This window comes from Ciconia boyciana, chromosome 2 (genome assembly GCF_034638445.1).
Source record: "Ciconia boyciana chromosome 2, ASM3463844v1, whole genome shotgun sequence".
Taxonomy (NCBI): Eukaryota; Metazoa; Chordata; class Aves; order Ciconiiformes; family Ciconiidae; genus Ciconia; species Ciconia boyciana.
The window spans coordinates 25054096-25109394 of record NC_132935.1 but is presented as its reverse complement, the minus strand read 5'-3'; the positions used below and the strand labels follow the sequence as shown (position 1 = coordinate 25109394).

General features: G+C 40.6%; 3 protein-coding genes across 5 annotated transcripts; 2 read left to right on the top strand and 1 right to left on the bottom strand.

Moving 5' to 3' along the window:
* Nucleotides 1-309: 309 nt before the first annotated feature.
* On the top strand, nt 310-13434 carry ERICH5 (glutamate rich 5). Of its 3 annotated transcripts, XM_072851186.1 has the most exons (4): nt 310-418; nt 4236-4655; nt 6645-6761; nt 10411-13434. In XM_072851186.1, exons 1-4 carry the CDS (start codon nt 337-339, stop codon nt 10431-10433), a joined length of 642 nt encoding a protein of 213 aa, XP_072707287.1. In that variant the 5' UTR covers nt 310-336; the 3' UTR covers nt 10434-13434. The 3 variants fall into 3 exon arrangements, with proteins under 3 accessions (XP_072707287.1, XP_072707286.1, XP_072707285.1); XM_072851185.1 differs by lacking the exon at nt 10411-13434 and having other exon boundaries at nt 6645-6847; XM_072851184.1 differs by lacking the exons at nt 6645-6761; nt 10411-13434 and having other exon boundaries at nt 4236-4969.
* A 3139-nt stretch (nt 13435-16573) lies between these two features.
* On the bottom strand, nt 16574-25119 carry RIDA (reactive intermediate imine deaminase A). Its single transcript, XM_072851182.1, has 6 exons — nt 25004-25119; nt 21065-21170; nt 20440-20494; nt 19498-19566; nt 17794-17849; nt 16574-17370 (listed from the first exon to the last, which is right to left on the bottom strand). Exons 1-6 carry the CDS (start codon nt 25066-25068, stop codon nt 17308-17310), a joined length of 414 nt encoding a protein of 137 aa, XP_072707283.1. The 5' UTR covers nt 25069-25119; the 3' UTR covers nt 16574-17307.
* Nucleotides 25120-25266: 147 nt separating this feature from the next.
* Nucleotides 25267-49111, top strand: POP1 (POP1 homolog, ribonuclease P/MRP subunit). Its single transcript, XM_072852133.1, has 15 exons — nt 25267-25616; nt 28182-28364; nt 29219-29394; nt 31574-31822; nt 32384-32471; nt 32776-32951; nt 33584-33834; nt 33973-34066; nt 34865-34976; nt 35948-36067; nt 42626-42741; nt 44109-44300; nt 45189-45343; nt 46176-46520; nt 47349-49111. The coding sequence occupies exons 1-15, from the start codon at nt 25496-25498 to the stop codon at nt 48010-48012; spliced, it is 3042 nt and encodes a 1013-aa protein (XP_072708234.1). The 5' UTR covers nt 25267-25495; the 3' UTR covers nt 48013-49111.
* The last annotated feature ends 6188 nt before the right edge of the window (nt 49112-55299 follow it).

The window sequence follows — 55299 nt, the reverse complement described above, 5'->3', positions numbered from 1 at the left end:
GCGAGTTTTACCTACACGTACACACACCCAGGATTGAACTCATGGGTTTCCAGCTGCTGTCACACAGACCTGCAGTCCCTTTCTCGGCTGCTGCCACTTGGACCTTGAGGCACCCGCACGTAGCCCAGAAAAACGCCTCAAGGGCAGGAACGAACACGCCAGGTGGCCCGGGGCGAGCAGGGCGGGAGTGTTTTAAGGCACCATCGCCAGGGCCACCCCTGCGGCCCCCCCGGCTCCGGCGCTCGGTGCTGCCCGGCGGCACCTCCAGCCCCTCCTCACCCCGCCCCGGCCCGGGCAGTCGGGAAGAGGCTGCAGCGCCGGCCGCCGCGCCCCGCCATGGGCTGCTCCAGCAGCGCCCGCAGCCGCCCGCAGGAGCCGCCGCCCGCCGCCGCCGCCGCCGCCGGGCCGCCGCCGCGGGGTGAGCCGGGCCGGGCCGCGCCGGGCCGGGCCGGGGGGCGGCGGGCGGGGGGCTCTCCCGGAGCTTGCTGAGGGCGGGAAGCGCCTTGCCGTGAGCCGCCGCCGCGGGCCCGCGGGGTGGTCCCGTCCCTGGGCGGGCGCCGCGGGTGGGCGTCGCGGAAAGCCCGCGGGGGGCCGGGAGCCCGTCGCGTTTCTGCCGGCGTTTAGTTCTGCCCACGCTGTCGATGGCGCCGCGCCCCGTGAACGATGTCTTCCTAGACTGCTGCTTCTTGTAAATGAAGGAGTTCCCGGCTTCCCTTCCTCTCCGCAAACTTTTTTTTTTTTTTTTAATTCACAGACAGGTCCTGCGGTTGGTCCTTTCGTATAACACCTGTAAATCCAGTGCTTTCCCCCCCCTTTAAAATAACAGTGAACTAGCAATACCTGACCCCGCGATCCTTCCTTTTTCTTGCAAAATCTGTACATCCACCCCAAAGGTTTGCAGGACCGGCAATACTCTTGTGACACTGATTTGGCTCAGGTCACAGAGGATTCATTTTGGGTGCAAGGCGTATTTGTAGGATGCTTCGTAAGAATATCCTTGCTATTCGGTGGAAGTTAAATAAAACTTTGTTTCCATATTCATCATATTTAGCTCTTTGCTCCAAGGGAGGTTTGGAAACACTTTTATAAGAACCTGAATGCTGCAGTGACAGATACTGGCCTCTCTAGAAAGATATGTCCTGAAGATAGATACATAAAAGTTGTTAGCATTTCATTTTACTGCATTTCTTTCCTGTATTCTTGAGTTACAAATATCATCTGGTGCTGTTATTCTGGCTGCAGCATCCGTGTTTTCTGTATGGGCTTATTTTCCATGTGTTGTCTTGTGGTGGTGTGGTTTGTGACTGCAGAGACGATCGCAGGCTGTATGGGGTGAGCGTTGTCCGTGCCACTATAAAGCCAGCACACATCTGCAAACCGAGGAGCCCCGCTGAAAATATCAGCAGAGATCTCTTTATACTGTACCTGCTGTCTTGTTCACTTGGTCAATGTACCAAATTCCTCTGCCTTTCCATCCTCTACTGAAAGGTATTTGCACCAGAACACTGAAGGGCTCAGGGAAACAACCGAAGTAACTTATTCTGAGTATTTTAGGAATTCTGTCTAAAGGCCTGCTCGTGTTAGGATAGGTTATGAAATGTACTAAATACATAAACTAATGTCATGGTAATGATAAAGTGCAGTTTGTGATTACAGCTGAAAGATTTCCATTAATTTGACCATTGCCAGCCAGATATGTTAGTTATTTTCTAATTTAATTTTATAAGAGAGGATAATTTGAAAGAAACTTCTCTAAATGTGTTAATGGAAAAAAATGTATTTAATTTCCTTCCATTGATGTGTAACTCAAAAATGTGAGGCTTTTCCAAAAGGAAAGAAAGAAGGCAAAGGGAAAAATACTGTAGCCATGGCCCACTTAAATTCACTGTGCTTTTCATTGTTTCTCCAGCTGAAATTGTCAGCAGCAGGGAAAATAAAAGTTATAAATTTAAAAATAAAACAAAACTAGAAGGCATCCTAGGAATGTTGACTGCCACATGATGTTCATTCTTCTTGGGGATAAAGGTATTGAACAGCTTACTGGGAGGATTTATTTTTTCCATATTAGAGAATTCTTAGCATTTCAGATGAGAGCGGAGGAATGCTTCCAGGGTTTCCAGCAGTGCAGATCTCACGTTGCATGGCAGTATTTTATAATCTAATTTATATAAAGCACCTTGATGAAGAGAGCTGGAAGTTACAGGGCTGATGTTTACAGGAGCTGCAGGAGGTTCCTAGTAATAATGGGTTTGAATTGTTTCTTTTACTGGTAGCACCAACTGAAAACTCTTTATAACATGCTAGTTTTCATGACTCATTTATTTCTGTGCGTAGGTTTTAAATACTCCCTGTCCACCTGGTATCAAGCAAGGTGAAGGCATGAGAAGTGTCTAAAGGGATAAAAAATAAAACGTGGAAAGGTCAAGTCTTCGGTCTGTAAGCATACATTCCTTTTTTTAAGTCACTGCTTAGAGTAGTTTAAGTTTAAGACTTATTTGCTGTTATTTTGTTGGGTATCTGTTTCACATTGAGCTTCATGTTAGGAAAAGGAGTGCCTGGACGATGAGGTGCGATAGAGATCTAGAGAAGGTAAATAGGGAAATATATTTGTTGTTTCTTGTAAGACAAGAACTGTCACTTGATGATATGACTAGCAGCAGGCTTAAAACCAGCAACAGTGTGTGTTACGGGGGGTGTAAGTGGGCTGTAGACCTCATTGCCACTGGTCATGGTGGAGGCCAAGAGTGTAAATAGATTGAAAAGCGCAGGTTCACAGAGGAATGTCCACTGGCGACTGAAACCCTGCCCCGTGGGCTGGGTCCCGCTGCCCTTTCCACTGCCCCTCGGCAGCTGTCGGAGGCAGGGTGCTGCCCTGGTGGGTCTGTGCTCTGACGCACGTAGCTGAGCTTACCTCCTTTTTTTGAGTTGCGTTATAAATAGCTATACCTCTGTGAATTTGGAGGGGTTGGTAGGACCTTGGATGGTTTTGTGGTTCCTGGGACAAATTAGATTTTATGTGTCCCATAGACAAAGTTGCTTTCTGTCTGTCTTGACAGTCCAGGTTCCCTGTTCTTGCTCTTCTCCTGGCTTAGCCGTCCTTCCCCGTGTCTGTAGGCACACGCTAACTAGGTGATGCTTGCTGGGGACATGTTCTGCTTGAATGCCTCAAAAGAACTGTGAAGTTACCTTAAGAGCAGCAGTATTCAAGCAGCTGTTTTAAGAGCAGGATGTATTACATTTTTTCGCTGTTCATCTGTGTGTGTATGAAATATCATACAGTTCTGCTCACTGGCTTTGACACTGCAGTCATCATTTTCTCAGAAAATACAATTTGTCAAGTTTCGTAATTATTATATAAACAGATTTTGTGCATGAATTCCCCGGGTTTTCATCCTGACATTCCTTTGGAGAAGGTTAAGTACAAGCTCTTGTCAAACTGAATTTAATCAGAAAGTTACCAAGTCAGTCTGATAGGTTGGTGTAGCTCATTTTGAGTCCTCAACTTTTATCTTTAAATACCTGTCAGAGTAATTTTGCCATTTCTTTATTCATAAATTTTGTCTGCCAAAATGGCCCATTGCTTTACTTAGCCAATAAGTTGATGAAAGAAGCAGAAGTTTTAATTTGTTTAGGCTTCCTGTTGTTGAATGTTTTATTAGACAAAGCGTACTATGAATGGTAGTTTAGTATTTAAAAAGGCAGACAAAGTGGTTTTTGTTTTAAGAAACGGGCACTGCTCACCCTCTGGGCTGAGCAGGTTCTTCTCAGTGTTTTTTGTTCAGCCGCCCAGAGGCACCACCAGAAGTTTCCCATGTGCAGCCCAGGGCAGCAGCTCCCTCCTGCTTGGCACATTGATTCTGTGCCTGGTTTGGGGCAGGAAAAGGTGCTTCCTTGCGTAGCGTCCCGTCACCAGCAAACCTTCTGCACACTTCAGATCCGTAAGGCAAAATGTAGTAGGGCGTTGGCCTGTAAACAGGTCAGCTCTCCATGCAAAAATATATGATGTGCATCAAGCCAAAACTTTTTTTTTTTAATGTGAGAGCAGAACCGTCTTCTACTGGCTATGTGTAAGAGCAGCAGACCTGGTGAAGGAGTGTTGTCCGTAGCCGGGTGGGAGCTCCTTGACAGGTAGCGCTTGTGCTGTCCCCTGTGGGTCTAGTTCTCATCTAGCTTACATGCCCATCATCCATTATCTGTCATTCTTTTTTCTTTCCTTGCTCTGCCATAACTAAAAGCATCATCAGGTGAAAACACCCCGACCGCAGACAACCATGAAACCATAGCTGACCAAACACAGTTGGACCCAGCAGAGGATGTGAGTCTTGCCTCTGAGGAGACAAACCCCAGCAAGCATCCACCAGGAGAGGAGGCTGTGGCCGTCATTCTGGCTGTCGAGGGAAAGATCGATTTGGTCAGTAAAAGGGAGGAGCCGGAGGGCACCGAGCCCCTGCCTGCAGGAGCGGAGGAGAGCTCTGAGCTGCCATCTGCATGGCGAGAGGAGAGCGCTGGGCCTTCACCTCCAGCACCGGGAGAAGATGCTGGGTCAACATCGCCAGGACCAGCAAAGGACAGCGGGCTGGTAGAGGGCAGTGACAGCTCTGTAGTGGAAATCATCAAGGAAGTACATGTCACTGAAGAGGACCACCTCATTGAGGGTAATATTTGTGCTTTCATAAATTCAGACCAAATTCTGCCTCCAGAGACTTGTGGGTGGGTCCTTTTAGCTTTACTGAGAGCCTCACACGAGCTTCTGGAGTCAGAATTTGGTCCGGGGAGTCTGTACAATGTAGAGTGTAGAAGAACGTGGCTGGGGAAGCCTCAGACTCACAAGTCTAAGCTGTAATAAATTTAATCAGCATTTCCAGTCATTACCTCTGCTATTTCATTTCATGCCCTTTTTGTTCTTAGCAGGTACAATGCCCCACCATACCCCTCATTTAAAATGTTGTGTTTCTGTGCAGCTCAGACATGTTCCTTAATATTTACAGACACCAAAGGCTCTATTACTTAGTTACATGTATTAATTATAAAGCAACTGTCCCTGTGCACATGAAGTTGGAGGGTGCATGTCTGGATGTAGAAGAAAAAGCATCTCTTCAATGCACACTTGGCATATCCAGCCTGTCCTAGAAGCTTGGCTATTACACAAGTAGAACAGAAGTAGCAGTGGAGGGACATACAGATGGGCTTTCCAAAAATGTTGACTAGCTGGGGAGGAAGGCTGCATGAGGAAGCAGTGGTCTCTGAGATGGCAGGTATTTCCATGTGCTGTGAGAGGGACCTTTACTGGGAGGTGTGCTCGTTCCCAGAGATTGCAGGCTGTGCTCATCTTTGGGTTAGCGCTCAGAGGACGTGTCTCTCCCATGGACTGCACACGCAGAAGGTGAGCACTTCACAGGAGGAATTGTATTTCTCCTAAATGGTACAAAGCAGCTCAGCGAGGAATCGGATACTTCCTGGGGGAGCATTTCTTCAGGGAATAGGCAGGTGAAGCACATGAGAAGTATTTGTCTGCAGGGAAACATGGTATCAGCAGCCTTCCTCACTCCACGTTTGCCTTAAAGAAGTGCAAGATGCAGGAGAAGGACTGATCTGTGTGAAGCCCAGAGCCAACTACATGCACTACCACTAACCCTGTGGCTTTGCTGTGCACGTCTCTGAACTGGCTATATAAATCTGACTCCATGCATCCCAGCAGCTGAGCATGGGGGTTGGCTTGTCCTCTCCTGTATCTCTTCACAAAAGAATTTTGAGGTTTCTTCTACATAAAATGGGCATCTATCCTTTGGAATGAAGTCTTGGTTTATGTAAGCAGTAAATGACTGGATGCTTACCTGTAAAACATGTAGTCTTACCCAGCTGGAGACTCCAATTTCATTAATGACCATTTCTAAGCTTTGGGACATAGTGCTGGGGGCAGAGCAGTACGCCTTGAACGTTGTGGTATGACCTCATGTCCATGGAAACACGTTTACAACTGACTGTTTGCCTGAAGATCAGTTATGGGGCTTTGACCACCAAGTAATTCATCCTGCTTGTCGGGCACGTGAACAAGGCTTTTGGGAAAAAGAGTTTTGCTCCTTCCAAGCTAGAAGTAATACCTTAATTTGTGTGCATTATCTTTCCATGAGGCATACGATGAAGAAGGGACCTTCCATTTTTATGCTGTGGTGTGTATGATATTTAGCACTTGTTTTGCTTTCCTTTATTCTTCAGTAGCTGTGCAACTAAATTAATTAGGTGGCAGCTTCCCAGGGAAAGCACAGTTTCAGCCAGACTGGCATGTTACCATGTTTTCTATTTCTGTTTTGTTCCAATTGCAAATAAAACTGCACATATATAAAACAAAATCCAGGAAAAATAATTTTAGTAGAAATAGTACTCATGAATTGTATTGAATAGAGTGTCAAGGGGATTTTGTGAAAGCATCAGGAGAACTTTACAGGCATGAGGCACGCATGTAGCTGGATGATGGAAAGGGATTGGGAGCATCCTGTTTGTTCCCTATGGATTCATTCAGGGGGTAGCTTGGTAAAGGGCATTGGTGAGTTAACAGAGTAAAGTCAGGTTTACAGAAAGGAGCTGGGGCACTTGGTGCTTTTCTGAGTGGATCCTAATTTGATCTCCATGGTTACTGTTCCCAGGTGAGACGGGAGAGCAGGTGGAAACTGAGCTGCTCAGTGAGATAGTAAGTGGAGGGCCTGAAACAAAGGAAGAAGAAACAGGAGAAGCTGTGGATGGTGCAGCAGCGACAGAGATAGGTATGTTGACAGAGGAGGGAAGGACCACATGGGTTATTGTTTAGGAGACAGAAAAGACTGTGCTGTCCGTAATGAGCACATCTTGTCACCCCCCTGCTGGCCTGCAGCTGCTTTCTGCATTTTAACGCAAGAGAGAGAGTCATAAATATTTTTGTTTACATTAAGAGATACTTTTGGATGCAATCAGTTGGAAGTCATGCTTTTTACACGGGTCATCTTTGAGTCTTACATGAGTCTTACCGGTGATAAATTATCCCTGTTTGGGGAGAATGCTAGACTGTAATATGCAGTCTTGGAAAATAAAAACCTATGTTAAAATCATGACTCTGCTCGTTATTATTTGGAGGCTTGTTTTTATGAGCTAATACTTTAATGCTGCTTTGTGATTTCCATTCTATGCCAGACAGTCATTTTAGACCCCCTCGTTCTCCTTATCAGCTGAAATCAGCAGTGTAGCGCTGGGATGAAAGCACATTGCACAGCAAATGCAGTCACATGGTAGGAAGGAAAAATCACAGGCCAAATAAAGTGCCTTTGGAAAATCATAACACCAGTGAAGAGAAGAATTTGAGGGGATAGGACTGTCCCTCTAGCAGACTTGGAAATTGTGTTCACAATTCTTGTTGTCCCAGTCTTTCTGCAAAAGTTATTTCTTCTTCCTCCACATTCACTAAGAATCCCACACTCATTTATTTTGAGTCCATCATGTAAGGTATTTGCATGCCCCAGAAGGCAGAGGTTACTCTGTGGTATTGCCGGAATGTGGAAAAGGATGAGCAGGCGATGCAGACACCTCCTCCCTTCCCCCGGGGAACATTACTGCAATGATTGAACCCGCTTTTCCCCTCTCCCCTGCCTCCTAACCACTGGCCTACATAGCTGTGCTGAAAACCTCTATGGGCTAGTGAGTATGTCTGTAATTCAGAAGAGGACAGCTTCAGCAGGAAGGGTGGGAGATATCTTACACCCGTACCTTTCATGACTTCCAAGTGAACCTCTTGCACCTGGGATGAGAGGTCTTTGGTTCCTTCCCAGTGCTAGTATATGCTCCAGCCTTTGAGCTGTTGAGTACAAAGGGTGAGGGCTCCCTTAAACAGACCAGCAAGGCATGTTACCTCTGTCATCCTTCCTGATATGCTGTGAGGATGCAGAGTTTCCTTTGGAGGGAGATAAATGGGAAGCACCAAACTCGTGTGTTCCAGCAGGGCAGAAGCGTTGCTGGGCAGGTCCAGAAATGTGCATTTGAAAGGATTGGCAAGACTTTTGCTAGCCAGCTTCTGTAACTGGTGGAGAAAGACAGGTTCTTCTCAAAGTGGGGAGACATTGAATATCTGCAATGGTTGCCTTGCAGGGAGCAGCCATATAAGAAATTCTTAAACAAGAGGGACTACGGGACAAAATATGGAGAGCCACTGCTCTACAAAGCAGTTCAGAGTCTTACTCATGACTGCTGGCACTGCTGAGTCTTTAACACACTGAACTGTGCCCAAGATCATTTTACTTGTCTTAGCCATCCACAAAAACTTGTAGTCAAGAGGGTTGTTCAGTGACTTGCCATACACATTAGGCATAACTGTGCTATTTTGTCTTAGTTACACTGACAGCGGCAAGCCAGCGTGTTCCACCTGTGCCACAGGATTAAGGAAAATGGTTTGCAGCGTGAGCGCTCTAGCCTGGCAGACCACGAGGGTGGTGGTCAAGCTGTTTGGTCAAGGTATATGTGGCTTTATGACCTTGTGATTACTCAAGTGGAATTAGATAAGCAGGGACCAAAAAAAGGCACTCACCTCCCTTTAATTCTCATCTGTTTAACTGTTGGTGACCTTTATATTGTTACTTTTTAAGCTAGCCTGTGAAGACATGCTATTGTTGGCTGTTGGCAACTGTGCTCTTGCAGCATCTTCAAATTTCTGCCATACAGCTTTGCCTATGAAGTCCAAAAAAGTTTATTCACTCAACTTGTTTTTAATGTCTTGCCCCTATGCTTTTGCAAAGGATTATGTCTGTGCCGTGAGTTCAGCAAAGCACTTAATTTGCTTCTGGGAAACCTCAAAGAGCATCCTCCTCCTCCTCCTGAAGAATAAGAGATTTCATCATGTAATGATTACAGCTTTATTGAAATACTTACTTTCTGCATTTACCTGCCTTGACAGTATTCTCCCCAACAGTTTTGTAAGGAAGCAGAAAGGGCAGCCCTGCTTCTGTGTCCGTAATACATTTCAGATGATAGGAGTGTACCGATGCAGACAGCTCAGAGAACAGCTGTGGCTGAGAAAAGCAAACAATGTTAAGAATGGAACAGTGGCCATTTAAATCTGGGATGCTGTTGTGTAAGGGAGAAATTCTTCCATCTTGAAAGGATATTGAAGAACTAAAACAAGATTCTGGGCAGGGAAGCAAGATCGCTAAAGGGAATGGAAAAATTCTTATTTTGAGAGAGATCAAAAACATTCAGAGTCTTGCCTCTGAGAGGGTACGACTAAGAGGATATGAGCTGATCCTAGAGCAAAATAAACAGTGCTCTAGAGGTAGCTGAGGTCCATCTCTGAGCAAGGGAATGCTCAGTGACACACTAAGCATGCTGAATTCAAAACCACTAAAGGGGATTTTTTTTTCACCTTATATTAGCAATGTTCACAGATTAACTGTCAGACTCTTTGTTGCAGAGAGTCACTGCAGTTGGACATCTCTCTCCTGTCACCTGCATTCCCCTGCAAAATTCCCACCTTCCCTGTGTTCCCTACCCAGCCTTGTGGTAATGCCACCGTTCACTACAAGGAAGTCCCATGTTGCCATGTTCCCAGCCTATCCCTGCAGGGTCTTCTGGCTTGCAGGGTCTTCTGGCTGGGAAAGAAGTACCTTGAGCTGGAGTGGTCCAACACTATGATTTCTGCCAATCATCCCCTTGGGCACCATCTTTTAGCTGTCAAGCAAGCCACTGAGACTCATAGCTTCTCTGCTGCTGATGGCCAACACATATAGTTTCAGGGGCTGGGTGCAGTTCCTCAACCGTACGTTATCATGGAATAGTTGAGGTAGGAAGGTACCTCTGGAGATCATCTAGTCCAGCCCCCCTACTCAAAGCAGGGTCAGCTGGAGCAGGTTGTCCAGTTGGGTTTTGAATATCCCCAAGGATGGTGACTCCACAAACTGTGGGCAGCCTGTTCCAATCAGTCAATTGCCCTTACAGTATAAAAAGGGTTTTCTTACATTTAAATGTAATTTCCTGTACTTGAATTTATGCCCTTTGCCTCTGTCCTTATTTAAGACTACTGGAAGATTTAACGTCCATGAGATCTTTGCCTCTGTATCAAATATGACTGAAATTATGCAGTAATTTCAAAAGTTAAGAGAAAATGCAGCAGGGTGGGGAGGAGCATAAGACTGTTGCAGCCTAACTGGATTTCACATAGGTGATGTTAATGTCTGTAAGAGGAAGACCGTGTATGAATGGGATGGGGGAAAAGGAAGCAGAGCCAGTGCATGCAGGCCCACACAGAATATCCTTACAGATCTGGGAGAAAAGCAGATACCCCTCTCATGCTGTGATGCTTCCAGGGGACTTTCACATGTAATTCCTGTAAGATTTATTGAATATCAAGTTGTACCCTCAATTAATTGTTAAATTAATTTTTTCCATGTGTTTCAGAGACAGCTAATAACAAGGAATAGAAGTTATGTCTCTATGAACATCCTCTTCTTGGGCCTGCTCTTCTGTCCACATGAACATATTCTAATTTTATTGGGTTGGGAAAATAGAAAAGCTTTTATGGATTGAGCCACGAACATGAATAAGAGGCATCAGAAAAGGTTTTATATAATGTATATTTTTTGAAGTCAAGCTGCCAAGACTTCAAGTGTTTGAAAGACCTGAACTTTCACCTCCCTGCCACCGAGTGCCTTCTGTACACGTCTAGCACAGTGGGATCATTTTCTGACGTCAGTATAACTATGCAGTTTTCAATTAGGATTTTTTCTGGGTTCAGATAACTAACTTCAAACCTATGAAACCTTCAGCCAGCATTATGTAGGATAAAGAATATAGTGTAGCTTTTTTTTTTTTCCTTAATGGTAGTATGCAGGCAATTTCCCCAAGTGCCTGGACTACCAGTGTATGGAGCTACTGAAATGTATAGCACATAGAGGACTGGAAGTGCCCACTGACCAGACTGTAACTAAATGCAGAGGTTAGTTTTGCAGAAAATGGAAGATATACAGGCTGCAGTGTCCAGGACCCAAGTGGGTGTCTGCTGCTCACTCTCCATTTTTAAACACAAATTTATTGCAAGGTTAGTAGTACAATATATGTGATGACTTCTGCAAAAACAGGGAGAAGAGGGCATTTTTAACTCTGAGTAGGATGTTTTAGTCTTGTAAATCCTAGCACACTTAAAATATAAAGATAACTTCACAGCTGTTAACGTTCATGGTGATTAATAACCTGTCTTTAGCTGTGGAACTCCTCATATGCATTTGTGGCTTCTAAAATAGATTTCTAACCAGAGACGTATATAAGCCTGTTCCCAAAGGAGAGGTCATCTATTTTATTTCCCTGTAGTGCTGTCCTCCAGAAGAAGTATGTTATTAGGGACTGTCTTGGTTATTTTCCAAAATGCTAAATAATCATTTTGGAGCTGAAGCTGAATGGCAAAGCTTTTAAACAAATTTCCTGTGAAAACGGGCCCTGAATATAATTGATGTTACAGATCTGATAGAGAGTAGAAGTTTATTCTGATGGTGAATGTTGCAAAGGGACTATATGTTATCATTGAGGACTGTGTTTACAGGATTCTCTGGCATAAGGAAGTAGAATACAGAGAAAAAGTCAGTTATCTAAAAAGGGCAAGCATATGTTGCTATTTTATTAGCTTTATTGTACAAAAAGACTTCACAAAAATTTTGCTGTCACTAGCAAACTATACAGATCCCCTCTAAGAGCTAAATTTTGTGCTGCATGTGCAGATCTGACTCCAGCTGACTTTGGTTTGTATTAAATAATCTAATTGATATTCCTGGCCTTTTGTGTAAGCTGATATTCCTTGGCTATATCACTAAATCTAAGGTTTTCTGCTTATCAGCACTCTTACGAATTCACCAGCTTCATTTAATGTCAACTTTCTGTGGGCAATACCATAAACTTTTAGAACCAAAATGCATGCTTTCATTTTTTTTAGGAATTTTTTGGTAGGTGGATGCTGCAGTTTTATTTTTTATTTTTACTAGCCTTCTATAACAGAGAAGTTAAAACAAGCAGCTAGTTCTATTAAAAATCTATTGACATTAAAGTGGGAATTAAAAGTTCAAATAGAACTTTTTGTCCACATACCCAAATTACTCCATGACAAAAAGCCATGAGAAACAGACCATGCACTTGGGAGAGCTGAGGAGTGGGGGAACAGGTACCGAGCGGGACGAGGACTCCCCAGGGTGATACAGGACTGGGCTGGGCATACAGCCAGGGTCCAGGACACCCCAGGAACATCCACTGTCAGCTCCTTCTGGTGGCTGGTTTCCTCCTGCAAGCTGGGAGTTCAGTTCAGCCACCAGCACCTGTGCCAGCATCGTCCTGCTTCCAAACACAGGTGATGAAATTGGCAGGGGAGCCATGCTGACTACTTGCAAGTTGCGTGTTAGATCATGAGTTGCAGGTTGACCACCTGCATTGAGCAATTTAAGCATAAACCAAGAAGAATTCTGTGACAGAGATCAGTAGTATTAATAGCAACAGAGGAAACTGCACTCGGAAATAAAATATGAAGATACAAGGGAGTCAAGATAACCTGCTCACCTCAGAGTCACTCTTTCTACACTGTTGTTACAAGGAAGACAAGTGACAATATACGTCCTTTCCTCACTGTTCAACTTTTTCAGGTCATTGAGCAATGCTAATTGGAAACAAGAGGAGTATAAGCCAGTCAATGACTCGACAGTATCAGCCCTTCTCAGTCATCTTCAGTCCTTACATATTCTGTGATTACAACAAATGAGAGCTATTTTTCCTTTTCCTTTCTAAAAGATGAAATATGCTTGACACCATGCTAAACATGAAATGTTACACACTTAAATTACCACAAGATCAGAATTTGGCTGCTAGATCTGCGCTGAACATCCCTACCTTGAGAAATACATTGGAGTGTAGCATTCCTGGTCTGTAAGCCTCCAACGCATGTACTATGCATGAAGGGCCAAAATATGTGCGCTTATTTGCCTCTGCAAACCCAGGACATGACAGAGATTGGAAAGAGCAGAAGTTGGTCTGTGGATCAAAGAGCTTTCTCATGTTCAAGGCTGAGAAGAGGATATGCTCTAATGTCTGTGTTCACAAGATATACCTCCAGAGGTAGGGCAATATACTTTAGCTTTTTTTTTTTTTTAACATAATCAAAACACAAAACAATCTTGATAAATGTTTATCAAAAGCTAGACAATTTTCAGCCCTTAACTTCATCCAAGGTGGAAGTAATCATTCCATGCCGCACGGAGTGCTGGGCAGGACACTGGAAGGAATAAATTCAGTTTCCAAGCTATCAAGAAAGTTCTGGTAGGAATTTTGGTTCAACTACCAATAAACACAGCCCTAGAAGAGGTTAAATTTGCACCCTGTCACCTCTATGCAGACACATACGCACATTGTGTTAGGATCCCAGAAGATACTTGGCATTCTGGCTGGCTAGCGTTGGCTCCTTCACTCAATGTGGAACTGCTTTCAGGTAAAAACTGCAGCAGGAGCAAGGTGCTTGTAGCAGAAGATTAGAGCAGTTTAAGTTTGGCTATATGTTTTAACAGAGAACAAAGTTTTATTAAAATTATGTACTGAGCTTTATTTTTGCATTGTTTAATCTGTAGAGAATATAATCTTTTGGAGAAAAAACTAATTAAAAGAAACAGCTGGTAGAACATGCAAATTTAAGTATTGCTTTACTTTCACAGAAATAGAGGACCTGTTTTGTTGTTTTTTTAAAAGCTACATGTGATTGAAACAGATTTTAAATGGTGAAATTAGTTTGCCACAAGCTGAATTGCAGCTTCATATTTTGCACGCTAGAGGCTCAGTCTAGCAAACAAAAAAAGCTAAGTTTAACTTAGCTCTAGTTAAAACAGGACTTCTTAAATGTTTGTGTGCTTTGCTGAACTAAGATCTAAGAGATATGCACAATACTTGCTTTTCATATCGGAGAATTATGGGGCTTAGCCTTTTTGTCTTAAAGAATAGAATAAAATAATATAACTCTGCTTAAAAAATAAAAGTTTTAAACATCTCTATGGAAGGCTGATTGTTTACGTTGAGAACTACTATGTTATAGCTGTAAATAAGAGAGTTTATTTCAGTTATTCTAGAATTCCAGTACCTGAAGAATACATATTTAGATCTGGGGCATTCAAGAAACTGTGCAACTGGTCTCCAGCTAAAAGCTAAAAAATCATAGAGCTACAAGTGGATTTTCATTCCTGACTTTTTGCAGAATGGCACCTACTTACCGATACAAACATTTTTAATGGAAGTAATGTGTTGGGCTTGTTGGCTGCATCCAGCATGCATTTTTTTTCAGGTGTTTCACTTACTTACATTTTAGTCTCAGACTGTACCTTAATGCGGAAAGGGGTGTATGTTCACTCCCCTTTGTACTAGTGAAGACACCCAAAGGAGTTCTATAAAGGACTTATATCAGCAAATGGACAAGTCATCACACGCCAAAAAAAATCAAACCTGCCATCTAGTGTTAGGTTCAAGGTTGTCAAAGAGGCAGCATAGCACAAGTAAGGCAGGGGAGAATAACGCGAGAGGTAAGAAGGGATAACCGTAGCAATTCTACAAGGCTGAACTTAGCTCGTGTTCAACAAATCTGCTGAAGGTGAACTTTAACTACATCTGCTACAAATAAGTGAAATATATTCCGACAAAGTAATTATATCTGAGCAAAGCTGTAACAGAGAAACACAACTATAAATTAGGAATCTGTTCAAATGTAACTCCATTCAATTACATTATTCTTAATTATTCTTAACTGACAAAGCGAAGCGACATTTGCTGTATGTTTCCTAGAAAGTCATATTCATATTAGTACTAGCTCCTTCCTAACAAGTCTGGTCATGTTTTTTCTTAGGTGGGATTGCTTCTTGAGTCAGAGCTGTAGAGCATAAAAGACATTACTAGTATAGCCAAGGAGAGAGAACAAGAGCAGAAGCCAAGACTAATAAAGTTTATGTATAGGAAGTTTATATGCAGAAAAGTCAGGTACTTTTCAAAGGTTGTTGCTTGGAAGTTCACTGTTTGAAATACCAAAAGCATTATCTTGCTTCTAATACAAGTAAGTATCTCCCATTTTGTCAGGGGAAAGCAAGATAATGCTGTAAAAAATGCATACATCTGTACATACGTGCTATGACAACCTCACTATTAATCTTTTTTCTATCAAGATACAATTGACAAGCTGAGCAAAAAGCAAGAGAAATGGCCACTTCACACATCTAGAAGGGGTAAATAGGGTTGATTGTTCTCACAACTTTCCAACTGCCCTTCTGGTGTACGCTTAAAGTGATACCAGGAATGCATGGAAAATACAAAATATAGTTACTGCAATAGTGCAACTGAAGTAATGAGAGCTGGAAAGCATGGCTGACAGGGAGGAAGGTAAGAAACCACAAGCGGGACACTTACAGTTTATCCAAGGATGGAAGATGATTCACACAATGTGGCTGTGGTACTGAATGCAGGGGGATTTTCAGACAAGGCAGCATCTGCACGTGCCATGCAAATGTAGACAGCAACACAGTGCTGCCAGATAGGATTTTTCTTGCATTCTTACCATAGGAAAATCATTAACCGATTAAAAGTATGTGAGATGACCATCAGTAGGCATTATACACAGAAGACAAATGATACACATGCAGGAGAACTGAAGTTTGGATTTCAGTTGTTGGACAGCTGAACCCACAGTATTGTGACTTGACCTGTGGCAAACCAGCATTATGCCCTCTCCTTCCTATACTGCTGGTTTGTGACCAAACTCACTCAATTTGGTAAGCCACACGAGATGGGAGTAGAAACAGATTCTGAAGTGCTCAGTCTCAGCGCTCTGGCATAAAAACAGCAGCCTCTGGAAGGAGTAGGATTCCCTCTCACAGTACATTCGATAAAGCAGGTACATGTTTCTGCCACTGAAATGGTAGATTCTCCAAGCTGCTGCATATAGCTATTTTTACTGTCTACACAAAGAACGTGAAGATACAGTGACAGTAGCATCCCATATGTAATTGGATGGCCATCTTCATAGAAGGGAGCAAAACAAAGACGTTGAGGTGGAAAGAATTTCTGCTCATTTCCCCCTGAATAAACCAATACTGTGCTTAGTCATATGCCTGTGGGGAAGACAGGGAATCAACTCTACCATGAGGTTGCTGATTTTCACACTAGTTCCTTAAAAACACAGTATCCATTTCTACTTGGTTAGAAAATAACTGCAGAGGGATGGGGTAACTTACTAGCATCACCAGCCTGACTTCTCAATATTGCTTAATCACCCCATCAAGCAGATGCTTCCATCCTCAATGGCAGAGAGAAAAATGCCAAGAACTGTAATGCCATGGTAGCTGAAAGCTTCCTGTCTTGGAGGATTATTTTCGTCCTTAGCTATTAGGAGATAGATAATAAAACTATTCTTTTGGTTTGAATTATTTCTTACTGAATAAGAAAGATAGGGACTTTTTTGTAATGCAGTATCAAAGCATAACCCACAAAAGAAAAGTTTGTTCCCAGAATACACAAGCACAGTTTTACAGATGCAATTATTATTTATTCTCATTAAACAGGATTTTTTTGGTGTGTTTTGTTTTTTTTTTTTTTTTTAAATCAAAAGATAGTAAAAGTTGAATTGCTATGAAAAAGGTTACAGGTAGAGATTCATTTACGGCTGATTTATAAAGTTAGCACTTTATTTCAGAAAAACATAATTTTCTTCTTTCTGAAATTAATATTAACTTTCTTAAGCAATTGCTTCCATATGAAAAAAATGTGAGTCCCAACAGTAATCTATTCTGTAAAGAGTTTAAGACAGTTGAGAAACAAATACAGCAGAATTCCCCAAAACACAAAAGGAAAAACATACACTAAGCAATTCAAGTGTTCTACTGTTTTCCCATGTCATTTTTTCTTATTTAAAATTGTTACTAAAAACCTACTATTACAAATCATTACAGTTTTCCGTGTCCAGATCACCCATAGTATAACTGTCATACGTTCATCCAAATGTGTAGTTAACATCTGAGTATCCAGTCACCATCACAAAGTAAGGGCCCGGTCCTACAATCAAGCTTGGTTGATTTTAGCAGGACTCCTGGAGGTTTCAGGGTTTGCCTGCATAGAACGCACTGTAAGCTTGTATTTTAGAGAATTCAAGGCCACGACCCAGAAGAAAGCACCTTTCCTCAGCAAGTTTAGTGATTTCAGCTGTATGTAACTGCTGATCGTCAATTGTAGGAATACGATGTAAGGGAGAAGTATTAAATCTAAAACTGCTGTCGTAGGATATTCAATCTCTATTTATAGTCAGGCTGAAGCATCTTGGAGGGGTCCCTGAATGGCAATAGCTTCAATCTCAACTCGGGCACCCTGGGAGAAAACAATGAAGAAACATATTAGGAATTTGATATATCTATTTTATGAAGCAAGTGGATGTATAACACGACCTTGTAAGAACAGAGTGACATTTGAGGGAATTATACTTCTGACAGTTGGATTACTAATTTAGCACTGTTAAGTAATACTGAAAATTCACTTTACTCTTACTTAAGTATCATAACACCTTATTTCTAGTATTGTAGCCATCTTCCACCATAAAGAAATGTCTCTCATATTCAGATCTCTTATCATGTGTGGGAATAAGACTGGTATACTTAAACCCTAAATACTTAAGAGTCTTCATTAAAATAATTGCAACTGAAGCTATTCCAGAATAAGAAAAGCTGTCAGAATGCTTCAGAAGTAAGGAATTTCGGAAAATTCATTTTTTGTAGGCAGAAAAGTGACACTTACTTTTGGCAAAGCAACAACCTGATAGGCTGCTCTGGCTGGGAAGTTTGTCTTGAAGACTGTAATTTAAACAGAAACATTCACCAATCACTTAACCTTGCTTGATAAAACACAGTTCAAAGTAATCTGTATAAAATGCAGTCATTGAAACAGTTTCAGGTTCAAGGCTACAAGACAAATAGTTTTCTGTACCAGCTATCATTTCCCCCATGTTGGCTTTTTTTGGTCACGGACTGGTCTAACATCTCAGCAAGCTACCATTCATAATCCAGAAGGCAGCTACAGTTGTGACCTAGCAGCCAGTGATAACTTGCACTCTTGCTGACACTGCATGGCCTTAACACCAACTTGGCTGAAAAAGAAAGATTAAATCAGAATGGTGATCATTCAATTGCAAAGACCAGAGAGTGGGAGAGGGCTCTTTCACAGACAGAGCAAGAGAGAGAAACAGGCCCCTGCCAAAAGAGTCATGAGCAAAGATCCCAGATTTGCCTAAAGTCAACAGGGGCCAACCTTACTCATATCAAAGGAAGGCAGAATTAAAATAGGCCCTTGACCTATTCCTCTATTCACAATTAGGCCTGGCACTCAAGGATATTAAAAGAACAGAGCGGGGAAGAAAAAAAAAGGTATTGGTCAAGATACAAGAGCTGAATGTATAGAATCATAGAATAGTTTGGGTTGGAAGGGACCTTTAAAGATCATCTAGTCTAACCCACCCCCCTGCCATGGGCAAGGACATCTTTCACTAGATCAGGCTGCTCAAAGCCCCTTCCAACCTGACTTTGAACACTTCCAAGGAATTTGCATAATTAAATGAAAGTTTTACTAGTGAGAGTTAACACTAAGCTCAGAAATGTCAATTTCAGGGTCCTGCACTGACAAGAAAGGATCATAACTCACAATCAAAGAACAGCAACAACTGCTTTCTTGAACTACAGGTAAGAGACAACAAGTAACTAAGTATCCAGCTCATCTTTTTTTTACCCTGCTTATATGCACGCACAATTCCATTTTGACATACAGAAGACTATGTTGATAGCTCATAAATAAAAGACTTCATTCAAGACCATATGTTGCTATCTAATTAAAACCCAAAGCTATATAAATAAGGAACTTATGTGCATACCCTCCCAAATTCTTCTGCACAATATGGCTCATTGGAATCACCTATTTCAGTCTACATTCAGTTTTGTTAACCAAGCATTATTATTTTTTTTTTTTCTTAAGTGGAGCAGTGTGGCTCATCCTTGTATAAAAAATGAGCTCTGTCCCATAATAATAACCTACAAATCATTCAAAGATACAAACAGGCTTTAAAGAAGTGGAGATACAAAATCTGAAATTAAACATTTGAAGGTATATATATACTTAAGTATACCAGTATACCACAGTAGCATTATATTAGGGACAACACAGCATCTGTCAAGGTAAAGAGGCATGGAAGATCAACCTGTAGAGATAGCAGGAGTTGATCTTCACGTGACAGTGCGTTAGTGGGATGGTAGGACACAAATCCACAAGAAATTGGGCTGTGCTTGATCTGCTGTTTGCAAATTAATTCTCTTTTTTTTAAGGTTATCTTTCTACTGGAATGTCAAAGCATCTTGAACTATATCATCTGAGTCATTAAAACACTTTGCTTACTGTGAATATAATTTGTTCCACAAGCCATACTGGTAAAACAGAAACAAAAGAGCTACTTACATTGTTTGTAAATATCATTAATATCATTGAAGTCCTTCATGTCTGCCATCAAAACTGTAGTCTTCACAACTAGAAATTACATAACTGCAGTTATTTTGGACCTCTGATTTTTATACAAAAGTTGAAAATCTTTAGTGCATTTCTTGCTTTTATTTCATAAATTTCTCTCAAATACTCTAAACATTTTGAAAAGTTTTGCAAACAGATATTGACCATTAGAGCTACCACCTAGAGAACCATCTAAAAAATCTGAATACCTAATACATAATAAAACTTTAAGGAATTAGACATTCCTGGACAGCTCTGAAAATATCTGTTTTAAATTTTGTTCTAAGCCCAATTCTTCCAAGACGCATAGAACTGGTAAGCAGGTCGAATAAAAAAAGCTGTTGTAAGCCAACTGTTGGCAAAAGTTACATCATATGTAATATCTGCTGCCAAAAAAAAAGTCCATAAAAGGCCTGAAGATATAGTCTATGCTAGAATTTTTTACCCATGATTGCCCAAGCCAACGTTAATCCTGGTTTGGCTCCACTATTAGAGTCCTCAAAAAAAGGCACTGAAAGTGCCTACAATATTAACACCATAGATACAGGGCTGCTTTTAGCTGGAGGAAAGTCTAGGATGCTTAAAATGCCTGTAGTCAGTTGCAGCTCTGTCTATACCTGAGTTTCATCACTTAGAATTAAAATATTAGTACTGTGGACAGGAACTTATGGTGAAAAGTAGTGTCCCATTAATACCCATCACAAACACTTGCACATTGATTTATTTATTTTCTTTTTAAACCCAGACTCATGATTCCTTTTGTCTCCTTCAGCTATTGATAACAACTGCATGTTTAGCAAATAGCTTTTTTTTTTTCTTTAAAAGGTCACTTTTTTTTTTAAGCCAGGTAGGTAAAAACAACCACTTGTTTGCCACCATCACCAAAACACTTACCATTGCCATAGTCACAGCCTGCAGCTTTCAGGATTTCTCCCATGTTTTTTAGAGCCTAATGAAAAATGAGACAAAATTCTTTAAGTATCAGCTGGGTTGTATTTAGGTAAGTATGTAAATATGAGTTGTAATCTGGCTACATCCATGTTATACTATAAGTTCACCCAGCAAATCTTCAACTGTCATCAGCAAGTAAGCAAAATCAGAAATAGATTAAAAAGTAAATTAATAAAAGGGAGCTTCTAATAAACCACAAATATTAAACTATCCATTCATTAGATGTAAATGCATGATGCAGCACCATCTCATCCTACCTATTACCTCACACAATCTCTTTGCTGCTGGGGAAACAAATCTTTCCCCACCTCAAAGCCAAGGTTTTACTAGGGTCTGAACCTTTGTTACACATTGATTCTTTCCTACATGAAATACAGATTCCTCCCCTGACCTCCACGTTGTTTGGGTGGAAAATGACAGGGATAGGATGGAATGACTTCCTCCTGCTTTTCCCTCATCTTGGAGGATGTGAAATGCGCTCTCTAGGGCTCTTCAATTCCTCACAAATCCATGTTTAACTAAGCACATGCCAACTCCATTACAAGTTTATTGCTGGAAGACGTCTTACCTGCTTTGCTTCTTCCTTTGCCCCTCCAGAGACAAGCTGCCCCGTGGAAGGTTCTATACCTATCTGTCCTGCAATGTACATCGTCCGGTCTACCAGCACGGCTTGGCTGAAAGCATAAGTGACATTTTAAGTTTAATGTTTCCCCATCAAAACATTTAATTATCTGAAAGCACACTTCACATTTTCTTCAGTAGTTTACAGTATCTCAAAAAGATAGAGGACTTAGGTTATACACGCACAAGTCTGTACACACAGTACAATCTGCTTATGCTTTGGAAGACCTGGGATTAGATCACCTATGGAAATACATAGCTACATTAGCATAGCTCTGTTTTTGAGGTAATAAACCCTGTTTCTTGGAAAGGCAAAAGGCATGAGTGCAGCAACACAACACTAAACACAGTAACACACCTTCTACACTGCAGATAGCACAGAGGGGAGGCAGAGTAAATAAACATTTTTTTGCACCTGCTGAGATAAATATTCCATCCCAGTTTGATAGGTAGACAATATCTTTTATGTACGTCTCGGCTGCAGAGCAATGAAGTTTAAAAAAAAAGTAAAAAAAATCAAAAAAGAGCTGATTACTAAATTTACCATTTTCTTCTCAAATGGGCACCATGATAAATGAGTTACAGCTGTGAGGTAAAGCCCTGCACACTAGTTCTCTGGCATTACTCCTCCAGAGTCATGAATTTGGCCCATCAGCACACCACCTTGATCACTCTATTCCCAGAACAATCACTCTCCTCTCACAAAATAACCTGGATGACCTGTTGGCTGGGTTAGTTCAGAAGAATGCAGAATTCAAGCTATTTGCAAAACACTTTTATATAAATGTCAGGTATGTTTTTGCTGAAGTAGAGTTGGCAATTATTATTGTCTCTAATTACCACAAAGAGATTAAAAGATTAAAACAAAGATTTAAACTACGTAGCAAACATTATGCAACAGACATAATTTACTTCTCTTCAGCTGGTAATTAAAAATATTTTGCAAAGAAATTAGAGAAATATTCTTTTGAAAGTGTTTGTGGTGTGTCAACACTGTTTTTGTTATCTCTTCCCATTCCACAAGAAAATGCATTATTTTGACAGTTCAACAAGCCTCTCAAGTTACACAAACTACAGTCAGGCACCTCCCTGAGGTATCTAAATTAGGTTAGCTTCCCTTTAATGTCAATGGAGAAAGAAAGGGACTCTTTCAGAGAACATTTTTATTACATCTCTTACCTTAACTGAGATTGACTCAATTGGATTGGCTCAATCCATTGACTTCACAGGGAACCACCCTAATTTAGGGACTCAGTAAAATGATTACGGTTAGGCAATCCAAACAGTACCATCACTCCCATCTTTCCTTTTACCCCTGTCCTACATTCTCCTGTAATTTCGTAAGGGGAAAAAATAGCCAGTAACTTATCTGATATAGTAAAATATCTTACATGGTGATTATTTTCTCTATCATCAAGTAACAAAACTGGAGTAAATCACAAAACTACACCATTTAAAGAAGAGAAACTAGTGAATGAAGTACTTTTCTAGCTAATACAGTCTTGTTGATAGAAAATGGGTGTATGAACCAAACACACATGCTGCTTTAATTTTATTTTCTTTCCTACCATGTCCTACTTCATTTGAGGCCCAGGCCCTCAGACCACAAACTCCTGTTTCTGTTTGAAGCACAGAGAACCATGCAACAAGAAGGTAGGAGCTCTCTAAAAAAAAGAGACTGTCTTGTACTGCTTATTATAAAGCAAGTAACACAATGAAACATTTATCCCAACAAAGGCCTTTGGACAGTCCTAAATCACAAATAATTGGGGAAAAAACAAGCGGAAGCCTTCTGATACCACTGCCAGATCAACATCTACAGCAGTCTTATTGGGTCCCCTTCTCTGCTCCTCTTGGTATGCTTACCAGTGGAATTCTCCATTCACTGAGACTATTAACAATTTACCAACTAAAGGGTATACTTCTAGTGCAGTCAAATGCATGAGCGAAGCTCAGAGAAACTTCAACTACACAAACTCCAATCACACTTTAACTGCAGATGTATCCTATAACTAGGGTCAATCGTAGCTACTCTTTAATCCCGGATTCAGCAGAGATCTGAGTGTGTGCCTAAAGTCATTCAGGTTTCAGTATACGTAAATGCGTAACTGGACGGACATTATGACCTTAGAAGAACGTCATGCATCAGAGAGATGGTGTTAAGAAGCATGCTCTTTAAAGACAAGGAGTGCAAACTTAATCAGATCTTCTTTACACAAATGATTGCTCATTAATACAAGAACAGTATCTCTGCTGTGTCTTTTAAAAAGTTTAATATCATTAATGAGATGTATATATGTACACACATACACACTCACATGTATGAGTCTTTTATATATCTATCTACCTACCTATCTCAAGGTACTGGAAATTGGATGCAGTAAAGGAAATACAAAAATACATTAAAAATAGGTCACCAAAAAGCATACTGAAGGCTGTAGCAGAACCAAGAATGCAGCCCACACATCCCAATTCTTCATTCCATATTAAGCCCTTGTTCCTCTGTTACCATACTCAGACTCCACAGCAGAGATGTAGCAGTTATTTCTTGTGCAACTTCTGCTCGGTGGACTTTGACAAGTTTACTGAAACCTGATAAACCAAGTTAGTGATAAACTTATTGATGTTAGACCCGTCATACAATTAACAGGCTGCACAACAAGCAGTATTTCATCAAGAACTACCAATAAGCACAAAATGTTGGAGTGCAGTTAATCCACAACAGAAGTGGAGGGCTACGTTGAAGGCTAGGCCAGCTGGGGGGTGCGTGTGTGTGAAGCTCAAGAACTGTTGCCTTCCTATGTCTTAGATGTTCTAACCGCAAGTGATGCCAGGCCCCTGGCTGCAATCCAGTTTATTGTTTACAGAAGTTAACCTTCATGTCATGTCTGTCTGCTTCTACACTTTGTATTTCTCCATCTTTATAATTGCTACAAAGAACAGACAGTTTGAAGCTCAGGAAGCTCAGTTTCAAAGTAATGGAGACAAAAATGCACCTGGAAGGCACTAAGATGCTACAAGTGGAAAAGTTTAAACCAAAGGAGTCTGTGTTTATATTGGGAAAACAAAGCCTGAAAGCAGAATTAAAAATTATTAGAAAATGCCCTGGTAAAAATCCCTCAGTACCTTAGATATAAGAGTCTACTATAGTTATTGAACATTTTTTCACATCCAAATAGCAAAGAGAAACCTTTCTCCAATTAAAATTAGGATTTTTTAATTATTATTATTACATTCAGAACTGTTGCAACTAACAACTTACTTGTGAAAACATTGAACGACATCTTACATGTTTTTACAGCAGTTAGCTTTTAGACTGAAAAGCATTTAAACTTCCTGGCAGTCCCATTCAAAATCAGAAGATCTGCAGTTCCCAGGCAGTGAACTCTCCAACTGCCAAAGCCCATCCTGGATCGGGCTCAGCCTTCACTGTCCATCGCCTCCAGAGTCAGCATTCACTGCTAACTTGACTATGCAACATGCTTTTTTCTAGGCAAGCGTTTTTTTCCTTGAGAGAAATAATTCTTGCTCTTGCATTGTTTTTTCATTCACTGCTTATCGCTACTTTCAGAATTATTTCCCCATAATAATTCCACTGCTTTCACATAATTTCAGAATGACTTTTTGAGTCAGGACACCCCCTCTCCCAGTCAGGCTGAAGTTTGCCGCTAGCACTGCAGACCCACTCGTGTCCAGGTGTCCCTGGCGGCGGGGGGTTACCGGGGAGGAGACCGGTCCCTGCTCGGGCGGGGAGGCACCCTCACGACAGCCCCCAGGGCTGCCTGACAGACAACCCCCCCCCCAGGGACCTGCTCGAAATCCTGTCAAAATCTGCTCCCGCTCACTCCTGCTTCTTCCAAGAAACCTCCCTCTCGCTAAGACATACCTGTAGGGACCCAGTGCAGCAGGGGCCTTAGCACTACTGATTATTTTCTTCACGAGCGAGGCCATAGCTGCCGGCAGATCCCTTCTGCCCTCTCCTCACCGCCCCGCCAACTGCTGCCTCCCCCCGCCCCCTCCCTCCCTAACGTCGCGGCGCGCACGCTGCCGTTACACCCGCGGGGGATTCTGGGAAATGTAGTCCTTCGGGAAAGGGGTGTGGGTGGTGTTCCACGCGCATGCGCGGTGCTCCTGTTCGGGCGGCCGCGTGTAGCAAGCGGAGGTCGCGCCGCGGGTGCGTACCGGGCCCGTGGCCGCTCCACCCGTCACCGCACCGCACCGCACCGCTCGCTGCTGCACCGCCTGCCGACCCCTTCTGGCCTTTGCCCTTCCCTCCGCTACGGAAAGGCCGAGCAGCCTCTGCCGGGTGCCTAAGGCCTGCCTGAGGGGCGGGTTGGTGTGACCCTCCTCTCCGCACGCTCCCCGGGCCCTGCCGGAGATGTCCGGGGCGAGGGAGAAGAAGCGGGCCAAGAAGATGAGGAACCAGCCGGCCAGCGTCACCCTTCCCGCCGAGCCGGGGCCCTTCCCTGGCGGCGGGAGCAGAGCCTGCCTGCCCCCAGGTACGGTGGGGGGACCCCCTACCCAGGGCCGGGGTGGGTGAACGCTGAGAGGGTGTCCCCCCCTCAGGGCTGGGTGTCCCCGTCTTCTCAGCCCCGGCGGCCGCCGAGGCGTTGCTGGTGTGGGAGCACCCCGGGGCCTCGGCCCCTGCCGGTGACTTCTTTAACCCTGGTTTTGCCGTAAATCTCGTTGATATGCCCTTCCCTCTATCATCCCTTCGATTACACGACAAATCCCTATCTACTTGCTGCGGTTTCTAGTCTTAAAATGAATTTGGATGTTATACCCCGTCCAGTGACCACCCTTCTCTTTCTGTCAGGCCTAGGAGCCGCAGGAGGAGCTGGTTTAGCCTGCTGCCCCTATGATAAATGCACTGTTTCTCCATCAGATCAGCATGCCCAACCAATTTGCCTTTTGGCGTTTGTGGGTCCTGTATCTATGGAAGAGTATTGGCAGGAGGCAGCAAGGCGTTCCCCTAAAATGGCAGCTTTGCTAGGTCATTGCTGGAGGATTTATGTACACAGGTAACCTTTGCAGCTGAAGATTGAAGGATGCTGTCAACCTGTATGTTGGATGTGTGTTTTGACCTGCATCCTGAATGCTTCAATTGGACTTCGATTTCCACACCCCCATTTCATGTTTTTATTTTGTTACCTGTATTATTTCTGAAAAAAAGCACATGTAAGAGTAGGGCCTGTTACTGTGAGGCCTTCAGAAGCTGACAGATTGCATCTTGTGGTTGAACAAAAAAATGCTGAGGTGTCACTGTGTATTTGGGTGACTGAAAAGTTCCTAAGCAGACAGAAAGACATAGCAAATTATGGTCAGCCCTGTCTGAAGATTTTGGAATATCATTAAAGGAGTACTGTCACATTAAACACAGTTTTCTAACTTTTTTTGTAGCAGGGAACTTCAAAGATTACGTGGCTGTGGTTTTCTGTCCTGTTGAATAGCACAGATTTTCATCCATAGAACATTATTCTGTAGTGTTAGTGAGTATCTTGGTTTTATAGGGCTATTTTGTAGAAACAGGAAAGAAAAAAATCTAAATATGTGTTATAAAACTATGGATCTACATAGTACCTGAAATAATTTAGTTTTTCTTTAGTCACTGTCTTTTGAAACACTCTTCCATCTTCTGATTAAAATAGTTAGTTCCTCCATTCTTAGGCTAACTTGACAGTGAAAGGGTATTTTTGTGATACAAGTTAATTGCTGTCCAGTTACCCTCCCACGACTGACTTGGGCTGTAGGTCTACACGGATTTTGCTGACTGAGGAGCATCCATCTCTCCCATCTATTTCCTTCTCACCTTCATCTCACTGGACAGTGCTGCTCTCAGCTATGTGGAGAACCCAGATCAGGGAGTTATTCCACATAAAAACTAACTTCTGTTTCCACCCCAGATTATTTTTTTATCTGAATTACTGCAGTTCTGCCTGATATGTCGTTGCATCAGGACTGCAACAGTATTGCTGCTGAACATAAAACTTCAGCTTCATGCTTATTTGAAATGGAAAAAGGAGGTTCCTTGATGTTTTAAGTTCACGTAAATTGAGGCTACTGGAGGTGAACCTGCTTCTGGCTGTTCCTCATGCCAATGATAGCATTTTTGGGACAATGTGATAGGCTTGTTTAAGAAGCTGATCAACCTAAAACCTCTTGTTTTTTAATCCCTTACCCCATTTCTCCTGACACAGAGATTGATTTTCGCTAGAGGAGCTCCCTGAACTGTATGGCTCCATATTCCTTCAAGCACTCCTCTTGGTGCAGTGGGTGGTGTGGTGGAAATGGCTGTCTTGGCCCTTTTTAGTCCAGTTGTCCAGCATGAGCTGCCTGAGAAACATATCTCAAGTTGTACTAGAAATCCTAACCAAGACTTAACTGAATAGGTTGAATATAAACTAATCTTTAGATAGGACTTCATGGTCCTCTTAAACTTGAAGTACTGTTAGGTGCTTATCACTATTGAAAGGTATTTCTGTACCTTAGGAAGCTTATGGTAGGATTTAGTTATTTAATTGCAATATTGGTTTAAATGCCTGTACCAGGAAAGTAACTTACTGCACCAACAAACATGTATCATGCTTACCTTATTTATGCTGTAACAAAAATACATGTCAGTGAGACAAGAACACATTTGCTTATGGGGAAAGAAAATCAAGGGGCAAGAGGGAAAAATATTAACTTTACTGGTTTGGTACTAAAACCCTGACTAGACAATAGTAAAAATCACTGCTGATGTTGCATAGACCTATTTTAGTCAGGTCTTTCCTATTGGATCTGATAGAGTATTGGAGGCAAAATCTGGATTGGGTACCATTTTCAGAATGTGCAAAAGTTACTTAATCTACTGCAGGCTTGCTGCAGGACAGTGCAAAATTTTTATTTCTTCCTATAAGAAATAACTTAATTCTTCTGATTTCTGATGGCTTTTTCAGGTACATGTATTAAATATAATAGGAGGAATGTGCAATGCAATCTTATGAGGAAAGACTGTGTATAGTTATCAGTTACTCAGACTGCTTTGCATTTCTGTTACCTCTTTTCATCTCTAAACCCTCCAGGAGATGTTCGTTCTGAGCAGCAGTATCAGCAGCAGAAATTTTCAAATCAGTCATCTGGGCCTTCTTACAGGAAAGGCCAGTATTTTCCAAAAGGGCAAAATAGAGGAGAGAGAGGCAGAGGAAGAGGAGGATGGCAAGGAGGATGCCAGAGTGTTTCTGAGGAAATGCCAAAATACATAACAGGTTTGTATATAAGGAAAAGGTTATAATTTATATGCTCAGGGCAACTTGCTGGTAATTAAGTTTGCTGTCTGCCTTTGTTTTTGTGCAAGAACAAAAATTAGAAATGATACTATGTTCTTCTGTTTTTCCTGATTTTCTCCAAAACACAGAAGTAGTTGTGTACGGGAATGAATGATCAGCTGTTGTTCAATGAGTCCTTTCAGACTTCTGAGTTGAAAAGTTGCACTTAATTGTAATGAGGGATATGCATTTTGGTTTCTGTTTGCCAGCAAAATGAGTACTGACAGTCATCTGCTTTTAATGTAGCCAGTGAAACTGTTTTTGCCCATGATGTGAGTTAAAGACAACTTTTCATCTGACAGAACATTTATTTAGGAGAGCAGATTAGCTTTTCAAAATGTGGCGGTGCTCTGATGGTAGACACACTTCCATAAGCATAAAATGAGACCAACCTCTGGATTTTTTATTTGATAATTTTAAAACAGTCTGTAATATGATTGCTGCCTCCTTTTTTTTCCATGCTGAAGTTTTTTTTATCTCTTTGAATACTATCTGAAAAGATTGCTACTCTAATTTAATAAAGAAGTACTTAGTGCAAATAGGACTTGTTGGTTATACCACAGCTTTCAGATTCATTCATGTATAAGTATTTGCTTAACCATATTTGTAAGCTTCAGAATATCTAAAGAGTTGAAATTTCTTCAGTAACAGTATACAGTATGTGCATTTATCTCAAGAATTCATTAGACTGATGTACTAGGAACACTCTGCTGGAATCCAGTAATTTATGTACAGTGTCCTCTTCTTTGATTTTTGCCATTTGTCATGCTCTGATGCAGTTCTCTTCATTCCAGTGTCTACCTTTGCTCAAGCTCGTGCTGCTGAGATCAATGCCATGTTGAAAGCAGTTGCGCAGAAGTCTTCAAACTCTCTAGTTTTCCAGACTCTACCTAGGCACATGCGAAGGCGAGCTATGAGTCACAATATTAAGCGCCTACCCAGGCGGCTCCAAGAGATTGCCAGGAAAGAGGTATGAGTGTGTTTTATAGTATTTGATAGACTATATAGTGGGCATAGCTAATGCACAGTGTTCAGCTGTATGTTTATTAATGTTCAGACCTGAGCTTATCTGCAAAACTTCCTTGTGTGCGCAGGTTCTCAAACTTTGACTGACATTTGGATTCAAAATGCCTCAGTTTTAGATGGTAGCTCAAGTAGATGTCACTAACCACTTGGCTTTGTGGTTATTGGACATCTTGAAAAGTTGTTAGAGTAGTGATGATAAAAGGGTCCACTGCAGGAGGGGTTGTTCAGGCAGCGCATTGGTCCCAGGTGATCTAGGAGTCCTTGATAACACCTGTCTACCTTGCACCCCACCGCAGCTGTCGGGTGTGATCCTGCCGGACTCAAGCCAGCATAGCCCGTTCATGACCAGCATGATGGTTCATGTGTTATGTGGCTCAAACATGGGAGGTACGCTGGAGTTGTTGGCAGGCTGCATGAAGCTTAAGACTTACTAATTGACCATTCCTGGTTGCTCATGAAACTCTCTCATTTTGTGGCAGTATCTCAACGTTTAGTCAGAATTCTCCTGTGGAGTTACTTGCTCCTTACCCACTGTGGCCTTCCTGTGTGTTTTTAAAAAAAAATAGAAAATAATCATTCAGCAGGGTTTTATTGTGAAATGATGTCTGGTGTTTGGCATTGATCACTTTATTGTCTCTAGACACTTTTTTAAGTGATCAAGTGAGTTTGCTTGGTAAGTTTTCTATGTATTAAGGTTGACTGATTAATATATTTCTTGCATTGTCTTTTTTAAGTTCTTTGAGATCTTACCTCCTCCACCCTGAGTTCCTGAAGATAATTGTTCATGATTCAGAAATTGCTTCGGGTACTTCCACACATGTTCCTCAGGGTGTGTTTTATTGGATCTTCATAACCTGTATTTCTTCTTTTACTGCTCTGGCTGGCATTCTTTTTGCTTCGTTAGTCATGACAAGAGATACAATTTGGCCTGTTTTCTGTGAACTGAAGGAAGAAGGCATGGGCTATTTTGCGTAGTTAGTTATGTGCTCTATCCTTGTTAAATAATCTAGATTTCTTTAATGTTTATGCTTGGTTCTTTTGTGTCCTTTTAACTCCTTTCGCATGATAGCCTTTCTAACTTCTCTGTACGTGCTCACACTTCTCCCATCCTTGTTTACACTCTTTGTATAATTCTTGGATTTTTGAGATTATTTAATTGGCCCTGGTCCAGCTGTATTTCTTCTGCTATGTTTTCTCTCCTCAGGTCTTTTGGTGTAGTTTGTGTGTTTGCACAGGCTGTGTTGTTTTGTGTTTTCTTGCAGCTTGTCATATCTCCTGAGCTATTTCCTTTTGTAAAGGTTGTGCCTATTACTTTTCAGTGTTTGAAGTCTGCTTCTTCAAAGTTAACTGTTCTGATTCTGCTGCATTTTCTTCCTTTTTCTTAGATGTCGTGGGTTGCTTCAGTGTTTTCTGTGCTCTTGGCAGTGATCTTCGAGCATTCTCATTCCTTTGCTATTCTTATAACCAGTGGTCTCTTGTCAGCTATTCCTTGGTGAACTTACAAAGGACATCCTAAGAATTTTTTTGTGAGTCTTGTAGTCCCTATTTCTTGCTACCACTTCCCTTCACAAAAAGACAAACCAAACATTGAGTCAAGCCTTCCTCTCCAGCCATGCGTTCACCCATAATAATTCAGACCTTGACTGGGTATTTATCAAGAATTTGGTCAAGACATCACTACAGTCCTTTCTTGTTCACTTCTATACGTTGTAGAATCCTTAGGGTCCTCCCTGGCAGTTGGAGAGTCTGTACTCCTCCTTTATGAGCTCAAATCTCCAGGTGTTCCTAATATCATGTTCATTTGTTCATGTGGATATATTGATGTTGGGCAAAAACTTCACACAGGAAGTAGCAGACCTTACTGTTCACTGGTAAGTTTCTGAATGTGTTGGGGTTTTGGTTTATCTATGGGTTCCAGTCAAACCTTGATGCACTTGTGTGGATGGGGCTTGTGTATAAAGTTTCAAAGTGTTAGTTAGCCTCAAGAATTATGGAGAACTAACATCAGAATAAAGTATAACTTAATGCTAGTGCTTCCTGTATCGTTATATATGTCAGCCTTTGTCTTCTACAGAACTTTGTCCTTCTGAGATTTACTTCAATATTCTCCCTTTTAAAAACAGGCAGAGAAAGCTGTTCATCAGAAAAAAGAACAGTCAAAGACTAAATGCCGCAAAGCTAGAAGACGCCACATAAATTTGGTAGCAGAGTTTAATCGCAGGCAAAGAAAGAATATTTGGCTGGAAACGCATATTTGGCATGCAAAGAGATTTCATATGGTAAAGAAATGGGGATACTGTTTAGGAGATAGCCCTACAGAGAAGAGCTACAGGGCTTGTTACCGAGCCATGACAAAGCACTGCCTTCTTCAGGTACCACATTTACATCTTTTTTATTTGTTTTCTTTGGTTTTTTGCCAAGGTGAAGTAATCAACTGTTCAGTTATAATGAGTATTTCTGTCTCTTTGAAGTACTGTTGTGTCAGCTTTTAATAACTGCTAAGTGTGAAATGAGTGATTTCATAATTGTAATGAAGGGTGGCGAGTATCAGAGAGAACAAGATTAACCTTTAGAAGAGTCTTATGGTGACTATGACTAAAATACTGCATCTTCAGTCTTCTCAAGAGCTAAGAGTTTCAGTGAATCCCTGCATCATCTTCCTGAGCAGGATGCTATTGAAGACAGGCGCTTTGTTCCATGTCCTTTTTGGTCTGTTGATTTGAGAGGCAGGTTGGCCCTCAAATGAGAAATGCCTGACAGCTCTCCTGTAACTAACAATTTTAAGTTAAAAAAGAAAACTCGTTTCTCTTTGACACAAATTTTAGTGAATGAAAAATTACTACTTCAGTGTAAATTGTGAAGCTGTCTCGTCCTTCCTTGCCAGGCTCACTTTCAAGAGTTATTCTCACTTTACCACTATCCTGTTGTTTCAGGACTTATCATATTATTGTTGTCTGGAGTTGACTGGTAAAGAGAATGAACTTCTGAAGCAACTTGCTCGAATATGTAGCATTGACACAGGTAAATTTTATGTAGTTCAAAATAAAGTTAAGATTCTGAGTAGACTAAAGGATGACCCATCCTTTTCTTTCCTACCAGTCTCAGTGGTGGTAACAGAGTTGACACTGTGTTGTGATTTTGGTTGAAAAACATAATTAAAGTGTCTCATACTAGCACTAGACATTCTTACTTTCAGTTGCTTGTTAATAAACCAATTGTGGTACATGTTCTTTCTTTGATACTGAGCCAGCAGCCAGCTGAATTTCAATTTTTTTCTTTTTTAAACGAGATTATTTTGGTTTTCAATTAGTATCTTCTTCTTTAGGTTTAACATTTGAAGAGGCTTGTTGTCTGTCTGGAAGATTCGAGGGTTCCCTGAATCTTTACCGAGCAGATCGCTATCCTGAGGATATGCTTGGTCCCGTTACATTTATTTGGAAACCCAGGGATGGGTCTGAAAACAGACAGTTGTGGATCTGGATGCATCCAGCTCTCAAACAGGTATTTTTTTCTTTATAGTTGAACTCTGATTTCTTTATGCATTGTATGTTTTTAATGCTGAAGATACCTTCTGAAAGATGTAGAAGAGCTGGATATAATACATGGCTTTAGGAATTAAAAGTTGGAAGACTGTTTCAGCTCTAACAATATTTATGTTCTGCAACTTGTTTTTATAGAGCTGGTGCAGAAGGTGCATGCCTCTGAGGTTTTTTTTTTAGTGTTTGAGCTTGTTAAAAGTTTTCTAGTGTCACTTGCTTCAGGATACATTTGCAATATCATGTTGCTTGATTCACATCCTTCCCAGTGGCACTCCCAACAGGCTAAGTTTGGTGTCATCACAGATGATCATAATCTGATATTTAGCAATGAACTTTAAAAAAATAAAAATTAAAAAAAAGTAAAATTTTGTGCGAGGCAATTTTTCTTATGTTAATTTGAGTGAGAATAAATTCTTCGTAACATTAAACATTACTTTCAGCTCTTGATAGTAAGCCCTGGACTTAGCAGAATGAAGTTTATTCCCTTAAATCCATATAGGAAAAGAAAATAGTAGAGTGTAATTCTTAAAACTGTACTTAAGGTTTACAATGCACTGCTTGTCATCCTAATCCAAACTTTTCATTTTTCTTAAGGACATGCTGAGAGAGTTAAAAGCAGTTTTTCAGTGTTCAGAGCCTGAAGAAATCCATATTTCTGAGCCTATTACAACATCAGTTCAAGACGAAAAACAAACAGATGTTGTTCCGAGCCTTGGCAAGAAAAGAAAGAAGGAGGATAAAGAAGGAGAAAAAGCTGTGCCAGTGAAAAAAATAATTGGCGACGGCACTAGAGATCCATTCCAGTCCTACTCTTGGAGCTCGCAGACTACTGGCATTGTGATCAGGTTTGTTCATAGTAGAGTTAGAAACTGTGACCCTTAACCGGTTAATATAGCTGAATTCTGGCTTTAACAGTACTGGGGGAAAAAAAAAAATCTGTGTTGTACGATTGTACGTTCACCTGAAATTTTCCTCTGTTTCAGTGATAGAACTATGGAGATTCTCAGATACCGGCTGATTGGCCCATTATCACACTCCGTCCTTACAGAGACCTTGAAAGCTGCTTCCCTCCAAACAGTAAGGAAATTAAAAGTTTGGATATTACTGTAATTTTGATAAGGTTTCCAGAATGTGCAAGCTTATTTTTGCTAGAAAGAATAGTAAGCTATCTAGCCTTACTTATTATAAAGGCTAACCTATGTATTTCTACTCTGTTAGCTTCTCTGTATTAAGCCACTTGACTAATGCTGATCTCAGGAAGAACTCCTATCTGGATTTGAAGTGGGGGTAGGAAGAAAATAGAAGCAGTGGTGCTGTTGCGCAGGTTATGTAGTTTCTCCTGTAGTGATGTATTGTGCTGAGAGGGTCCAGCATAATTCATATTCTCTTTGACAAACCATAGATTGTATTTCTCAAGCAATGAGCTAGAGCACCTAGAGCTAAAGGGCAAGACATGTAAGATATAGAAAACTTTTGTGTTTTCAATCAAATACGCAGTTTCTCCCCAATTTAGTATTTTGTCCACCTCTTGGCACATAGCATCACTGTGGTTTTAATGGGGTTTTTTGTCTCTTGCAGCAAACATGATGAGGCTGTGAAATATCTGGCTTTCTGTAAGAAATAATTAACAACAGAATTAGGAAGCATTGTGGATTGCTTTGGTTATTTTTGGAACACAGGTTAAACTGAACAGCTTAGTGGGGATTACTGTAAGGTGGAGTATAGGAATAGACTGCATCAGGAAGAAATTATTTTGGTTTGAAACTTGAAGAGGAAGAAAGGAACTATAGTGATTAAGGCAAACTGAAAGAGAATTCATACTGATAGAAATACTGAATTGACCACTTGAGTTTAATTTGATGTGTTGTTTTCCAGGAGATGGCGGATTCAGAGACAGAACTGAATAACTGGTGGGTAGAAAACTGCAAGGACTCTGAAAAAGTATCTCTTCATCAACGTCAAAGTGCTATCTTCGAGCTATTAGAAGGTATTTGGGCATGTGGGTGCTATGGGAGGTGGGGGAACTCTTAAACTCTAGTGGTCAAAACTGGCATGCTAATACATTGACTTCAATTTGGAAATGCTTTTTTTTTTGCTTGATCAAGAGAGTGATGCCATTGAGCATGTGTTTAGGTAATTACCGTGGCATGTCAAAGATTTGAGAAATGTTACATTAACTTTTTTTAAGGGAATTTTAATCCTCTGTGTAGTCCAAACTCTTAATAGGTAAACTGAATGTTGTTTCTTGTCTTCATGAACTGAGATTTGAGATTGCTGATGGGATATAGTCTGACATATACTCTCGCTCTCTCCCCCAATACACACCAAATTAAGGCAATAAGTTGTACAGTGCTTCCACAGATAAAATAGTAGGCTCCTATCCAAAGTGAAAGTATTATACCTTGCTTTATATATTTTTGTTTCTAATGAACAGTTGTATATTTGGCTGAGTTTTAACGTATCATAAAGTTAACAACATCTCCTCACTTTCTAGCACTGAAGCAGGTAAGGAACTGGCTTTGGTAGATCTTGCCCTATACTTGAGCTGTCCAATGTGAGGCAGTTAAGCAGAGATGAGGTAAAACTTTTAAAAAACATTTTTAAATTTCCTTTCTCTGGAAGACAAGTATAAAACAAAGGTTGTTTGTTCTTTAAGAAGTGTGCCAAATGCAAAGGATGAATTGAGTCTGTAAGTTGTGAGAGTGACCTCACTGCTATGCTAAGCATAAATGTAATTACAAACTAAGTCTTATGCTGCTATTGTTGTCTTTTGTTATTGGAAGTTTAACAAGCATTGGTGAGTTTTCAAAACATGTTAAATTGAGCACTCTGGATTGCTTCTCTGGCTTACAGTGGTGTCACATACCTGCAGGCAAAACCGGACAAAATAGGAGTGCAGAAAAAGATCACAACTTAATTGATGGTTTCATGGCAATGTTCATCTGTGTATTTTTAAAGGGATAAGTTCACCATCAGAAATGCCACCAGGTACAATACTGGGCCTCACTGTTGGAGATCCTCGAGTCAATTTGCCAAAAAAGAAGACAAAAGCCATGCCAGACTTTGAAAAATACCAAGGTAAAATGTCTTGCTTATATTATGCTGCTTGTGGAACTGCCAAAAGCAAGAGATTCAGTTTCTCTCTACACTTTTGTTTTCATTTACTGTCATCTTCTACTGATTGTCTCATGCTGTTTTTCTCTGGCATTCAATTTCAGAATGTTTCGTTCCCCTTTCCACAGCCCCTGGCAGAACAGAAACAGCTTGAAAGTTGCATAGGTTTTAGAACAGCAGTTGTGAGGGAGGGACATGCACCAAAGCTGGTCTTGTGCTCAGTGGAAGCCTCTGTCTGACCATACAGATGATCCAGGTTCGAATCCTGGCAAGGCCAACCAGGTGCTAAAAGCTACTTAGTAAGTTTCTGTTTGGTGTTTAGTCTTCCTGATGCTGTTTATCTCTCCAAGAAGATATCTGCTGTTTCTGGTTTATAGTCCTACAATGATGAAAGTTGCAATTGCAATGAAAAAAAAAAAAATTACCATTGCAAGATTAGCATTTCAGATGGCCAAGATTATGTTAAATCTGGTGATGTTAAAAAATGAAAGATGCAAGCGTGACTTCTGAAACTTCCATTTCAGTGCTGACTTACACAACATTTCAGCGCAAAATTCAAATTCAGTTGGATTTGAATGTCCTTCAAAAATGTGCAAGAGCATATATAATATACAGTGTAATTTGTGTACAGTGCTGTGTAGGTGTTTCCAGCCAGCTAGCAAACAGTAGCAAATAGGACAAGTTGAAGGTTCCAGAGACTTGAAAATACTTCATTTCCTTGGTGGTGTGTTTGCAAGACACTAGAATAATCTAGCCTTACCTTTCACTTAAATCAGGTTGAACACCTGTTTCAGTCTTTTAGCTCTCTGCACAACTCTCTGTTACTTGGATTTTCTTACATCCTCCTATTCTACCCTCTGTATCTAGAACAGCCTTTCTCCTGTTAATTAGTTCTGCTCAGCTAACTTTCTCGTCACTAATGTTCCTGTTGGAAATGCTGCAGCATACATGACCTCTACTTTGGTTCCTTCCTGCTGAGAAGTAAGGTGAGCTATATAGCACTTGTTTACAGATACTGGTTTGAGCTGGTAGAGGAGTTAGCAACTACAAGAAGTAATTCGGCTCCCTTCATTCTGCTTGTCATGTCTGTGAAGATGTGTTCAAGAACGCAAGATCAGCAGAAGGCATCTAGGCATTGGAAATGTCTCATAGTAGTTTCTCTCTCACTGCCAGAGCTGGTTGTCCCTCAGGAAGGAGGGCCATGGTAAAGAGGTAATGGTGTAAGTTAGGGAGTCAAGAGGGGGAAAATACCTATGCCTTTTTTCCTTTGGCTGGCTAGAAATGGCCGTCTTCGAGATCTTTCTACTTGGGGTTGTCCTTCACTTGCAAAATCTTTTAAACCACAAACGTTTAGAAAATCTGGTGTTGCTTTTTCATTCCTTTCTGAATGTTTTTTTTGTTTCATCATGAACTTAAAACTGCATCTGCCCTCTGACTTTTATTCAGGAGAGGGAGAAGGTTCTTGACCAGCTAGCAAGAAAAGGTAGACTGCATGATACCTTCTAATTTAGGTTCTGCTAAAGGACTTGATGTTACACAAGCATGTCACTACTAAATAAGTTGAGTAGGCAGAAGTATGAAAGAAGACAGACAATACAGCTGTCTTCTAGTAGAATATGAAAAGGACATCATGGTAAGGGAGTAGAAGAGGAGAGGCCAGCCCTCCTACAAGAAGCAGTTAAGGAGAGAATATGGGAGACTAACGGTTCAGCAGGGAAAGTGGCTGCTTTTCCACATTTCCCACCTGAGTGACTTCCTAACACTGTGTGGGAAGAGTTACGGGATCATTCACAGTCTCCTGCATGCCTATTACATGTGCAGTGGGGGAATCCTATGGCATGGTAGTTCATCTTTCCTACCTGAGAAACTCAAGACTGAGGTCTAACTGCCACTTTCCTGTCTCCCTCATTGAGTATTCCTAGGTGTGAGTTGGAAAGAGAGGCTATTGTTACTCTCCAAAGACTGTTGTTCCTAACCTAATTTTGTAGTTGGCTACGTGCCAGCTACTACCTGTGCTATATCTCTGCCTTAATGGGCCTCCTTGTTGAAGTAGTTAAAAGCAGAGAAGTTACATTTTTTAAAAATACTTCTAGAAAATTAATCCATGTTAGATTATTAAGCTCAGATACTTTTATAATTTTCTAGTCAGGGGAAAGCATTCAATTGCATTTAATTCTTGGTGTTTTGAAAGAAAAAGTAAAATTGCATATGTATTAATAAAAGGAAGCCTGGACGTAATCAGTTATTGTACAGAATGCATTTCATGTCTAATCTCTCTATGCAAGCATTATGCTTTCTTGCCACTATTTACTGTTTCAGGACCCATTATAAGTCTTCCTGAATTCTATCAGCTTAGTTTGTAATCTCCTTGGAGCGTGGGGTCTTGTTGCCTATTTCAATGCCTATTTCAATACACCAAGTAGATTTATTCCTTTTTCCTATAAGCCTCTTTGATTGCCTGGCAGGTTTGCAGGAGTTAAAAAAAATCAATTAAATATATGAAGGAGAACCTATTGAAGGCCACTCAGTGCAAAAGGATCACCTCTAACTGAAGAAGTCTGTGAACCACAAGTGGCTAGGAACTGGCAGAGTGAGGAAACACAACACTACATACTGATTCTAGTGTTGTACTCTTCCCCAGGACCCTGTTATTTGCCATACTTGAAGTCAGATTACTGAAATATCCAGCAAGAATTCCATCAAAAGCAACATATTCCCAAAGATTTTTCTAGCTTGATTTAGCACTTTTGCCAGCATTTTTCCAACCAGTTCTGTCTCCTCTTTCTACTGGTTCTCTTGCCAAGAGTGACCCAGGAATGGAGACTGTCCTGCTTTTCAGTTTTTTGAAGGGCAATTTGTTTAACCAAAAAAGGAAGGAATTTAATCATGGCACATAGTATACATCACTACAGCAATAGTATTACTAACATTTCCACAGTAACACCCACCCCAAAAAAAGTTAGACTTCTCTAAGATCTGTAAGTCCATTTGGTGGTATTAATTTGCCCCTTCTTATAGAAGTAATCTTTTTATGACCCTTAGAACTCCATAAACTTTCTGAGCCTTGGTTTTGATGTAACCTTACTCAGATGTGCTAATATAGCAAGCTGATCTTTATTTAAGAAATGTTAGTGGTCATTCATTTGCCTTAATGACACGTCATGTTGTTTGAGCAATAAAAAGGAACCCTTGCTGTATTCCATGCTTTTTTCCCCTTTTTGCTTCCTGGACATTCAAATACTATTAGGATTAGTATTAGTAAGATTGAAATGGCACTGCGTAGGTTAGCAGATTCTGTATGTGCTTTAGCCTCTCTTGTTCTTTAATGTTGTGTAAAAGCTAACTGATTTTCTTAGGAAATCTTTACTAATCTAAAGATGCATTGTTTGTCAAATGAGTGAATAGTTTAGGTAGGTTACAACCATCATGTTTGCTTGTGGATTGTCATACATGCAATCTGTGAAATGATACACATCTGTCCATATCAGTTTTTTTTTTCAAAATGCTCTTCTAAGATATGCCTGTGTAGTTTTTCCCCTGTGAGTGACATGCTAACAGATCAAAGGTAATTTCAGTATTTCCCAGTTACTCTCACTCCTGAATGCGTATGCACATGTGCAAGCTGTTTGTCATAGACACATGCTGATGGGATTTAATCAAAAGAACTATCCTCATTTCTTCAAGCTGGGGGATAGAAAGTTTGTGAATAAACCACTTTTCACTGTCTTCTCAGGAGGTTTATGCCTTCTGGAAGTCAAGACTCCCAGTAAGCAGTCAGTGCTTACATGACTGCAAATTAGTGCTTTCTTTTCTCCATTTTAAAGTATGCTTCCGACATTTTGATATGCTTTTACTGTCTTCTGTGGGAGAATACACATTCCACTGCCTTAAAAACTCCTCAGTGTAGAGTATGGTGGAGCTTTTAAGCAATCGCTGTATGAGATGCATAGAAGGAGAGTGCATCATGAAAGATGAGTGAGCTAAAGTTCCTTCTTTAGGAAGGAACAGAGCCTGAGACAGAGCAGACACAGAGCCTGAGTCCTTGCCTGTAAACGCACCTCTTGCAGAGGTTTAGGTATGTGGCATCGGTTGTCCTGGTACCATGCACCCCTACGTACATATGGCTCTGAAACTGCTCCCTAGCAGTGCTTATATTTTTGCTTTTTCTGCTCTTTCCTCACAGAGGGAAGGAAAAATTTCAAATAGAAGCACTCTTACTATTAGGCCTGTCTTCTAAGACTGTTAAGATAATCAGCTACACAAATCAGAACAACAGCTTGAAATGGAACAAACCCTACCTCTGTCTGCCTATATTGTCTAAGCACCAACCATTGACACCAGCAGAAGTAGATAATGTGCTGATTGTCGCTGAGCTTTGTGTGCTTAGTAATACAACTCCCTATATCCTGTACTAGCTCTAACATCTTACTTCCACTACCATCAGCAACTTATTCCTCAGTAGGGTTATTTCCCCAGCAATCTTAAAATGTGGACTGAAGAAAACAGGAGAGAGGTAAGAAGTAAAGAGAACTGGTGTGAGAATTTGGTATTATGATTTGAATTATAGTATGCTTAGTAGAGAGATTGAATTCTCCAAGTTCAGTGGGGATCAAGGAGGAAGAATGTACCAAGGTAGAGAAGAATATTTTAGGGTAGTGAAGGGGATATTGGATGGACTGTGGTGATTGAAAGAGACCGACTTAAAAGGGCTTTCTAAAGTGGAAAAAAAATATACTAATGCCATTATAGAATATAGGAATTGTAAACAACTCCAAGAATATGACATGGATAGACTGCTTAAACTGTGGTAATAGAAAGAAGTGTTAAAAAAAGTCAGAGAAAGTTACAGTGACTAATTTACAGTTGAAGGAACTAGAACATGTTTAACATAAAGAGATTCTGGTGTTCACAAATGCTTTCTGTACAGAAGATGGAAAAGTCACTTTCCTTACCTTATGTTTGCTTGTAATTATATGCCCTTCCCCCTTGGTTATCTGTAAGAGTCAGAAAGGAATTCCCCACCACCACTACACACAGTTTTGTTGCTGTCTTTTTCTCCTTCCTTTGAGGCATTGATATTTGCTGTATCTCCAGACAGAATGTGCTTTGCCTCTAGGAGTATTGAGCTCTTTTAGGTTCCTGCTCAGTTCCTGTCCTTAATTTTTGGTCTGAGAAGGAATTCTTCTGGCTTAATTGTCAGGGAATTGGCAAGGATTTTCTTTTTAGTTGTATCGTTCTTAATTGGAAGTAACGTCATCCTAATCCGATAACTTCTCGAGTATTTCTTCCTCTCATGTAAGTGTAACTCATTGGCAAGAATGCATAGCAAGCATCAGCTTAATAACACCATCAAACTGTCAGGAGTGCTGCCGTATTTAATATTTCTTTCAAAAGATTTTGCAACTCTTAATAATGGGAACATCTTAAAGATTATAGATTTTAAATAAATAATTACTGCATTTATGTTTGGCAGTACCTATTGTATTGTTAGTACCACTGAATAATCCATACATTCTGGGTGCAAAATCTTTGTCAACATTAAGTGGAAAAATTATATGAATGTTCTTTTGAAAGACTAAGTGATTTAAAAAACAAAACAAAACCCAACACATTATGTTCCTTTAATATGTAAGACCTTGTAGATGACAAAATGAGCACAGTCCCTGTAAGTTTTAATCACAGAACTATTAATAGGTTTGTTGTATTGTTTATTGGTAAGAATTATTTTACTTAAAATATGGATCAGCATGCATTACATACTGTACACTGAAGGCTGTTAATCCATAGATCACTAAAGGTAGGTATACATTTTCTCTGCTTTGATTAGGTTGTGGAGCTGAAGAAAAGATAGGTTATTTAATACCTCAGTGATCAGTTTTAAAGCTGGAAGTGTTATTTATCTTCAGTAACACAGGCAACTGTTGGTCTTTGCAGACGTAAGCAAAGAATAGTCCTTTCCTTGATGTGCAGAGCCTTAAAAAAGATCCATAGTGGGAAGCTAGTGCTAAATAAGTAGTTGCATGCTAATCATATCCATAAAAATATTTGCTTTTTGTATGTACGTTTCTTAAAGGTGATCCTCGCTTCTCTTACAAGTTTACTTAGGCGGACCTATTTCAGGCTTTGTAATGTTGCTTTTTCTGATTTTCACCAAACCTGTTGAGCTTCACGCTCTGCCTGAAAGGCCAGATTCCAGAATATTAAAGGTGGCATGCTACAGGTGTAACTTACATTGCCAAAGGTGATGTCATTTGTAATAAGAAATGCCTATTTGCAAGAGAATGCCAGGTTAATCCTTCTAAAACTAACAGTTTATTTTGTATTTTGTATTTGGAAAAACATGTGATAGTAAGATATTGCAGAAGCAGTGACGCTTCTTTGGGGGATGCAGTTAAGCTTTTAATAGTCTGTTTACTTAGTTGTCTGCTCATTGTACTTACAATAGTGGAGTGGTTTTGGTAATTTGATACTTAAGCCACAAAAATTGTTTGAATTTTGTTTGAAGGTTCTCTTCTTTTGTAGATAATGATAAAGTTAGGCAGCTGTACCTGGAGGGTGTACCTGTAGACTGTGCTCACAGCTTTATCTGGGACCAGGACATCTGTAAGAACGTCACTGAAAATAAAATCTCAGAGCAGGTAACTAAGAAGGTGGATTGCTGTGGAGAAAACGGTTAATGGTACATAGAGTCCACAGAGCGAGACTCTTGAAACTTGCATAAATCCAAGAATAGTAGTTTCCTAATGTTGTAGTATCCAGGTGCTCAGTTGCAGTGTTTATTTTGTAGCCTTTGTGTACTGTTCTTGCACAACCATTGTTCATTATTCAATTAAAAGAAAGCTTTATTGGATTTTCTGCAGGACTAATAGTTGTAGATTTATGTATCAGAAGGGTTTGGAATTGGATTTTCATACATCACCTTGACTCAAGTGCAGCAGATAAAAGGGATGAAGTGGCACAGAGAGGCTCTGGCCATTCACTCCTCAGTCATAGCCGGGACAATTCTCCTCACAAAAGAATCACAGAAGTTGGAAGGAAATAAATCCCTCTGTTTCTGAACTGCAGCACGCTGTGTTGTGGGCATTCTGGGCAATACCTGTGATTTGTCGCCAGCTTTAAATGTGCTGTTACAGATTTGAAATCTCCTATCTTGACATTTCTGTTGGCAATGTAGGAGCAACCCATAAAATGCATGGGTAAAATGGTGATTTAGTCACAAGAGGTGATAAACTTTTGGCACTGTTGTAATCAAAAAGAGAAAATATTTGTATGGCAGAAATATGTCTCTCAATACTCTCTTTACGAAAATTCATTTTGTGCTCTTTCAAATTGGCTGCCATAGTGTAAAAAAAGCAGAGTACTTACAAAATACTACACTAGCACGTAACAGTTATCAGCACAATCTTTTTGTATATGACAGTGTTCTTCATGCTGGCATGAAATGTAATGTTTACCTTATAAAAAAGCTGATGCAGAAGGGACATGTAAAGAGGCAGTCTGACGGTCTGGTTTTTTATAAATGTACCCTTAATGTGGTACAATGAAATATAACAACTGGTGATTGACAAAGCCTTGGTGCCAGCATGCTTTATGTGAAACTGTTTTGTGACCAAATGTTCTTTCCATCTCCCTGGATGTAGTTCAGATTTGCTCTTTGTATTGACAGACTGAAAGCACCTGTTTGGTCTAGTCTTGTGCACAAATCTATAAATATCAAGTTGCAACACTTATTTTTCCTCCTTCATCTGTGCTGTGCATTTTTGCTCTGAGTTTCAGTACCTGCCCTCCATCAAGGTCTGTGGAAGTAAGAAGGGGAGAAAAAGGGTGCTTAATACTTTTTTCTAAAAACATTTTTCATGCCTCGATGAAGGTCAGTTCAAATGTGTAGCATATTACTAGTATATTTTTCCTAGTTATAAGCTCACCTCCTCTCTGTATCTTGGAAGGGTATCTAGAAGAGGGAAAAATGGTTACTAACTTATGGGAAATGTCTCCTCCTTCTTAGGATTTAAACCATATGAGAGCTCAGTTACTGGTACCTGGATCACACCTTGATTTGGGTCCTTGTGAATCTAAGATTCCCATACTGTTGGTGCAGCAGCCAGGGAAAATGGCTGGAGAAGATCGACCAGGATGGGGGAGTGGCTGGGATATCTATCTCCCAAAGGGCTGGGGCATGGCTTTCTGGATTCCTTTTGTAAGTGACATTGCAAATTGCAAGTAGTATGACAAATCTTATAATTTTGTTCAAAATAATTGATTTTAGAGAGTATACTTCATATTGTGTAACCAATTCACAATTACAGGATCAAAATCCCACTTTAAAAGAGGGTGTATGCACTGGTTGATGACAGAGGCTTGGTCTTAAAATTTTAAACTATAGCTTTCCATATCTTCTGTTGGGTATAACTGTGCCCACATGGCAGTCTAAAGCAGGAAATCAGAGTGGGGAGTAAGGAGAGAAAGCTGATGCTATAGCTTTTTGGTTTTGTGTTTCTAAGGGCATATGTCTCTAAAGAGAAATCATTTGGTGCCTGCTTCTAATCCATTTCTAGCTTGGCTATCTCCACCACTCTGTCAACAAATTGGTTGCCTCTGATTTGGGAGAGCTTGAAACACAAAGTTTGAGTTAAGCTTGAATGCTTCTCTGGTGCTGTTTGGAGCATCCTGCTTTGAATGTTTAGCTGGCAGTTTTAATGTCTTTCTGCAGTTAAATTTATGCTTTTGAATGTGCGGGGGGATTAATTGCAGTGATACCTATTGTACAGTTAAAATAAATTGAGCAGTGACTTTGTCAAAGTAATATGACATTCCTGGCAACGTACAAGAACAGAACCCATGAAGTTCTCTTCAGTTTTGTTGGTAGTTTTTCAGAATTAAATTTAAAGAGCATGACTAACATTTTTGTTGAAATGAACATCTAGAACTGTGAAAACCATACTTAAGTTTACTTTTTTTGAAAGCTAAAGTGATAGACTTTCCCTTTTCTAAGGCAGTAGCTTCTGGAGCATTAATAGGTTTTTTTCAGTTAGGAACCTGGAATCAGTACAAACATTGCTTTTTTGGGTTTTGGTTTTTGTAACAGATATATCGAGGTGTACGAGTTGGTGGCTTGCAAGAGGCTTTAAAGCATTCTGAATATCAAAGAACACCTCACACTCCAAATGATTTCCCAGACTGCCAGGCAGGAATGCAGTTTGCCAAAGAACTGGAAGCCAGTCTTCTTGAAAAATTCAAACGGTAATATTAACTTCAAAATTGATTGCAAGAATGAAAAAAAATGAATACTGCTTAAAATATTCCCGTAATTATCTGTTGTGTTCATTTAGACTTGGACTTTATTAAGATCTTTCACTAGTGTTTTAAATCCTAATATTATAAAAAAGAAAAGAATCCTAGATGTATTTAACAGAAAAGCTCTGCTAAACAGTGCACGTAAATTAACTAAAACCTTCTATTCCCAGAGATATGCTCAGTTATAAGGCTGTAACAAGGCTGCATAACAATAAAATAAACAAAGCTATTTCAAGCTCCCTTAGCAGTAAATGAGGGAGGAGGTAGGAGAAGGCAAAGGCAGACTATCAATGTACTAAGTGTTAAAGAATGAAGTGAATGAAGAGGTATATTTCAGTGTCCGCTTTTTAAATACCAGGTATTTTGAAGTTTGCCTTCATTTTTGCTGCAGTAAACACAGAACTCTTAACTATGAGTATGGGGTAGCTGGAAGTGTCCTCTGCACCAACTGGTGTTGGCTCCCTTTCCAGCTAGGAGGGGGAAGTAGGAGAAGTTTAGAGGAAAAGGTGATGTCAGTCACAGTAGATAGAAATATCCAGCATGGCTGAAAGGATATCGTGGTCAGAAATACAGAAGTGTTGTCTAGAAGTATAACTTTAAAATTCTTGCTCAGTGAAATTACAAAGGGAATGCACAGTTAACTTTCTGTTCTAAATATTTGGTTTTGAAAACAGAAAACATTATTAGACCAGCAGGACAAAGTTAGCCTTTTGAAGTGTTAGGGACCCAATAAGGGCCGAGGAAACAAATATTCTTACCTACTTGATTTATTGTTTAGACGTCCACCTGCAAAAAGGGCAAATTATGTCAAGCTGGGCACTCTGTCCCCTTTCGTCTGTCCTTGGGGGCAGCTGACGAAGAACTGGGAAGGAAGAATGAAAGCTTCAGGAGAATTTGTACATCCTTCTTCCCCACACCCTGAGCGCTGCGCAACTGAAGGGCATAGCTTTTGTGACCCCAAAGCAGAAGTGGTCAAAGAAGTTTCCCCTGAGGCTGGTGAGATAGAGGAGACCATGGAAATAACAAGCTCTGAAGGTGTCCTAAAGTCAGAGGATGTTACAGGCACCCAAGGCTTTGGTGAGAGAGATGAAACTATGACAACAAGTGACTTTATTGTTCTCAGGTATGTCAAAATGATACACACATGTGAGGTGTTAGTTCTTTATTGGGAATTACTGAATTGAGGAAGGGAAGAGCTCAGTCTTGATTATTAAGATGAGAGAATTATTTGATCCAAATACAGTGAGGAGATTAAATAGTTTTGTCGTGGATCAGAATTTGCTGTTGAGTGGAAGTCTTTCTTCTGCTTTTCCCCAGCAAACTTGGTGACTAGATGAAGTAAATTTCTTAAATTATATTAAATTTAATACTCTTGAGTTTAGCGTGTTCTTGAAGTTGGCATATCCTGTGTGCTTCCAGGTGGATGAAGCTTTTGGAGGCTCATATTTGTGATTTTAAAACTGTTGCTGTGTAAATCAGCTTGCATTCTCTTTTCTAATACATCATCACAGGTGGTTCTTGCACTACTTAATAAGGTCTATAAAGACAATAGGGAATCCCCGGCATTCCAGTGCAACACATGAGGGCAGCAACACTGTTTGGGAAGTGCCTGAATGCAGGTCTTTCATTTTTGTGTAGTTATCAGGGGAAGAAAACGTTGGCAGTTCTGGACTGCATTAATGTCACTGAAGGTTTTAGAGCATTTGTGATTTAACAAGTTTTGGGGGTTTTAACAAGTAATGTCTCCTTCTGAAGAAATAGCCTCGCACATGAATTCCACTCACCCATGTTCTTTTTGTGCTCAGAGTGACACAAATACCAGCGTGGAAGGTTGCAGAAAGCCCCAGGGCTTTTTTTAATCATGCTCTTGCAAATATGCGGGGCGCTGGATTTCTGTTGTACTACTTGTTAATATCTATTGTTGATGTTTCTTTTTAAAAATTTTTAATAGGAGCGAAAAACTACTAATGCAATTATCAGCCTGGTGTTATCCCACTGCTGGAAAAGATCGGCGAGTCCGCCTTATTTCTCGGCTGGGACAGAAGGAAATGACTGAAGATGTCTTTTTGCCAATCTTGATGAGCTATCCAAGGGCTCTTGTCTGGGTCAACTTGTCTCTCTTGAGAAAGGGGAACCCTGAATTACATGCCATGATTTGCATCCCAACAGAAGATGATTTGCTGCATCTAAGCAAAGACAAACTGTTCTGTGGTCCTCAAGAACCCAAACATCGTGACATATTCAAGCACAAGGTACAGAAACTAAAAGAGGAGAAGAAGAAGAAGAAGAAAAAGGATAACACGAAGGCTCTAGAAAATGACCCCCTGAGCGTTCCAGATAAAGAAACAACTGAGGAGCATGAAGACCTCATTCTTGGTCTTTGGTCAGACGTTCTCCCAGATGTTACTTCCCACTGCTCCAGAACTCTGTTGGGATATGTCACTCGAGGGGATTTTTCATTGGCTGTGGGCTGTGGAGAAGCACTGGGTTTTGTTAGCTTGACAGGGTTACTTTATATGTTACACAGCCAGCCAGCAGATAAAAAAGGGCTCGTTTTGTTAAGAACTCCAGCATCTTTACAGTACAGATTTGCAAGACTTAATATTGAGGTTTAAGTATCATTGCAATGCAGTAGAATGCCAAAAATACCAAAGAATGTCTGTTTTGTCTTCTGTGGCCTTTCTGATATGTCTCAAATTTGAGGTCATTCTGAGCCCCAACAACATCTTGAGGATTATGAAATAATTAAAAAGTTTTGTGGCATTATTCATGAAAATAACTAATGCATCAACAGACCTAATATTACTTTTGATGTCTGCATTGCTAAGGATTTCTAACAGTAACACATCCATTATCATAATCTTCTTTATCTCTAAAGAAGCGTATTGTTAATTTTTTCACCTCAGAGCAGTGGATGCTATAACAATACACAGAAAATCATTATTTTCCTTTTAGAAATCTTTTGCACAGATGGATTGTAACTTTCCAGTGCATTATTCACATGTAAGTGCATGCAGTCTGAACCGATATATATAGCAAGTGGCTTTTCCTGATTCTTCGTATTTGAATGCATGTGGCTGCAGTGGAACAGATCTAAGTAGACAAATCTATTAAGAAAGCAGAAGGGTACTTACTTTGGTGGAAAAGCTCTGTGCTTAAATGAAATGCAAATAAAATATAGCCCAGCTATATAATCTTGAATTATAGCAACTGGAGCTCTTAAATTGGAAAGTCTATCAGTCTGTCTTTCTAGTCTGAGAGAGAAAACTATTTTTGAAAGGTAGTAAACCTTTCAGATGCAAATTGCTGTTGGTGGGTCAGCATACTTTTTCTCTTAATAATAGGGGATATTTTGGTTCCTTAAAACACAAGGTTATTTTTGTATGGAATGTGCTAGGATTGAAGGTTTCTTCATTTTACTGTATGATTTATGAATGTTGTTCAAATTCATAAAAATCGTAAAGTATGCTGGAGGGGTGAGGGGAGAAAGGTGTTTGATTTGACTGGGGTGGTGTGGGTTGGTTGGTTTTGGTGTTTTGATGGGGTTTTTTTTAATGATAGCCTTAAGCTTCTAGCCATTCTTGAGTTAAGCAGCTTGAAAACGATTTTACAATAATACACTGTAGTTTAGGAGCAGCGTGATACAAATATATACCAGTGGGTAAAATTACTCTGAAATGATCATGTACAAATAAAAATCTAACCTATTCTTGATTCAGGAGTCTACTGACTAAGCTTGATTCTTTAAGAAATTAAATATGGATCAGTTAATGACTTAGTCTAAGTATCAGTCTGCAAATCAATTCCCTCGTTCACAGTTTTGTTTGAAAAAGTCTTAGATGAATAGATTAATGTTGTTTGGAGTTTTTTGTTGGAGGAAGGATTTAGAATACTTTATCTTCACAATTATTAAAATTCAGGGCCATTGTTGGATTAAACGTGGCAAACACATGGGGAAGGGGGGAGAACATCTCTCATTGCAAGGCAAGTATGGGAAGTGGAGCTGGATTTTTTAAGTTGTCAGAAGACTAATTTAAGAATCACGCGCCAGTTGGAGTTATGGCAGCACACGGGACGGAAGACACAGCCTCCAGCACAGCTTGGACTACAGCTCCATGAAAAATCATGCCTAATGCCTCCAGCATCGCTCACCTTCGCTGCACCTGATAAAGCAGTCATTGTCCCAGAAAGGTCCTGAGAAGCATCTGTGCAAAAGCCGGCAGATGGCCCCAGAGGAAAAAGCTTGGTGCTGCACAGGGCTGGGATTCACATGCTCCTCCCTGTGCGACTGTGAGCGCTGCAGCCTGTAGGTATGTGCGAATAAGGAGCCCCTTAAACATTACAGCCTGGCTGCTCTGATCAAGTTCTCTCGTGGTAATAATCCTGGATTTAATCAACCTTTTGAATTGTGAGCCCAGTTGAAATATTTGTAGGATCAGAGTTTCCAGACCTGTGCTTCATGGGAAGAAAGGAGGGGAGGTGATGTTTATATGGCTTTTTCCCCACTTTGCCTCCCTCATCTTCTTAGTAGACAAATATTTTCTTGCCTCACTAGGCCTGGCTTGTATGTGAGAAAGAAAGAGAAGAAGCCCTCCACCCAAGCTATCATTTTTTCTTTTCTGCTTGTAGGTCTTTTGTTCACTGAATCTTTCCCAGGTTTTGGGGTTTTTTTAAAACATCTGGAGTCTTTTTTCCTTTTCCTTCTATTGGTAACTTCTGCCAGGTTTTCATTTTGACACTTCCTGTTACTTTTCTTTGATTTCCATTCTCTATTTCTGATTTATGATCCTTCTCTCTGGTGAGCCAATGAACAGAAACTGGAATCCAAGTGCATCCTGTTCTGTATATCTTGTAATATTGTTGCACAGTTGTTTTCCTTTAAGTCAATGATTTATACTTTAAGACTTCACTCTCCTTGTAAAATGCACTGCAAGCCTGATAAGTTAAAAATGCTCAAAACTCCTAGCCAAGGTTTGTCAGAAAAATACTGTGAGTTTATGTAGCTGCAAGGAAATTTTTATCTGTGGTTGGGATTTCCAGATTCTGAGCGTCTCAAGGGTGACTTAGTCATAAAAACCATGTCAACACCGGATAATCAAACTGGGGCTAATTAAACCTGTGTTATCTGTGCATCAGCTGGACAGTATGTCTGTGTTCATCATGTTGAATCAGGTGTAGTTTTGCAGCACACATCTGTTCTTGGGCTGTATCTTACTGCAGTTACTACCTGTTGGTTAACTGCCCCAGAGAATCTGGATCAGCTCCTGTGGGCTCTGATACCTGAGTATTTTTTGGAACCCAGGAAGTTCTCACTCAGTGAAAGAAGTTCTCACAAGCTCTCTGGCTCCCATGCTGTTCTCCAGATAACTTTCTCAAAATGGATGCCAGCATGAACCCTTAGCTTTAATTCCTTGCTTGGCAAGAGCTTTTGGAAGCTGATGTGAAGCACAGAAGGCAATTCTGGAATTATCTGTAGCACTGTGAAGAGCTCGAATGCTACTGCGCTGCTCCTGTAGCTCTTCCTACAGCTCTCTCAGGGCAGCTGAATAAATGCTGTACTTGAGACTCACCTGGTGAAGGGTCTTTTCCCAGCCTGAACCATGACTTACATGGTAGTTGTCTGCTATGTTAGGACAGGCGCAGTGACCAATAGACCTACCAAGCTGAGGGTCTCGTGGCTCTGAGATACGCATTCTTTACCATTGCAAATCCAGAAAATGAGGTTGCAGAAGAGGGTGGTAATTACTGTGTGGAATGAGGTGAGGTGGGACCCTGGCCAAATTGTTGTGTGTTTGTTAAAGACGTTCAAGGCACTCAGTTTGCTTAGCACTGTGTAAGTAATGGAAGAAGTTACCTGTCAGAAAGGCAGCTGGGGTTGTTGAAACAAATCTGGGAAAATAATTGGCAGGGTGACAGACCCCTCGATGGAGGTGGAAGTCTTGGGGGATCATGGCACATGCAGACTGAGAGTAGTCAAATGCAGCATGACAGTTTTCTTTCAGTGCTCTCAATGTGGAAGAGCCTGATGTGTCAAACCTGATCCATTCACATGTCCATGTGAGGTAGGTACTAGGAACAGAGCTTGGGGGAGTAAACTACCAAAGGCAGGTTTCTGAAGCACTCAGACTGAGAAAAGCTGAAAAGCAGTAGTGTTGTTTTACTTTCCAAAAATACAACATGCAAAAAAACCCCACCCTAAAGCCCCCGAAGTCCCATGCTTCTAAATGCTCTTCCCAGAGGTCAACAATCTAAATAGCACCCACAGTTTACCTCTTGCAAATTCAACTCAGCTGTATTAAAATTCTTCTTTGTGAACACTGGTCTCATCAAATCCCTGCAAGAGCAAGTAAACTTGTACTGAATGATGAGAACTCTGGGAAAGGACAGAGGAGGTGGGCTGAAATCATTTTGTGGCAGCTTTGAAAGTCAGAGCCTGCTTGACCCTGGACAAAATAAAATTAATGAGTTCAAGGTAGTTTGCAAAGTAGGTGGCATGACAAAAGAACAGAATAAACAAAACACAGCTTTCATTTACTGCATTGAGTCTCTTCTTAAAGAAATACAGTTTCTTCTATAGTAGGAAAAATGCCTACACAGAAAGATTTTTTTTAAAAAAACTTTTTAGACACTCCCAAGATGTGCATAACATGTACCAGCATCAGCTTGCTTGACACATTTTAGCTGTCTTTTCATCATGGGCTTACAGCAGGGCTGCTAATCTGACAGCCTTGCACAGCTAAGCCCGATTCTTAAGAAATAGAAATCAAAAAGACATCCAGGACACAGCAAGAGTAAAGCAGAGAATGAAAAAGCAGTCTGAAGGGAGAGAGTGGCTCAAATGTCATGATCCAAATATGTGAATATTTGCTGTAATTTCTAGAAAGGATGGTGCAATTCAATATTTCATTTCATCTCAAGAAGATCAAATAAATAGCCAGGATGAGAAAGGCTGTTTGTTTCAGCTCAGTCCTTCTCTCAGCATCCTGTTTCTTAGCCTAGAAAATATTTTCTTTTAAAAAAAATACAATGGTTGTGACGATGGGAGAGCTCATGCATCTGTAAACCCGTGTGCCCATCAGGGCTCGCTCTCACACATCACTTAATTTCTGGTTTTGTTCTTTTTTTCACATTGGGTAATATCAAAAAGGCTCTTTTCTTCTTTGGTTTTTTGTTTTTTTCTTTTGTCTTTTAGCAAAAGGATGAAGTGAAAGCAAACTTGGACAGGCAAAACCTGAGTTATTTAGAGCTTTATCACTCAAAAATGAGTTTAAATGCCACCTCAGAAATAAGCCACCTCCTCCTCCCCACTTGAGACACCCCAGTTGTTTTAACTGTGGCTCTAGTGATGAATCCTATGTGTCTACAGTTGTAATTAATTATAAATAGCACACATGTACTTCTGAAAAAATCTTACCCGGGTTGTACCAGGTGTCACCCAAGGCAGCTTCACCCACAGGCGAAGCCAGTTGCTCAGAATGGGTTGGGTTGGGTGAGAAAGAGGGACCACACGTGTCAGAGTCTGTTACTTTTCCTTAGCACTCCAAAAAATCCAGAGTACATGCACAGAAGAACAAATTGTAAATCTGCAATTAAAAATACACTTTCCAGATTGGCAGTTGCTTAATGCAGTGATTTTTAATTTTTTTTTTTTTAACATGCATGTGGAAGTGGTTTTGATACAGGCCAGCAGGGATTAAAGGGTTAATGATAGATAATTTATTTTCCTGTAAGACGAAATGTCTTACAGGAATCAATTGCATCCAGGTTTTCTGAATATTTTTACAATGTAATAATTCTTGTAAATTAGTTGGCAAATATATCAAGGGGGTTCCAAATGAAATAACAAAAATGTATGAAATCAGCTAAGAACTGTAACCAGGGTTTTTTTTCAAAGAGAAGCAGATGAAAATAAATATTAGTGCATCAGTAAAATAGTAGTCCGGGGAAAGTCTTAAAAGAGAATTAATTGTAGTTTCCATTAGTTCCTTTAAGACTTTCACTGAATTTCGCTGTATTTTGAGGCATTAATCATTTGTAAGCATTTGAGTAAATTCTTTTTTAAAAAAATTAGCTGTAGTTTCTATCAGTGTCTTTAAGAACTTACTTTTATGCCTATAGGTAGCACACAGTGGTACAACTTCTAAAATGGCAACCCCAAAACTACAGATTTCTGTAGCCCCTAAAGTGTCCCCAGACCTGATGCTGGGACCAAGGAGGTTTCCAGGGCAGTGCCCAACCTGTGTGCGCACGTCCAGCAGCCACCAGCTGAGACAGGTGCTGGAGTGTGAGAAAGCAACCTCTGCAGAAATTGCTCTTGGAGCAACGTGACAGCACCCTCTGCCAAAAACTGCGGAAGCCCATCCTTGCCATGCTGATGGCGAAGCTCTGGAGTCCTTTGATGTTGGAGAAAGAAGGGTGAGTCTAACAAACAGCTCAGAGATCCCAATCCTGGCATTCTGGGTTCGTTTGCCAAAAAAAAAAAAGAAAAAAGGAAAAAAAGAAAAAAGGAAAAAAAGAAAAAAGGAAAAAAAGAAAAAAAATGTCCTTTTTTAGGTCAGTAGACATGCAGAAGGCTAGTTTTACTCCTTTTTAAATTGTCCAACAAAACCAGAAATATCCAGAAAATAGCAATTCCCTGCCTGAAGGCTTGTTTCTCACATCATATGCAATCAACCCCTTTTCGTTGTAAACACGCTGGTGTAAAGCTAGAGCTCACCAATGTTACAAGATGTTCCTGTCCAAGTGCTTGCACATGGGCAAACACACGTAACACACAAGGTAAGAGGCTTCCTAATGAACGTACATTTAAATCGCTTCTTCCCTTGGAGCAAATCATTTTCTTTTGATTGCCTGAGGAGCAGAAGCAGCTTGACACAGCTTTAAAATCAAAACCTCCAAAGCCAGAGGTGTTTTTAATCTCTCCTGGTAAAAGGCCTATGGTTTGAAACTTGAGTTTTCTCTTTATTTAGAAGGGTAATTTGAATATTATTCATATTTTAACTTGTAAAAATGCCTCAAGTTCATTTCGTTTTTCTTAGTGGAAGGTGTCCTTGCAGTCTGTTGAAATTATGTTGCAGATGCAGTAAAATAGGTCACATCAGAAAAGTGGAAGTCTTAGGAAAGGCCTCTTTGTAATATAGAGCATCAAAGCATACTGCAGCAAGGTAACATTTGGGGAAGATGTTCTGTCATTCACATTTTTAAACAATGCACTAAGATACTGTCTTCTGCCCGCCTGCAGTGCCTCAGGCATGCAGCCCTTCCAGGGCTAGAAAGGTGGATGCAGTTCCCACCTGGAGTTTTTTCCAAGACCTCTATTTGTACAGGACAGCGAGGAAACCGATACACGTGCCACCAGTGACACGAACTTTTGGCTGCTTGTCCGGATGGGCAATGAGCCCGAGTCTTGGAGTCTCCTGTGTAAACAGTAGCAGTCATCCATTTGCTGTTTTGATTTTTTTTCTATTTAATTTCTTATGATTTTAGAGCACCTTAGTTTTTTAATTGTAATGCTGTAGCCTTGGGATTATTTTCTATAGCATACACACTATAGCATATACATTAAAACACATGACATGAAGAGTTAGATGTAAGTCCACAGCATTAGCATGTGTCTCAAGTAATGGATCTCTTTTAGTAGTTAAAATGCTTGTTTTTTAAGAGATAAGTATTTCAAACCAGCAGCGTGCGACTGGGCAGCACCCCAAAGGGGACCTCAGCTTGTGGGGGGTTTGGGTCCGCAGCCCCCACTCTGGTTCTCATTGAATCCTTCCTCTGCTGAGTACCCCCCATGAGTTCACACTCAATGCCCTCACTGTTTGGTGTGGAATGGTTTATTTTTTGACAACTTTCCTGTTGAAGTGTAGTAGAGACCACAGAAGAGGGAAAGGCCACGTTTATGC

Coding starts and splice junctions, on each gene's coding strand:
- ERICH5 (XM_072851184.1), top strand. CDS start 337: ATGGGCTGCTCCAGCAGCGCCCGCAGCCGCCCGCAGGAGCCGCCGCCC. Junction 419..4,235: donor CGCCGGGCCGCCGCCGCGGG/GTGAGCCGGGCC, acceptor CATAACTAAAAG/CATCATCAGGTGAAAACACC.
- RIDA (XM_072851182.1), bottom strand. CDS start 25,068: ATGGCCTCGCTCGTGAAGAAAATAATCAGTAGTGCTAAGGCCCCTGCT. Junction 21,171..25,003: donor GCTGCACTGGGTCCCTACAG/GTATGTCTTAGC, acceptor TTATGCTTTCAG/CCAAGCCGTGCTGGTAGACC. Junction 17,850..19,497: donor TAATGATATTTACAAACAAT/GTAAGTAGCTCT, acceptor TTTAAATTACAG/TCTTCAAGACAAACTTCCCA.
- POP1 (XM_072852133.1), top strand. CDS start 25,496: ATGTCCGGGGCGAGGGAGAAGAAGCGGGCCAAGAAGATGAGGAACCAG. Junction 33,835..33,972: donor ACTACTGGCATTGTGATCAG/GTTTGTTCATAG, acceptor CCTCTGTTTCAG/TGATAGAACTATGGAGATTC. Junction 36,068..42,625: donor AGACTTTGAAAAATACCAAG/GTAAAATGTCTT, acceptor CTTCTTTTGTAG/ATAATGATAAAGTTAGGCAG.